This window comes from Leptosomus discolor, chromosome 4, assembly GCF_034619465.1.
Source record: "Leptosomus discolor isolate bLepDis1 chromosome 4, bLepDis1.hap2, whole genome shotgun sequence".
Lineage (NCBI taxonomy): Eukaryota > Metazoa > Chordata > Aves > Leptosomiformes > Leptosomidae > Leptosomus > Leptosomus discolor.
Genome location: NC_141394.1, coordinates 44,126,363 through 44,198,451, shown reverse-complemented (window position 1 = coordinate 44,198,451; position 72,089 = coordinate 44,126,363). Strand labels below are relative to the sequence as shown.

Here is a 72,089-nt window from a genome sequence, read left to right as displayed (position 1 = left end):
AAAGTTGTCCAGGGAAAGCTGATTTCCTTCCTTGGCAAATACAGAAACTTCACACACAAAAGAGCATTAGCAAAAGGCTGGCTACAATGGAAGAATACCTCAGCAAGATTTCCAGTTTGTTGCTTGGAAAAATTGGGGGTTTGCATTTGCTCGTAATTATTTCTGTAATTTGAAAACACAAGACAATATACCCAGTTGCTGTCTTCTCGTTAATAGGGAGGGGTGTCTGCTTATATTAATAGTTGTGTGGCTCCCTAGTCCTTACTGCAGGCACCCTGGAGCCTAAAATACTCATTGCAGTTCCTGTTCTAAATAGCACTGCTAAAAATGGCAAAATTTCCATGTCTTTGGAAAAAGCATGCATCAGTCTAACTTTAAAATTCCTTTTGTTTTTCTTTTTGCCAAAATTGTCTTCATAGCACTGGCAATCTGAGAGTGCAAAACCACTTGCCTCATCTTGAGAAAAGTATTTGGCGGATTGATACTGCCCTTCCTATAAGCGACTACAGAGCCTTCAGAAATGAGAGAACAAAGTTTAACCAGGTATATGTTAGACATGAAGCTATAGGGTGAGGACACCTTCCTTGTTCTACACACTAGAAACCTTTTTATGGCACCTAGCACCAATATAGCACCTAGACCTTTTCATGAATCCTACTTATTTGAATTTCACTTGTAGAAATGTGCAAGTGTTTTGATCCTGTATTTATTTTTAAAATCTGGCTGCAGATTTTTATAAAGTTTGGCCTGATTTTTTAAATTCACTCAGATCTACTAGACCCCTGGCCAAAAAAAAACCCGTGTGCAACTCCATTCAAGAGATCTGGATTCATTTCTTAGCTCAGCTACAGTCTTTCTTTTGTGATCTCTGGCGTGCCTTATTTCCACGCTTATAAAAGAAGCATCGTAATGCTTCCTTTCATATCCCTTTTTTCTCTCTTAGCTATTCAGATGGCAAACCCTTTGGGTCAAACATCATCTTTTACTGTATATTTGTGTATGGCCCTGATCTTAATTTGGGCCTTCTGGGAGGTTAAAATAAACAAATAATGCACCTAGCAACAGTGACAGAGAAAAAGCAGAATGCGAGATTACATTGGCACAGTTTCTCTGCTGAGCAACCTGCCCAAGGATGGACTCACCAGACAGGAAGTTAAATACCAGTGTTTGAGTTTAAGCAAAGGCTCCATAAGAATTTTCACATGTTGGCCAAGTATCAGTCGCACTGACTGAATGGTGGGCTATGTGAATGTTAAATGGCAATGAAATAGTTCCCTTCCCATCAAAAACATTTGGTCGTGTGGTGGGAATGAAATAGCATGGAGGAGACCAGTCTTTCAGTCACGAGTTAGGCATGGCTTGCAAAACATTTTGGTAGGCTTGTGAGACAGAGACTATGTTTGTAGTATGACAGTGAAGGTCTGCAGATGATCTGGAAATTAGTATTGACTTAGATCAGCTCTGCACTTACTCTGTATGTCACATGCTCTAGATCTGTGGGAGATGCAGCATGGATAGTCAACTGTGTGTGGAAAAAGTCATTGACCATAACAATGGTAAATTTTAGAACCAACACAGTCACAGGTTAGTCAAAGTTTGAAGTGCCCAACTATACCATACATGAGATAGCAGCGGACATCATGACAGAGTGATTATCCTCTTAGAAGATGAGAGAATGGCACCAGCAAATACCAGAAAAAATGATTTTAATGTTGATTAATATAATATATGAAATGTAGTTTCATTATATCTTCCTTCCAGTTTCTCTTTGAAGATAATTTGCAGTTCTAAGCAATATTAAGTTCTAAGCAAAAACAGGTTTAAATGATAGAGGGAAATAAAAGGTAAATAAAAGGTAAAAGTATCTTTTCAAATAGGCTTTGAAGCAGTGAAGAGCAAGGACTACTGATGGAATACAGGATTATGATTTACATGTAGCAAAAGCTAAAAAAGACCATCCATCCCTGCCCATGTTGTGGGCAGATTTTTCTTAGCAATAGATTGGAATACGGAAAAAATAAGATAAGAAACTGAAATGAGAGTAGCAGTCGCAGAAAAGCATCTGATGGGGTTGATGTATTTTAAAAAAAAAACCCAGATTTTATTGCAGTTGCTGTAATGTGCTGTATTGAAAATAGCCCATCTATCTAATGCTGTAATGAATGTGCAACAAAGGACGGTTTATGCCAGTATTTATATAACATATTCTCACTGTGTTCTTTCCTAACTGTTACTCTACAACCATGGAAAACACTCATAATCTTAGTAAAATATTAATAAATGCATTCAGATCTTTAATGCTAAACTTAGATTTGGTATTCTGTCTTTCAGCAAAGTAGCTGCACTACTTAGGAATGCAACCCTGTTGTCAGTTTAATATATTATGGGCAGTGTGGGATTTAGATGCCTGTTGTAAACAGAGTTGAAAACCCAGAGCAAAGGTTTACAACAGGAATATTCTGCAGAGATACTTGTGAAACTGTGAGAACTTCATTTCTCCATTGTCACGGGATACTTGTAAAGTTAGCACTTTTGTCTCCTTGGAAAGTTAGTGCTTTTGTCTCGTTGGAACTTGCCAGATATAAATATTTAAAACAAAGTTTTGAATATTCAACATTGTCTAAACCATAAGCAGAAATGTCAAAGTTTTCTGACCCCACATAAAGGAAGACTATACACAGTGCAGCAAACTTTCTTTCTTCCCTGTTGGTTTTTTTCACCTGCTGAATGTGCACACTCCGCAAGATTCATAGTGCTTCTGGATGCTCCAGAATACCAAAAGGCTTAAAAAAGTATTGTCTTCATCTTGGCAGGAACTTCTTCATGAAAGAGAAACTACCTTTCTTTATCCTTAAAGTTAGGTCTCTCGTTATATTCTCTAGGAACTCGTTCTCTCGTTCCCTCCCTCTGCCCCAACAATACACATGGTCTCTCAGCCTTTTCATCGTGGAATTTCATATATTTCTAGAAAAAGTGAGAACTTCCTACATAGCATCCTCTTTCTGTGCACATACACAAACACAGAAGTGGAACGTAGTATTTATTATGGGATTTCTTTTATCAAGAACCCAGTTAACAATAAATTTAACTTTTCAGTCAGAGAAACATTTCTTTTCAGGATGATATTCAAATGACATCCGAAACCTATTTGAGGTCCATATCAGTAGATATGGACTTGCTTGGGCCAGAATTTGATTTGGGTTCATTTTTAGGTTTTTCTCCCACAGTTCACTGTCCAGTCTCTCTGCCCTTTCACTGCTGACTGTTTTCTGTGCTGGCTTGGACCTACTATTCACAGCACCAGTATGCAACGTAGGGAGTTGGAGACATCCAATTATCTGGCCTCATTTTTGAAATGAACATGGTTTCTTAATACAATGAAATAAAGTGGTATTTGGTGGTGGATGTCCATTTAACAGATTTAGAAAACAGCACATATAGAGTGGTTGTTAACTTTTTGGTGGGAGATAGTACTTGAAGGGCGTTTGGTGTGGGACAGCTCCTACACTAAAAGTGAATGTTATAATATCTGGGTAGTTCATCTCTCATTGCACAAGCTGATGTGTTGAGACAAAGATGTTTATCAATTACATTTGATAGTTTTGGTTCTCAACGAATTAAATCTGGGATGACCGCATTACCTCAGTAAAGGCAATGCAGCCAACACCCTCTACAGGCATTGCCTGCCTCTTCAGGGTTCAGATATCAACCTTCAGGGTTGACTGGCACTCAGCGTCCCTTGGTCAGCTGTCATTTCCACATGCCTATCTGACTTCTCTTTAGCTTCTCTTTAGCTGACGCTCTCATTTGGAGCCCCAGCCTCTAAAGCAAGACTCTCAAGCTGTGTTCTGTGCTCATTTTGCCTGAGGTCTGAAACCCAAAGACTCCCAGCGCTGAAGCATAAATTGCCACACCCTGAGGTAAGGACTGAGTGCCGTCGCAGTTCCTTACCATCTGATGGCACAGTGAGAGGAAGGTCTGGCTTGCAGTGAATTGGTGATTGCTGACACCAGCGGGCTGTTGTGCTGCCTCACTGGAATGTAGGTCAGGGCCTTCAAGGAAGCCAGGTAAGTAGTGCTTCCATCCTGGGATCTCAGATGCACGTGCAGCACCAACTGGTATTTCAGAAGGCCTGAAGGAGAGAGAAAAGTGGTTCCTTATAGACATACTATAAAAGAGGAGTGAGATATCTTTAAAAAGTAAAATGTAAAACTATGAAGTCTTAAATCAGTAACAATGTGTATCTGGCCTTTAACTTACAAATCAGTGCTGTTTAAAACAAAATACTAGAAAATAACCTATGAAATGTGCAAGTCTAGCAAGTTTTTACTTCTTTATTAACACAGGGTAACCTCACTAAACACTGCAGCGAAAAAAGGTATGTCACTCCCTGCCTCCCATTAGATGCTAGTGAGGCAAACCACTGAAACTGGAAATTGGATCTTGGCAGCCGAATCAGGACGATAAACACGTATGCTTACTTAATCATGTAACAGAGTAATATATAACCAGCAAAGTTGGTTGAAACATAAGCTGTAACTACCACCAAAAGAATTCCCCTAAAATCTAAAATATTACTGAAAAGATCTCCTTGAAATTATCATTTCAACATTTTCTATGGGCTATACTGACAGATTACAGAAAAATTCTTTGCATAAGTACCCACCGTACTTCAGTAGATTTGTCGTAGAGAAAAAGCAATGTATCAGTGAGAGAACTGTCTGTGCCTTTGCAAATTGTTTGGTTCTATTGCCCACATTTTCCTTCTTTCTTAGGGATTTTTAAAGTGTCATGTCCTTCTGTAGGCCTCCTCTACTTCTTTGTCCTTGCTCCTTTATTCTGTTTATATCTCCCTGCTCTCCTTTTTATCTCTCACATAAGAAAGAGCAGCAGATATTGAAAAGTAATGCTACAATAAATGAGAAAAACTATGCTGTCTGAGAAATGGAGCAAAGCTTTGATTTTCAGACTTTGGTAAGACTACTGTGATGTTAACATCATTGCAGTCAACGCAGTTCTACAAGTTGTGAGATGAAGAACTGTGGACGGTTCTAGGTACTCTGCCTAGAGTAACTCCAGGACGATTACCCTGTGGTTCATACAATGCACAAAGTTCAGGCTCTGTATCACAGAAGCATATTAGTTTGGATGACAAACATATTTTTTTGGTAAGAGTTTTTCATATGATTCTAGTCTTTTGGAAAATCCAAGTCCTCTGGTGATATCATCTCCCTTGTTTTATGGAAAAAGTATCTGCATTTTGCCATGAAAGACCTGAGGACCTTGCCAAAAAAGTCACAAAAGTTTGTGGGAAATATAGCAGGAGAATCCTTATGGTTAAAATACATTTAATTTAGCTCCATATTTTAACCCTGAATTTGTACCTCGAATTAGAGATTGGTACATCCAGTCAGAGATTCTGCACTGTATTCTTTGTTAAACCTTTCTTGGATTTCCATTCTTCCAAATCTCTTAATCTGTTTGATCTCTGTTAATCTGAAATGCCTGCCATAGAAATCAGTGAATTTCAATGGAATTTACAAGCATTTTGAGCCAAGCACATGTTTCTGTGCCAGTCTGTGCCTAGCACTCTGGCACTAAAATATCCAGAGCTGAAGAAGACACTGGAGATTCAAAAAAGATGTATGACGTTGTTTCTATTTTTGTGGGATTTAATATTCAACTTTGATATTGTTAGAAGAAGCTGCAATTCAACAGCTAATGCACTTGAATTAGTATAATGCATGGTTTGAAACATGCTAAATCTTTCTAAATGCATCTGTTATGACTGGGAGAGCAGCACTGAACGAGTCTTCTACTATTTGATAACATTTCTATAAGGATATAGCTATAAGGATAGATCTTTTCTCTGGTTTTTAGCACGGAAAGTTTGGAAAATTAGCATATATGTCATGTATTTTCCTTTGCATCATGATCAATGCCTCAATGATCCTCTGGTTTTCACTGAAAATATTATTAAAACAAGAATCTACATTTTAATAATTACTTGAGAAATTTCTTTGTAAAGGATCTCACATTTCTAGATCTGTATAACCTACATTTCTGCTATAGTCTGTCCCACACATTCCTTTTGTTTTTAAATAGATGTGTCAAAGCTTGATAACCCATAAATTTTTTCAGCTAATTTTTTTCTGCAGGGCCACATTTTCACCTCAGTCTTTACATCAAACCGCCACCAAGGCCAAGGGGAAGTTCCACATATAGAATATGTGGTGAACATGGCAGTTATCCCTGAGTTAGTTTTGCATGCCTTCTCCCTGCTGCTGTCATTTGCGTGTGCTGACTTTTCCTGTGGAAATGTAATCTGAGAAACACCGTGCAATTTCATTTCTTTCACATGCTTAAAAGAAAAGTAGAATAAATGGAATGGAAGGATTTGAAAGATCAGTAGCTGTGATAACTCCAGCGATTGCACTGGAGACAATAAAAAGATTGAACATTCTGCAGGAAGCTGAAGTCTACTTCTTGATTTATTTAAATTTTAGTTTTCTTACAGAGGTGGTATACACTAACAGCAGGCTAGTGTTAGTCATTAAGTGCATATTTATTGTGATTAATTAACAACATTAATTTCTCTTAGTACCATGTGCAAGCTCAGTGTCTCACAAATCATGTTATCTTTACTTTGCTTCATCATTTTAGTGAAAGAGGCCTGTGTTTTTAAAAACAATAAAAATTCACATATTTACCATATTTACCTAGCTTTCTCTGCTTTAAATGAACATCTCTGTACTTTCCAGAAGAGTATTAGAAAGCAGCTAAGTGATATACTCAGCAGGGAAATTGGTATTGTAATGTATGCCTAGAGCATTCGGTCTCACAAGATATGCTGATAGCCTTTGGAACTGTGGTTTTCAAAGTAAGATCCACTCCTTTTGCGTACTCAATTTTTTTTTTTTAAATAGCAGATTTTGAAAGGGATGGGCTGTGAATAACTATAGCTGCCCATGAATTGTGTGAAAAATGACAGGCCTATCAGCAAAATAAAAAATGAAGGTACTAATTTACAGTGCACATGGCCAAATCAGCAGTTTCAATTATTTTAAACATATTTTGTAGCAGAAGCTGTTTGTAAGCATTTAATCAAAAAGGAAGGTGCCTGCTGGTCCTGCCCTGCAGATACCATGGAAGAGAACAACAGGGAAAGTAGCCGATTTCTTCTCCAGAGCTGCTTTCTTTGCCATGGGCTCTAGGTAAAGCAGTAGCTGCATGACGGCTGTGAAAATAGCTCTTCACCCATCTATTCTGGTTGAATACACCTCTTCAGTCAATATATTTTTTTCCCTATCAGAAAAATTACAAAGACATGACCTCACTGCTGCAGGATAAACCATTTTCACTAATTAGAAGTTCCTGTTACTAGCTTCCTGTGCATAGTTTTTAACTGTTCCAGAATCTCAGATGACCTCAGTTCTGTGTTTATCTTCACATCTGCAGACCTACCTGCAAAAACACAAAATGAAAAAAGCCGAGGCCATATTTCGCTTCAAAAATTAGAAAACATGCAAATCGGTATTTCTGTGATAACAGTCAAGGTTTAATCATATTCCTGCTATAGCCAGAATCCTGCTATTGACTTCAATGGGACTTGGCATGAGTGCTTAACTGTGAATAAATATGAAAGGTAGTTGTCAGTAATTTTCAGTGGGAAAATGATTTTGCAGACATTTTAAACAGAAGTGGCAGGTGGCAAATATTCAGTCAGAAAACTCTGCAATTGAAATCTACTAATGAAATACTTTGCTTTCTACAGACCTAGTTTTCAAACAGGTCTGTAAGATCTATAGAGTTCAGGGAAACTTTAGTACTTTTATTTATAAAACTGGGTGTTCATTATAATTTAAAGCTGTGAACACAAAGGGAATATTTAACCATATGCGCTGTCATAAGACATTACAATCAATGTTTTATATTGCTCCTCAATGCTCCAGTATCTTTGGGAAAACAATAACAGTAATGGTATTTATGCAAACCTCTGTGTCAGTTGCATAAACAGTTACCCATGTTCAACTTCAATTAGATGAATACATGCATGTACAGGTCTCAGCAAGATAAGCATCTTTGAAGAAGTAGGAGAATTATTTTATCATCTCTGAGGATGCTTCATAGTTAATCGAAACCATGGTTCTCAAATGAGAAGTTACTTCATACATAAGAAATTTGGAATTTTTAAACAGTTTATTGTTTCATTTTTTTATAGAAGATGCAGCAGTCTGGGCTAAATCATGAATACTAGCTAAAGATTTCATCGAAAAATAGTATAAGATAAAAACTTACTAGATTTCACTCTTATTACAGAATAACTACAATTATTTTTTACTTTCTTTGCGCCTAGAAAATTTTTTGATCTATGAACTAAATAAAAATCAGATTCTGCAGACATTTCAATTTGGAAGTCCAGTTAAATGAGTAAAGTTAAATGCATTGGTAAGTTTGAGAGATTCAGCTGTAAGTATGTGTTTGGAAAGAACCAGTAATCACAACAATCGACAACTTCATATTCTAGAACCACGGCCCTCCTCCTTTTGTGGATTCTAGTTTACACTCCATTGGTTATGGGCAAGACTTCAGTCTTTACATTTAACTCCTGCTAACTATCATGAACACTGCATGTCCTCAGGACAAGTTTTAATTCTTGAAAAGAAAGAGTTCTGAAGTCAAAAATTTATTTCTTAGCTTTCCTCTTATGATTTTCATGAAAGTATTGTACTCTCATGGACTGCAAATGCAGATTAAATGCTATATTTAAAATATATTCCTTTAAAGTGTAAGAATAGTTTCCAGACACTTTGGATTGGTTTTGGTTTTGCATGTCCTTACTGCAGCACCTCCTATGTTTCAATTGCTTCCTCACCTGGGTACCCAGATCACTCGAGGTATCATCTGTTATGTCAGTTCAATATCAGGATTTCTCAGAAAGAAAAAAATAAATTTAAATAATCATAGAATCATAGAATCATTTTGGTTGGAAAAGGCCTTTAAGATCATCAAGTCCAACCATTATCCTAACACTGCCAAGCCCACCACTAAACCACGTCCCTGAGCACCACATCTATACTGTGGTGTGGTTACATACAGAAGGTTGTTTCTGGTGTTCTTGAGGTACCTCTATCTCTGCCTCGGGAAAAATGCCCATGAGCGTTCAACCTCCAGAGCTCCCACAGTGTGAGGAGGCTGCAATTTCAGGGGTATTATCTCCATCACAAGTTGCTTAGCTGGTGGTACAAGCTGTGCTTTGGACCAGGGGCGAGGGTGCGAGGCTGTGCCCCAACCAAGGGCTGCTCTTCCAGCCAGAGCGTGTGAGGGGAAGGCAGGGAATCGGGAGCTGTGAGGCTGCCTGCTGGGCTTGCTATGGAGTGTTGTCACAGATAGGCTTTGACTCACAGGAAGAGAATATTTTTCCCACGCTATCTTCTCAGCATGCCTCCCTGTTATTTGGTCCTAGCATAGGAAAAATATTTACCCTATGAAAGTACATGTGATACTTCAAATGACAAATATATACTTTATAAGCAAGATTTGGGAATCAGTGCTTCCTTTAGCTATATGCCAAAACATGGGTGCAGTAATTAGGGTTCCCCCTGTGCCTTTAATTGAAACCAGAGATGCAGCTGCAATGTAACTTTCACGCCTGGAGTCTGGGCTTCTCCCAGGGCTGTATTTGGATACAGGGATTTGCTTCAGGCCATTAGAGGGAAATGAGTCAGTCACAAAATCAGTATCAGAAATTCAGTGATACTTTAAAACTAGGGGTTTTCCCTGTCTTTAAGAACACTGGTTTCTATATCAAGGTATAGAGCTTGGTGTTATTACACAAATGCTAACATTTTAAAGCAGAAATGTCTGTCTTATGATGACCTTGAAATGGGACATTTTAGCAGTTTTGAAGTTTGCTTATGTGTTCCATGAAACTTATTTTCTGCTGATTACAATAGGAGCAAGATGGAAAAGGAGGTAACTTATTGTCTTCTCAGAAAACAAAGGTAATTATTGTCTTCATCTCTTAGCTTGGTAGCTGCCTAATGTTGCAGCAACAAAGACCACAATCCATTTGACCTGGAGCACAGAGGAAACACTTGATTGTATTTCTGTTTGATAAAACACTTCATAAACAAAAAAGGGAGAAAGGTGAGGAAATTCCACATTATGTGGGGAGAAAGTCTTTCTTGTAAGCAAGGTCTAGATTTTTAGCTTGCCCTAAGCAGTAATATGTGACAGTCACTGAGATGAGTGATAGAACAGTGAATTTGGACTTAGTAAAATGGTTGGACTGTTAAAATAATAATTGATTGCTATGACTTGTATTATTTTATCATAGCCACTTTATTACCTTGTACTTTGCTTGGTAATCACTGCAATTCCACTAGATAGTTCAGTAAGTGCTGTGGTGTGCTGTGGTATTTCTTTACTATCAAAAGTATGCTGTGACTTACAGAAAAGTTTTGAGTACACTTCTCTTACAAATAGCCCCAAGCAGAGCTACGTCTGGCAGTAAGGACACTGGAACTGGGCTTGCACAGCACACAATGGCAATTAGTGCTTTGGAGAAAAAAGTGGTAATGCTACTCTAAAGGGCTTTGGAGTACAGATAGATCAGAACTAGGGATGACTTATCAGAAAGAAGGGTGGAAGTTTAAGGGGATAAGCAGAAAAGTTAATGCCTGACAAAGCATATTCCTTTTGAGAGCTGAAGTGGAATTTGGGATTGCTGAATCTAGTAGTTTCTTGGGTACCAGTAAATTAATGTGAAGTCCACTGTCCAATATCACATCTCATCCTGATCTGCAGAAAGGATAAGAACCTTTTCATCAGTTATTGCTTTGCTCAAGTAGCAAAAATGTGTGCCATGAAAGAGCCTAGCTAGCATCTTGCTGGAAGAAAAGGTACTACTTTGTAGTGTAAGTAAATCCCGTATGTGCACCAGGGTGGTAGTGATTTAGGATTGATTAGTCACCTATATTTGGGATTTCCTAGAGCTCAACTCCTTGACTTTGCAATTTTCTTTTTATAGAGTTATGTTCTTTATGCAGTTGGGTCTGATTAATATTTTAATTATGTTTGTGTGGCTGCTGCAGATTTATAAATCCTATCCCTACTGTGCACTTTACCTCATATGCAAGTTACACTCTATACAGTTTTTAAATTATTCTTGTGTAATGACACGGTTATCCCCAGGTAAGTCAGCAAATGTGTTTACCGTGTTAATGACAGGACCAAATTACTGGAAAGGGGTAAATGAGGCATCCTCAAATTTCAGTTGATGAGTTTGTCTCTGACCGGGGAGATGTCCTCTACCTAAGTCAACAATTGGCAGTTTTCTATTAGGTATGACTCCCTACCACTTAGAAATTTGCGAACAGATTTGCCGGTCTCCTCCAGTTGCTTACATCTTGTGCTCTCCAAAGCAGCAATACCCAAACAAATTAATGCTTTGAAGGTGTGTACGCTCTGAACATGTTTAAATTAACAATGAAGCAGCCAAAGAAAGCTTACTTATTTGTACGGATTTAATAAGACTAACAAATACTTTGACTTCTTAAAATATTAGCTTCTATACTGATGCAGACTTGAACAATTTTCTCTGACTATTTTAGAAGTCACCTTAAAATCCTTGGAAATAGACGAATCGCCAGGGTTTTGATTCTGTCGCTACACACAGCACTTGAAGTAGAAAAAATAAAGTGCGGATATTGCACTTCAGATTAATAAGACAAAATGATAGGATTTAGTTATTTTTCCAGTGTTTGTCTCCGAACAGACACAACAGCTGAGTCCACAATGAGCTGCTGCTGATAGGGTGATGGATATGAGCCTGTCTTGCTAGAAGGCCATTGTGTTTTGCCTGCATGTAAAAGTAACAGTTCCTGCCTTGCTCTGTGCAGAGGCCTACTGACTGGCAAGGGGCAAAAGGCAGTGATTTCTGAACCCCACCGAGACTAGAGCTGAGTGGAAATTGTAAGCCTCCTTCTTACATAAAGGCAAGACAGAAGTTAGCAGCTGGTTGTGTTGAGGCAATGGCTCCCAGACCACACTGAGCTCCTGCAAGTGCTGCAGCTGCTGTTGTGCTGGAGAAAGTTAGATCCAGTCAGTGGTATCTTCTGACTGCTGCAAAACAAACTACTTTTTTTTTTTTCCTAATTATTGCTTAATATGCATCAGTTCACCTGACAAAGTTATGTGTATGACTAAAAATAAAGAAGTGACATCATAGCATAATATCATATTATGGCGTACTCTGAGCAAAGGACTCTCCTTGTAATTAAAAAAAAAGTATTTAATGTTGCTTCTATTTTTTGTGCCATGTCCATAAGCTAAGATTATAAAACACCTTTAGCTACTGTTAACAAGTGGTATTGCTTAATTCTTATAAATGGCTGTGTAAATATTAGGGGGTTTTACTGTATGATTGATTCATTGCACTGTATTTCATGGCACTGTCAAGGAAATGTTTTAGCAGAGGAAAATGTTCAGAAGCAACTAGTACAAATAAGCATACAGGAACGCATTTTGGCTGTAAGACAAGTACAGATGTAAATACACAATGAAATGTTTGCACAAAGCATTTTGAGCACTGTTAAGTTATTCTGCTGCTATGACTATAATATGTAAAGTCATCTTCATTTTTCTGAGTGGCACAGTGCCATGTTGCATTCAGACAGACACTGAATAAATTGGTTGCTTGTGGTTTGATCTCACAGCAGATTATTTCATTTTAATTTTCAGTTTGCTTCCCAAGGTAAATATGACATCAATTAATGTGGCAGAGATGGAGAATTCACAGTACTGCTGCTCCTCTGGGATGAGCTCTTTCAAAGCATTTGAAGAGGAATTAAAACCAGAAACTTTTCCCATGTTTCCTCATGTTTCTTATTTTTTTGTCATGGTCAGAAAAGGTCTTTAAATATTGTGAACAACAGGAGGGCTGGTGTTCCTCATTCCTGAAACACATCTGCAATTGTTTGACTTAACCTGTGATGCCTTTTTAAGGTGCATTATACTGCTGAAATTCCTTCTGTAAACTCTAAAATGGTGATTCATTACCTTTCTCCTATCAGACCTTTAAAACTGCTGTCTAATTACCATTTGAGTGAGACAGGTTTTCCTATAACACAATAGACTTTTTTTCTTAATTTTAGTGCAAGATGCACTTAGGATACCAGATGCAAACTTGATGTTTTAATAAAGGAAGACCTAGTGCATGCATGGTTTTTTTCAGTATTCGAATCCTCTGTAGTGTCATGGAATTAGGTTTTCCAGTTTGTTTCTTTAAAGATGTGATCTGGAGGGGTCTTGACATTGCAGAGGTCAGGAAGAGTCTTGAATTGGTCACTGCTTGAAAATTGTTATGCCTATTAAGTTGATAACTGGTTTTGAACTGGGATATATGTTATCAAAGGACCATCCCATTTGTTTCTGGGAAAACAAGAACTTCAGTATACTTAGAAAATAGTTCTGCAGAAAGCTTTCTTTAGGAACTGTGTCATCATTATTTGGAATTTAAAGATCTGTACGTTAATGATACTGGTTTTGTACAACAGTATTATTACTAGAAACGTCATGGATCTCCATTTTCTTGCAAATCAATGATGATTTTGTTGTAAACAGTAATTGGAAAGAGCCCAAGGTCATGTTCAGAGCAAGGGCACAGGTTATAGTCCTCACTAGGGCAGGAAGAGGCTTCTGGGTGTCCTGCAGCACAAAGGATGTCAGGCTGCATCACAAAAAGAATCTGCAGACACAGTAGCTGCATGTCCAGCAGCTTTGTCAACTCAGGGACCTTCACATCAGTGCCCATTTTGCTCCTGGATGAGTCCTAGCCCGTGGCTATCTTCTGGGACCTCTCCTTCCCACTTGGCAGCTTCTGGAGACTTCAGGTTTTTCAGGTGTAAAATAATGGCATCACTTCCTTCACAGAGCTGATTTGGCCTGCCTGGATATTTTTCCTACCACGTCAAATGTAATTTAATTAAAATACAATATGCTAGCATGGAAGTGAACCCCAAATAATTCCAGATTATTGTCTTCTAGAAACAGAGAAATAGTTTCACCAGCAGGGGAAAAAAAATAATCAAAACTATTGGTAATTGCTGAAAGTCATTCACTTCCTTTGTTTTTAGTTTAGTGCAAATGTGGTAAATATTTGTTGGTATCTAATTTAACCACTAATCCAGTCTTACATTCTTTAAAGAGAGAAACTATTTTTTTTTAATAGCAGCACATATAAATGCAATGTTTCATTCAGTGGGAGATGTTTTAAATGTTTTATTATAGATTTTTTCACAAAAATAAATTTCAGAAATTTTTTCCTTCCAAAATGCTGGTATACTGGATTTAAAAAGTTTTAGTAGTGTTATTTTGAAAATTCAAGTATTATCTTGAAATTTAAGGCCCAAATTCAGCAAAGCACATGAGTATCTGTGTAAGATCTATGAAAGCCATATTTTTTTTTATTCTTTGGCAATAGTGCACGTATATATTTATGTTACTATTTTTCTTAACAGTTTATTTCAATACACAGATCAGTGTAACGACAGAAAAGATGGTTCTTCTTTTCTAGTAAAGTAATACAAGGTTATATAATGGCTCTTGAATAAAAATACTTTTACATATATATAGCAATGCTTATGTTGTATAGAAAAGTGTTGTGTGGTTCTTGCTTGAAATTTTTCACTGCCTCATTTGCTACCCAACAGTCTTCAGCAATAAAAAATAAAGCATTACCAATGTCCATGCAGTAGAAACAAATGAGTTTCTATGTAAAAACTGAAATCAGAAATATAGAATGTTATGTAAACATTCTTCAGCCTCTTGTTCTTAACATTGTGTTTATTGATTCTTAAAATAATACTTTAATAACTTTGATAGATGTCCCCTAGAAGCTGGCCTGACACCATCAGTATTGCAGCATACTTTAAAAGGGCTTTTTCTGCCAAATGTTTTTTTTCAGCAGCAGGTCCAGCCAAAGTAGCTTCTGCCTGTTTCGCCTCTTATCCATGGTACTTGTGCTGGGTCTGCAGCACTCCTCTGCTGTGCCATCATTCCAGCTGTTTTGAAAGAAGCAGCCGATAACCTGTATCAGGCAATTAGTTATTTTTAACCCTGGTACAGTTGCTGTGTGACCCTAAAAGCCCTTTGGGTGTCTCAGAGGCAGAAATAAGCAGTGTGGTGCACAGGCTGATTAAAGCCATAGTGCCTTTGAAAGAAATAGTTATTGTACTGTATCTCCAGAGAGACAGATGTAATACTTCAGCTGCTTCCAGAGTCACCAAAAGCTCTCAAAGATTACCTTGTTAGCGTATTATATGAGGCTGAGAGGATCTGATTCAATGAGATACAGTCAATAGAAAACTTAAGGAAAGAGCCTTTTTCAGATTAAGTTTTACTGAAATAAATGTCACAGAGGACAACTATTAAAATGAAAAGTTCAGCCCTTTTTTTTAATGTGTTGTTTGAAAGATATCACCTTCAAATCATACAAATCCCTTGGTGTTTCCAAGCAACTACATCAGTTATGTGGTCAAATTCCCATGGTATTAGTTATCACTAGTCAGTGGCTTTTACACAAGGTGCTAACCTTTGGTCTTGGATGGTTTGCTGTTCCAGAAGTGCAAGTACTAACTTCAGTCATACATCCCTCTATTACAAAAAGGATATCTTGGGCATCAAGTAAATTGAGATTTAAGTAACCATAACAAATTGGTTTCATTGTTCCATATCAGGTAGTTTTTAATAGCTGCTTATGAAGAATAAAAAAGGTTTTCTCATTGGAATTCTGGTCTCTACTCTTTCAGAGTGAGCAAAGATATATCAGATAAAACAGCTCCTCTGCCTTAATCACTAGAGCCCCAGTTCAGCCAAGAACTTAACCATGCACACAACTTTAATTACCTGAAGCACTGAAGTCAGTAGGGATTACATGCTTAAAGTGGCACATGAGCTTAGGTGCTTTCCTGAGCAAGGTCCTAGAAAAGCCATTATTTTAATGCACATATGATAAAACTGGCATATCACAGGAATTTGAAAGAGAAAATAAATGGTTTTCAATGTTTTTCTTTCTTTTTGTTTTGTAGGGGCACACATTTGTTCCTGTGCTGATTTATGGCTACCAATAATCTTCCACAGTAGTTGCCTTATCTACTATTCTGGCATCTTCTGCTCTTGTTAGTAAACAGAAGAGAATTCTTAAACACAAAGCCAAGTACTCTTAATCTCAAGAGAGAGACTTCGTACAGTATGTTCTGTACAAAACTGAAAGATTTGAAGATCACAGGCGAATGTCCTTTCTCCTTACTGACTCAAAGTCACATTACTGAGGAACATGACAAGGACTGCACAGAAAACAGCTCTAGAGCAGCTTTGCCCATCTGCAAAGAAGTCCATGAAAAAGATGCTCAAGGAAACCTCCCACAAAGGAAAACGAGCAGAAGTAGAGTGTACCTGCACACATTAACTGAAAGCATCTGCAAACTAATCTTTCCTGAGGTAAATAGATACTGCATGATAATAATACTTTAATAGCATTTAATTATAAATACAAAAAAAGCATTTTATGGCCAGCCTTCAAATGTAAGGCTTTAGCAAGTTGTTTTGACTTCAGAGTTTGTGTTCCTATGTAGTTCTGCACAGTTTAAATCCTCATTTTGTCTTCTTCCATTCCTTCTGGATACAGTTTTGCCACAATAAGTTTTGTACATACCATCCCTTCCACTGTATTTCCCCTATATTTTTGCTGTGTATTTGCAACTTTCACTGATCATTTTGGAACAGGAACAGGCTGCCCAGAGAAGCTGTGGCTGCCCCCTCCCTGGCAGTGTTCAAGGCCAGGTTGGATGGGGCTTTGAGCAACCTGGTCTAGTGGAAGGTGTCCCTGCCCACGACAAGGGGGTTGGAACTAGATGGTCTTTAAGGTCCCTTCCAACCCAAACCATTCTGTGATTTTAATTGTTCCTTTTAAATACATGTATTTCTATAGCAGTTTTTTAACATGGAGATACAATTAGAGAAACTCTACCTTGTTACCTAATGATGTAAATTATGTGGTCACCTCATCAGTTCACCCAGCTGAATCCATACTGCTAAGTACATTAGTCATTTACACAAAAAAAATTAAAATAGCTGTTTCCATCTGCTGTGATGCTAACCTCCTGCCATACTATTTTTAAAAGCATTACTGTTTGTGTTTACCACAAAAGTATTCTCTTTCTGCTCAACTCAACTGAAAACAGGTACAGTGCATGCACAGTGATTTGCTTGAGTGGAGATGAATCCCATGGTTTATCTCTGTAAAAAGAACATGAAAAATACAGCTCCATAACATTCAGCACTTGGGCTTGCCTCAAATTCTGTGGAAAGTGTGAAGGAACTTACTGGTATATATTGGGACTGCAAATGGCAAATGGCCAACTCTGTATACTCAATTAATGACAATTCTATTACTCAGGCATTCAGTGTAGCTTACTAAAAGTGCTGGAGTTTTGTTAAATCTGTTTGCAGATCTGTTTTCACAACTATTCATCTATTACTCTTTCGCTAAAACTCTACATAATCAATTTTTGATAGACCCCTTTTTACCTCTGCTCATTTACACAGCAGAAATTAATCTCTTTAACCTGATCTTTAAATGTATAAAAGAAAGGACTTTTAACTCAAGAATGAACTGGCAAAGCACCCTTTCTATGGTGTTGTGATTGCTGTATACAGTTGTTAGTGGGATTTTTAATGAAATGGTATTTTTTTCTTTAGTGAGTGGTAGCAATTATGAAGCTGTCTATTATATTATCATAATAGGCTACTTCATCAGCTGGGACAAAAGCTTGGTAAAGTCAAGAATATTATGACCATGTACCCCAGGAGCTACTGAAGTTCAACGTTATTGTCACTGCTGGTTACAGTTATTCAAGTCATATTCATTGGAAATTTGTCCAAGTATAGTAACCTGTTCTCCTGATGAGCTGGGGTCAAGACCCAAGCATCTTCCCAATCCCAGTTCTCCATAGAAGGGTTTTGCTTGTTTAAAATCGTATTTTTCATTGCTTCGATACTTTATAGTGCCTCACTTAACCATCAGCAATTAATATCATCTTCTTTCCAATTGGAAACTCCAAAACAGGGAGCCGCATCCTGACCCCGATTGATTCATGAACTCCTTATGAAAATAGTGAGTTGTGTATGGAGATCCAGGACATAGTGCATCCAGAATAACTATTGATTAAATTTGAGATAGAATGTAACACATGTGATTGTTTTATTCACTTGTTTGCGTGGTTGCAGAAATATAGAAACATCGTTTGGAGGTAAGTAAGTAATGCATTGGGTGGTGTACCACTTGCTATACCAGTTTATACACAAATGTAATTTACGTTGTGTTCATACACGTGGTGGAACAGTTGTTCAATTTAGATTTTTGCTTGGAAAAAGTCCAGAATATATTGCTTTTCTTTCACGTGATATTTTTTTTATGGCATATTCCTGTGTGCAAAATTTCCTTACAAAAGGTAAAAGATGCAGTAGAAAATGGTAGTTTCTTCAGGGAATGAGAACCAAAGAGAAGCCAGACCACAGCAAGCCTCACAGCCAAATTCTATCGTGGCAGTACAGTACTATTCTATGACCCTATCTTTATGGGGAGTTTGGGTTTCAAGTGACCAAAGACTACATACACAAGACAGCTTTACTGGCCCCCAACAATATGAAATATGTATGTTTGGAAAGTGTTGTATCTGTTCCAATTAGGAGCTACAGAAGGGATATGGAACTATGGGATCGAGGTAAATTAAGGTAAATCTTCATGATGCTCTAAAGGGTCTTTTACTACGGAATCCTTTTACAAAGGTTATCTAGAGTGACTAGGTTTTCATCTGGAGGATATTTGGGTTTGCAGCATATGGAGCCAAAGTTATTCTTATTTCTACAAATATAAAATAAATCATTCTAATGTCATCTGGAAATGCTGCAGTCTTGAAAACGGAAAAGGAGGTAATCTGAAGCACAGAATGCTATGTTGATCTCTTAGAGCTGCATTTGAAACTCTGTTACCTTTTGCAATTTCAATTTTGACACTTCTGAAAATTGCCCTGAAAAAAAATTTAACTCTTAATATTCCAAGAAAATTTACTAGGTAGAAGAGCCACTTTTTACTGTTTTGCTCTGGGCATAATGCAGAATATAACTGGCTTTTTCTGTTAGGAGAATCTATTAAACTCAAAAGATTTCTTTCTACATTTTGCATCAATGTTAGGGTGGGTTTTTTTGGGTGGGGATGTGTAATAATAGAAAGTTGGGTTAGTTATGCTTATTTCTTAGCAGCACTGTCTTTATTGCCATCTGACAACTTGCACATTACTGTATTTAAAATGCATAACTACTGGCACAGATGAGCTAAGAGGCTTAATTATGGTGGTACTGGAGCTGAAGACATCAACATAAACTAAACCTCAAACACAGAAATGACATGCTGTTTCTAACAACTGTACCATCTTGAAAAATATGTTAGTCCCAAGGATAGCTAAGTATTTCTTCTCTGTATAAAAATGTTATACTGGTGTTTAAATTTCTAGCAATGACATTTTAATCAACAGACTTTTTTTTTCTTCCCCAGTTTGAAAGGCTAAATCTTGCACTTCAGAGAACGCTTGCAAAACACAGAATAAAAGAAACCAGGTGTGTATGTGTAATGGGTTTGCAACTAAATTCACTGCAAAAATGTTCTGGAGACAGTTCATAAGGACTGGGGTGGTGACAGGGAATCAGGACTTCTGGAATCTGTTTTCAATTATCTTATCAAATTGGTGTGTAACATTTCATGTAATGTAAGTTAATAATTATTTACTTATTAAAAAAATATTCACAAATATTTAAATCACTCACAAAGTTGACATAATGGGCAAAAATAGCCATATGTGCAGGGAAACAGGCAAGGACTTTGTTTAAAATGAGCGAATGTTTTGGAGGAACTCAGAGACTACTCAGGCATAGATGGAAATGTAGATATGGTTGTATATGGATCTAGCCCACTGTTGCCAGGATCCCAGGAAAAGATTTTTTAAATGCAAACTATTAGTATTATACAAAAATATTTGGCTTCTGATACAGTGAACACACGCTACAGATATTGACATACATGTTTTCGCTGGGCTCACTTGTCTTGCGGTTTCTGTTTCTGAGGAACTCAGCTTGATTTTCAGCACTCCTTAGTACTAATCCAATATTAATCATTTGAGCCTTATAGGGAGTGAGAATTTCTTAGCATCTCATTATACGCTGAGGATTCAATTTCTTGAATGCATCTGAAAAAATAAGCCCCTCATTTAAATCTCCTTTCAAAAGTGAAGAAACATAATGAAGTTGGAAACTACACTGTTGCTCGCCATCATAAGGATAAATAATTGCAATGTATCTTTTAAATTATACTTGATGTTTTCAAAGCACTTTACATGCATTGACTGAATCAAAGACAGCTGGTCAGATGTGCACTGCAATTGCTGACTGGCTTATTGATATGAGTATTTTCCCTGTCTTTAATTACATGTTGCTCCCTGGAGTCTAAGTTTGAATCAAAAAATTATTACGCTATTCTGAATGATGTAATAATGCAAATGTAAAACAGATCTAAATGTCTGTATTGCTTTTACATATAAAAATAACTAAGATATTTCAAATGAAGAAACTCAGAAAGCATGTATCAAAAGTTTGTTGCTTACATGGAAGTTAATGTAAGCTACATGTCCTTCTCCTAATTTTGGTCTGACATTCAGGTTGACGTTTATTGACCTTAGAGAACTCAGAGAGCTGCAGTTTTGTGTCACAGAATCTGGATTACTACCAATGAACAAGTAATTTTGAGGTTCATAGTTGTCACTGGTATTTCCTCTCAAAACAGAAATACCTTCTCACCTCTTTTGAATTTAATGCAATATAATTCAAATAAATGTTTGAATACAAATTCCAATTATATTATACAGAACACTATGAAATACAGTTATGGCTTCAAGCAAAGAGCCCAAACCAAACAAAAAACCAGGTCTGTTGCAACCTAAGAGTTTTTAATCAATGACGGTCTAGAGCATTTGGTCTCAATCCATAATCTGAGCTTAGACCACTAAAACTTTAATTTATCACAAATGCACATGATAATCTAAGCTCCTATCAAGACCCCATTTTGAATTAATGAAAAACTGCCTGTTTGATCAGCAAAACTTGGTCTGTGCACATTAAAGAGAGGGTAAGGTAACTTCTGTTACTTACTATTTTTACCATGTTTATCTTGATTTTTCAGGCTTTTTATTTATATTTTTTATGATCTTTACAGAAAAACTGGGGATAGAGAAGATTTTGAAAAAATAATCAGTCATCATGCTAATGCAGCAGGTAATGTACGCGGTTTAATAACAGATATATATATAAAAATAAATAGATTATATATATGTTTTATATATAAAATAATATATGTGTATATAAATGAGTCTTTTTACTAAGAAATAATTTCCTCTATGTAAGGGCTGCAGTAATGCTGACAACACAGAGGCTAAACTGTGATCTCTGCAACAACAGGTCAGAGTGTCAAAATTTGAGCGAAAGAGACAAGTTTCTTCAAGTCTGAGCTGTCATAAAATCATCCACCCCTAAGATCCGACATCTAGAGGGAGTTGTAACATACATTCAGTAATAAGTTACAGTTTTATACTCATGCAAAACTGTTTGATCCTTTTCATCTTCTGAAGGACTGTAGTCTGTTGGAAGAGAACTGCTGTAATTTGCAATATGGAACTCTCTGGCTACATCTGTAATAGTAAATGAACATTTCCAGGAACTGAAACATGGTCTTCTGTATGTTTAAACTGTTAAGCTGGTCCTGGCACACAGTTGGCCTGTGACAAATAGCACTTTTCCAAATGATTCCCAGTAACAGCTAGGGAGTTGGAACATTCCCAGCAGTCAGTCTGCAAGCAGCTATCCTGTGAAAACAAATGTACTAGCAAAGATGTGAGCTGTTCTGTGCCAATAGGCCTCAGTGCCCCGCGATATTCCTAGGGTCATTTAATTTATTGGATCAGGCATAGTACTTATATCTGCATGTGTGCACAGGTCCTATTTTATTCTTACTTTGTATTCTTATTTTAAGTTTTTAAATTATTATTTTATTTCTTTATATCAGCGTAAGGGAATTGGGTTAAATCCTGTGCCAAAATGTGCATTCAGTCTGTCTACATCTCTACAAAGAACCCTGAGTCTTGTATCTTTCCAAACTACAACCTGTTGTCTCCCTGTTTTCCAGGCACCAGGAGAATGTCTTTGGTTACAGCAGGACTCCTAAATGAGAGAGTCCTTAGGTCTCAGTACTGGCTCAAAGAAGGATATTTCCAAGTCAATTTGGTCTAGCATGAAAAAAATGTGGAAGTTAGCCTGAGATTCAGTGTGATGAGTGCAGTTCTGACTGAAATGTGGTTCCATGCAGGTATTCCCGTGGAATCTCTACAGGAATCTCTTGGTGAAGAGCTATTCAAAATATGCTATGAAGAGGATGAACACATATTAGGGGTTATTGGAGGAACGCTTAAGGACTTCTTGAACAGTTTCACTACTCTGCTGAAGCAGAGTGGCCACAGCCAAGAAGCAGGAAAAAAGGACAGACTTGAAGATGCCTCCATCTTATGCCTGGAGAAAGATCAGGACTTCTTAAATGTGTATTATTTCTTTCCTAAGAAAATTACGAGTCTTATTCTATCTGGTATTATTAAAGCAGCAGCTCATATTTTGTATGAAACTGAGGTGGAAGTGATGCTCATGCCTCCTTGTTTCCATAATGACTGCACTGAGTTTGCTAATCAGCCTTACTTGCTGTACTCTATACAAGTCAAAAGTACAAAACCTTCCTTATCTCCATGTAAACCACAGTCTTCACTTGTGATTCCTGCCTCTGTGTTCTGTAAGACTTTCCCATTTCATTTTATGTTTGACAAGGATATGTCAGTTCTTCAAATTGGAAATGGGATAAGAAGACTTTTGACCAGGAGAGAATTTCAAGCTAAACCCAATTTTGAAGAGTACTTTGAAATTCTTACCCCCAAAGTAAGCTGCACTTTTAGTGGAATAATGACAATGCTAAATATGCAGTTTACTGTGCGAGTCAGACGATGGGATAATACTGATATGAAATCATCCATGGTAAGAGACTTTTTATAACTGTTACTCCTTTGAGGAATTTCTTCAGATTGAGTTAAAAAAGCTACAAAACATGGTGCACTTTGCATTGTCTACCTTTCGACATCTAATACAACTGAATAATAATGATTTATTGAGGGCAGTCTAGTGTAATTAAGATTTCTGAAGCCAATATTCAGGCAAAACTCTGCTTTAGGACTTTTACAGAAATCTGACTGTAAACTTGATTTTATTAAAAAAAAAAAGTTGAAATATTGAGATAAACTCAGCAAATTGAGATAAAACTAATGACACGTCATGCTGCTGACAATAAGGGCATCTCCAACATAAAGACAGTGGCAGGGAAAGCTTTACCAAAGTGCCCCTCAATCATCTGGAAACAACAGCTCTAGTATTTGGGGAAGGAAATAGACATTTCCTCATTCAGCCTTTGTTATCTTTGATATTCTGATGCTTTCATCAGATGCAATAGCCAAAGTTCTCACTTTGTTTCAGCTGATGGGATTACATACTATTTTTGCTGAAGCTGGGTCTGTGGCAAATGACCTGGGACAGTAAAAAGCATTGAGTATTCCATGACTGCTTTTATTCATTGCTGGCCTCAGCTGAATTCCAACTTATATACACCTGAGGCAATCCAGGATGTATTACCAGTTCAGACTCAACACTCTCAAGAGCTTAAATGAAGAACTGTAATAGAGGTTTCACCCAGTTATTAATGAAGTGGGAAAAAATGTAGCACTGATTAGCTACTTCATCTCAGATCCATTTCTGCACTAGGCATCAGTTTAATGATTACAAGGAGCAGTAGACTCTGCTTTGCTTTTGCGTGTACTTATATATGCAAATGTCTATTAGCAAGTAACAGATTTTCGTCAAAAAATGGTTTTCAAAGCAATGTTAAGCGGAGCTCTGCAGCCACCTTGCACATTACACAACTGAATACAGAAGGGACATAAAAACACTTCACACAAAATATTTTGCTTTTTTTAGATCATTAAAATGGGATATTTCCACCATTTAGGCCTTTAATTTTAAATTGCAGTGAGTACTGAACATCCTGTGATAAAATTGAAGATTTTCTCACTTTGTCTTACAAAGACAGTGGTGCATGCACTAAACACTAGCATTATTAGCAGAACTTCATAGGGCGCTCTAGTCAATAACATTTTATCAATAGATCAACATGCATATAATTCTCCTTTTTGTTTTTCTTTTCTTCCTAAGCAAAAACTGATACTGATACTCAAACATAATAAGGTGTTCGTCCTTAAGTTGTGGTCTAACTTTCGTACCAGAAGGCTCAAGCAAAGTAATCATATTTGATGGATCTATGATTTAGCACCCAATGTTTTCTCTTAAGCAACTAAATGAAAATTCAGTTGCTTAAGAGATGAATGGAATGTATTAAACGAAAAGTAAGGACTATGGACCAGTCTGATTTTCCTGCAATCCAGCAAAATGTATTTCCTGTAAAACTTCCTGCTTCTAAACCATTGCCATGCATGTTTTGCATGAATTGTTGTTTCTTTAACTGTTTCAGGTAATGGATCTTAAAGGCCAAATGATCTATATTTTTGAATCCAGTGCCATCCTGTTCTTGGGATCTCCTTGTGTGGATAGACTAGAAGATTTTACAGGACGTGGATTGTACCTCTCAGATATTCCCATTCACAATGCATTAAGAGATGTTGTTCTGATAGGAGAGCAGGCCAGAGCTCAGGATGGACTGAAGAAGAGGTTAGGAAAGCTAAAAGCGACCCTTGAGCAGGCCCACCAAGCACTTGAAGAAGAAAAGAAGAAGACCGTAGATCTTCTGTTTTCAATTTTTCCTGGAGAGGTTGCTCAGCAGCTGTGGCAGGGACAAGTTGTGCAAGCCAAGAAATTTAATAATGTCACAATGCTTTTCTCTGACATTGTTGGATTCACTGCCATCTGTTCCCAATGCTCACCTATGCAGGTCATCACCATGCTTAATGAGCTTTATACTCGCTTTGATTACCAATGTGGAGAGCTAGATGTCTACAAGGTACAAAATTTATTGCATTTCTGTGGGGTTCTTGGACAGGAAAGGAAATGAAGTCTCAGTGGGACAGAGGATAACAGAAGTCCAAAAATTACTTTGCCCTAAACCTTCATTCTAGGAAAGACATATTAAGATAAATCACAAATTAGCCATTCATGCAGCCAAGAGAGAAACCCATCAAAATTTAAGAGTTAATTTTAAAAATTAATTTCAATGACAGTGCCGTGAATCTGGAGTCTGTAGGTGTTTAATGTAGCTATGGGTGCCTGACAGCAGATGAGCATGGAAAAGTATTTTAGCATCATGCCCAGCAATAAATACAAGTTGTGCAATTTTTCCTTTTGAATGATTTGCAGGATTTGCTCAGGGCTTATATAACTTTAGCAGGACAAATAAGACTCAGTCAATATGTAGGTACAATTCTTATTGAAGCCACAGGCTATTCTTTTATATGTCAAACAGTCTAACAGTAAGGAACAAATATGCCTGTTTTAGGTTGAGACTATTGGAGATGCCTACTGTGTCGCTGGAGGTTTACACAAAGAAAGTGAAACACATGCTGTTCAAATTGCATTGATGGCCCTGAAGATGATGGAGCTGTCAGATGAGGTGGTGTCTCCCCATGGAGAGCCTATCAAGGTCATATATTTTATTGTACTTTATATGGTTATAATGGGCATTTTTGTTTGTTTAGTTGCTCTTGGGTTTTTGTCTCAAGGAAATTTCACATCATTGCATTAACTCAGACAAGTTGGGGAATCAAGTGTGTATGGGTGGAGAAAATGATCTTTTTAGTTCTATGAATGGGAGTTTTGTGGAGAGGTAAAGATGAAACAGAGATCTGAAAATCAACCCAAAAGACTTAAATGGAGTGAAATCAGTAAGTGCACACTGACATGCTGCAGTTTTTGTCTCAGTAGCAATAAATTTGTAGGTGGCATGGAACATTCTGTTGCTCTTGTCTAATGAGGAAATTAGACCCAGTGAGAACATGCAAGTCTTTTGGGGTAACAGATATAAATATGAATCATCAAAGACATGTTCTGATTTCAGCAGTCCACACATCCTTAAAGGATTCTGTTGCTGTTCTTGTTTTACAGTCAGATAGTGAACCACTACCATAAGACAATGGCGTTAACACTGTCAAAGCAACTGTTAAGATTCAGTGGTAGTTGTATTTACAGCTTCCTTTCAATGAGGACTTATACATGTACTGGACTTTTCATGTAGGTTTACCTCTCATTGAGAAAAAAAGAGAAAGGCCTGTGTGCATGACAAATGATGTGGACCTTCTAAGTTCAAATGTCCTATTATTTTTAATACAGGCATCTCAGTTCATTATGTCTTTCATTTGCTCATTTTTATCCTTTATCTGTTCATTTGTTCCTTTAGAAAACCCCAGGCTTCTTTGATTTTGGATTAAGGAATATTTGTATTCCAAGACAAAGAAAATGTTTATTAAGAGGATTACATGCTCCACATTTATCAGAGAGAACACCAGTATTATATTATAAATAAATGTTGTTCTTTCTGTATTTCACAATATCAAATTAAGTTGCACTTAAAAAATCTGGAAACATCTTGACAATATTATAACATGTTTATAATTCCCATGCAAAAGCTACCTCTATAATTCTGAATAAGGAATGATAACACATTTTTAAAAGTAATTCTATAATAGGGAGAAAAAAATTGTGTAAGTACCTACTAGAAGCTTCTTAGAAGAAAACTGAATCTATTTTTAATGAAAGCATGAGTCTATTTTAATTAAATGCTTCATGAAAGCATTGGCTGTTTTGCAAAGCAACCAATATGTCACACAGTCTACTGTCAATTGACATATCAATTGTCAAAGAAAAAGGCATGACTGCAAACTGCTTACTTTAAATCAGGCTTGTATATCGATGTACGTGTTTCAGCTATCTTTGCTGCATGGGTGGATTTTGCTTTTGTTGCAGGCTTTTCTGCTTTTCCAGTCAAAATTAGAAAGCGTGACTTCTTCATAATGAGATTATATTCTCTTGATACGTAAAGAGTAGCATGCATAGTAGATGCGTGAGCCTCTCGACATAATGTCATTATTGTGTGTTTCTTCATAACAGCATAGAGTGCTGTTATGAAGAAAACATGTCTACATATGTATAATGCACATAAGAAAAAGAACACATCTCCAAAAAAAAAAGAACACGGAAAGCAGCATCAGCTAAGCAAAGCTCAAAAACCTGAGTATGAGTTACAAGGAAGAGGTATCAAAATGTTTCAACTGCTGTATAATTTGATTAATTATCAAAATTCTGTGCTCTGGGATTGGGATTTACTCTTGTCAATAGAGTTCAGTTGGAACTACAGCATATATATACGTCTTTGCTGTTCCCTAAGACTTGTCTTCTGACCTTAACAGCAAAGCAAGTACTATTCATTAACTGTCACCAGTCTAAGAACGTTGTGTTCTGTAGTTCCTCCCAGGAAATTATCCAAGTGTCATAGTTATTCCTGCTGATGTTTCTTGATCAATTTATTGCCACAGAGACCAGCGGTATCACAGTCATATCAGGTGAAGGTTTACTTACTATAAATGCAAAGCACAGTAAACTTCAGCTAGTTTCCTCTCCACAAGCAGTGATGACCAGAACACAGACATTTTAAGGCAACTGTAATAACTCAGTTTATATTAGTAGCTCATTATTTCTTTTTCTTGAATAGAAATTTATAAAACTGACCTTAACCATTTTAATTTACCTAATAGTGCTGTTTTCTGTCTTTTATTTAAAGATGCGTATTGGCCTTCATTCTGGATCTGTCTTTGCTGGAGTTGTTGGGGTTAAAATGCCTCGTTATTGCCTTTTTGGAAATAATGTAACCCTTGCCAATAAGTTTGAATCTTGCAGTATACCTAGAAAAATAAATGTCAGCCCAACAACATACAGGTACAGTGCTTCATATCTGTAAAATGTCCATCTGAAGTAGGTACTGTAATTGTTCATTATCTTCCTGTTCTTTTTTTTATTTCCTTCTGAATTACTGCTGTTTATTTTCCTTTTTCTCTTTTTTCCTGACTGCTCATGAGTGCACTGTGGTTCTTTTTAGTCAGAACGCAACCAGCAGCAGCAAGAAAAAGGGTGAAATGGAACAGCTGATACTTATTTTTCAGAAGTTACATTTAAAATAAATGGACACTCTGGGCCAATTTTGCTTCTTACCCCGCACCTGTACACCTCTTGCCTTTTTTTTTTTTTTTTTTTCCCTTGTCTCATATAGTTGGCTCCTCTTTGAGCTATGTGGCTTTCAGTGCGAAGTGGATGCCAAACTGGCTGCAAGTGCCCTTGAAAATAACCTCATTGAAGAATTGTTAAATTATCACCTTACACATGTTCATTCTCTTTTGGCTAGGGAAGATGAATGAATCATAGAAGGGTTTGGGCTGGAAGGGACCTCAAAGATCATCTGGTTCCAACCCCCCTGCCATGGCAGGGACATCTCCCACTAGACCAGGTTGCTCAAGGCTCCATCCAGCCTGGCCTTGAACACTGCCAGGAATGGAGCATCCACAGCTTCCTTAGGCAACCTGTTCCCGTGTCTCACTACCCTCAGGGTGAAGAACTTCCAGTGTTTACTTTATACAGATCTCGATCCCAACTCAGTTTAAACCTTTTCATGTGGAACTTAGGCTGTACTATTTATCCACTCAGATCGGACATTTTTAGTTACGTGTGGTACCATGTGATTATGCAGACAGCTAGCAGGCTCTCCCATGGGAAATCTTTCCTTTGTCCTCAGAACCTAATGCTCTCTTTGTATCATCTGTTTAATTGTCCTTAAAAATCACCTTGCAACAAGTTCATGGCCAAGTAATAGTGTCTTACAGGTGCCAGGCAAAATAATGGGAAACTGCTTTGAATTTGATGGTAACAACAATCTACATCTGAACTACAAGTCCGGGTCTGAATTTTATGCCACTGAGCTGATACAGACTATTGTTTCTTCCAGAGTGGCTGAAAGTTTTATAAGAATGAACTGTAGGGAGTGAATCTACTAGTAGAAAGTGATATGGCTAACTGGATAAATTAATCAGAAATATGGATATAAATTATTTATTCCTTTTAAGGAAGCTCTGCTACCCTCACTGTAGCCTGGACAGTCAGTTGCTCCTACTCAGCTTGTACCCACTGCCATGTATCTGATAATGCCTTGTGGCAAGGTTCTGTGTCCAATGTCAGACAGAGAAACTGGCACAGGATCCTGACATCCCCTGCAGCATGTGCTATGTGACTTATAGGGTGCCAAGCTTTAGATGATCTCGTAGAGATGATGTACATAAAAGTACCACAGGTATTAGGGCACAGAGGAGGTAACCTTTTCGATCATGCACTCTAAATAAATATAGAGATAGCATTAGCATTGCCACTGCTTATGTATGTCAGCAGAACAGTGCTGGCCAACAGTGTTTGTTTTTTTTCCAAAATCATTTTGAATGATACTGACTACAGCCTTTTCTTAAAACCATTAGATACTTCATCCACACAAGATTTGCCTATGACTTGTGGCATAAGCAAGTTTCTGCATGGCTGTGTATTGATCTCAAGAGAATATTTGAAAAAAAAATAATTCTTTAAGTGCCTAGAAAATAGGCAATTTGGTTAAAGGGTAAACTATTGTTACTGTTGTTCCGGTATGTTTATTTCTTTTCCCTGAGTGAATGTTGTGTTAACCTCCTTTTTGTGTAGCGTTTTTTCTTTTTGATTTGTAAACCAATTCTAAACACATATTGATATCATTATGGCACCTTGCACAACTCCTGTATATTGCAAGAAATGTTTGGAAGCTTAGATGCCAGTCATCAGTATTTATCCCTACAGATTAGCAATCTGTGTTTCAGATGTAGAAGACCACAGGGTTTAGTGGATGCATGTGTGAAAAAGCAAAATATTTAGAATTGCTAAGAGGATCTGAATAGTTTAGTTAATAAGCTTTTCAGTGTTTCATTAATTGAAACACTAATTATGGTGCCAGTTTCATGTGAAAATCTGAGCTAGCTTTCATTTAAATAATTTTTGAAAATACTCACAACAAACATAGCACCTACATGCAAAAAACATTGACAAGACAAAAAAAAGATGCAATACTCCTGTTTGCACTGGTGCACAAGTTAATAGGGTATCAAGGTCACCAAATAAACAGTATTTTAAGAATTTTTTTCAGTAAATAACATATAAATATTAAATTAAATTCTGTCCTGCCACATTCTGCCCTGTCATATATGAAGAATTATTGACTGTCTGCACTTGTAATAACAATTACTGACTGATTAATTTTTAATCAAGATGATTCATTTTTGTTCTAGGTTATTAAAGGAATATCCAGGTTTTGTGTTCACACCTCGCTCAAGAGAAGAGCTTCCACCAAATTTTCCCAGTGATATCCCTGGAATTTGCTATTTTCTGGATGCTTATATTCAAGGAACAAACTCACAGACTTGGGTTCAAAAGAGAGATTTGGGAGATGGCAATGCCAATTTTTTGGGTGAGGAAACAGGAATAGACTAAATTGCACATTCACAAATGTACAGAATAAATTTATAAATATTTTGGGGGTTTTGTATAAATTGAAAATTTTAAAAAATGTATGAAACATGAAAGCACTTTAGATTGTTAACACCTGAAAGCCAGTATTAAAATTTCAGGAAGTATGTCACTGACTACTTTTTATTTTTCCTTTGCGTAAGGAACATAGTCACTAAAATAATGTTGCAGCTTCACTGTTGGAAATGCTACTATGAACTACATTTCCCCTGTGGTAATTTGTAAGTGCTACGTAACAACTCATTTCTCTCTGTGCTGAGAATTCTAGATGTATTGTATATGCAGTGTGTCAGGAAATGTAATGTGCAAGTAATGCAGCCATATGCAGTGTTGTGAGCTGGTGCTTATCAATGACTATTAAAATATATTTTCTTAGTGATTCCGTAAGAAAATATCCATTAAATATTGTCATTGCTATCACATACTCCTTCCAGTGCATCATTTGGGCCCAATCCTAGGGGTTGCTGACCATCTTCTAACACTGACTGGAGTCAATGTGTTGAGGGTGCTCAGCATCTTCTGGATCAGGCTGCTAATTGTAGCTAATACACATACACATAGCAGAGTTTGCTGCTTACTGTTTCATGAACTTTATTTGTGTAAAAAATGAGTATAGATTAAAACACTGTATAATCACATACTGAAGTCTCTGTAATCATCAAACGATATTTTAGTTCTTGGGGTTTTTAAAATACTTTACAAAAAATAATAATATCCACTTGCTATTATGTATTAAAGCAATAAATGTTTTCTTTTTGTTGTCATTTAAATTTGAAATGTTTTAAAAGAAGTGTAATAAAACATCCTTTGGAGTGGTTGCTTAGAAAGGAAATTCCAGTCAGACTGTATAAAATGGAACAGAAGCACACCAGTTTAAAGCTATGATCCTTATTCAAGGACAGCAATGTGGGTGTGGCATGTTACTGAAATGCCTATGGTATACTTGCTTTACAGTTGCCAGGGGACTACAGGTGAACAGAACTGCTTTAAAACGTATAAACATATATACAAAATATTAATATTGCTACAATACAAGCTTTTCTGTTGTGGATGGTGGAACATGAGTGGAGAACTTTCAAGGGCCTGCCTATAAAACTGGCAGAATAGAGTTAGCTGTGAGTCCTATGTTTAGGATTCTGCCTCTCTAACTAGCGGATCCATCTGCACAGAAATTTCTCTGTGCCGCACAGTTGGATCCAAACTGCAGGCTGGAGAACTGCACTGCTTACACACATACAAATATTTCCAGTAGTATTATTAGTTATTATTCTAACCTCTTAAACACATGGGGTTTGGCATATCAAGCCATGAAAGTCTTTCTTCAAGCTACTTGCCCCTGAGTCAGATTTTGCTCTCTGAATATTTGCAGGGAGCAATGACATTAGACTAAGGTGCCATTCTCTTCATTTTCTGAACTTGACTGGTTCATTCTGAAGCTCAATATACTGTTTTATCCTACTATTTCACAGGCACTCATACAGAACATGTATTGTCAGAGCCTTGAGTAAAATCTTTGTAAGGGACTAGCACTAAGGACATTTGAAAAGCATACTTTAATTCAGATTTCCTGTAAGCAGCGTTTGAACAAAAGTTGAAACATTGAACCCTGCTATTGCTTGAGTTCTCCTATATGCATCCAAGCTGCTTAGAAATAATACTGTGACACAGAAATGAAACTTGAGAGTCTCTCTATATATTATATATGTACACATCTTTCTCTTGCACACACCATATATATATATATATATACATGCACTATATGAGCATACGTATTTGTAACATTTTTAACAGCAGTGTTTCAAGGAAACAAGAGCTTTGCAAGTCTCGGCAACTGATCTTTGCAATATTATTTTGGTCGGAAATTTCTGTTCTATTGCCATATATACCCAGAGGCTAGTAGCAGTCCCGTGTGGGTGTTCCTGGATTTAAAAATGTGGGAGTATTTGACTACTGACTCTTCAGTAGGCTCATGATACTAAGACAGTAATGACTGAAGTCAGTAGGAATCTATCCATCCCTGTCATCTGTTGAATGTTAAAAAACAAATAAGCTTTTAAATAAAAAGGATTTCTTTCTCCATACCTACTGAATGGGAGGGACTGTTAGGAGTGAATTTCTTTTTATCCTTAGGAAAGAACTATTGCTGGGCTGGATGATGGCCATTCTCAAAGCCAGAATTCAGATGGATCTGTCATTCAGTAGGATGCTCATCATGGCAGTTCCTGACACCTTCTTAAGTATATCTCCATAAAATTAAACATGCCCCAGGCCACAGTTCTTATTACAGATCAAATTCATTACTTTTTATAACTCTATTTTTAATATACCCTAGGCTACATTACCAGCTAGGATAGAACTGCTGTAGATTCCTCTTTATTTCAGTAACTTTTTTTCTGAAAAGTTCAAAACATTCCCATGTCTACTTCAGCTTTAGTTCAGAGGAGAATCCTGATAAGGCACTTAAGTGTACACATAGAGCAATACGTTTGAATCTTGGTGAAGTAAATAGGATTTAGGTACGTATTTGAGACAATGATTCAAGAAAGTGCTTTAAAATGTACTTGCGTTCAGACCGTTCTGCAAAAACACCCTACAAGTCTATGTTTAGCTTTAAGCATAACTTAAGAATTCAGGTTGCGCTGAAGCTGTTCCCTTGTTTAAGTTTTTTGCTGAATTAATATGTATTTAATAAGGGACAATTGTTTTTAACTAAGCTTTTAACTTACTTCTTAAACAGTCTTCGCTGTTTACCTAATCTTTTCGTGTAAATTAAAGCAAATGGGAAAAAAAGGAATCAGAAAGCCAATAAGCAAATTGTTGAGATAAAAAAAAAGGAAGGCAATTGAACTGATACAATACTGGGAGATTTTGCAAGGAAATAAAACAGTTTTTAAGCTGAAGTCTTGTATAGCCTTATGTTGTATGATATTGTGAAAGTCTTCGGAGACTCTGCGATGCTATTTATATAAATATACAAATACCTTAGTATTATGTCCAGAAACCATTTGGTTATTATGTGAACTTTTATTTTATTAATTCACGAAGTTTCTGTGGAGCTGATTCCTGTTCACATTTACACTATGTGATGGAAGGTACCTTTTAATCACACTGCAATTTCTTTGCCAAGGAGGTGTAAATGGCCGTTGAAATAAATAAAAAGTGAGTCCTTTGAATCTTAACAGTGACATAACTAAAGTAAAAGAGATAGCAAAAAGAATTCAGCTAATTGTGTTTCATTCCAGCAAGACCTGATAAGATTTCAGGGAGATGCTGGAAAAAAAAAATCTCATTGCTGGTGCCAGAGGAAGTGCAATTAGCATGGAGCTGCTGTTTTCTTTCTCTCTGAACTACTGTGCAAAAACAAAGCAAACGAACTCACAGAAACTGACAAAACAGTGAAGTGCAGAGATAACCCAGCCCCAGGGCAGATCTACTTTGTTCTGTGAAATCTTACAAAGGAAGAATTCGGACCTCCCCCAGCCCCAGTTTATTTCTCCCATCATTTTCTTTTGCATTCTCTGCAGAAACAGCTGCAACAGATAGTACAGGAGGCAAAATCAGTATTTCCAGCTGAAAGCCATCAGAATTCTCTTGGATCTTGGCAGGGGACCCTTTTTCAAATCCCACCCATCCTATAACCTAGCAGGCCACTCTAGCTGCTACCGTTCTTTATGCCTGCTCATTGTTCTGCAAAAGCAGTGGAAGGGAAGTTTTTGTTTCCTGCAATAGCAATGGTTTTTGTGGCTATTTGCCACATGGTGTACAAGGACTGTGTTGCTTTCAAAGCTCTGCTCCGGTTTATCAGAAGTCAGCTTGGCAGGACCCAAATTTAACTTTGAGGCTGTTTCTGAAAGGAAAGCGAGGAGTTTCTCTTCTACCTCTAAAATCTGCAAGATGTGTAACACAATAGACTTTAGAGACCTCTAAAATCATCTCTGATGGTATGGCTGCTCACAGCTGCATAGGAAGGAAATAATCAGGGGTTTTTTGTTTGTTTGTTTGGGTTTTTTTTTAATTTCCCAATTCCATTTGCATGAGTTCACTGGCAGTCCTTTTCTGGAAAGAGTAAAACTCACTGTCTTATGTTACTCAGCATTGCTCTGATACTGAAGCACAAGTAAAAGATGGAAGATAATCAATGGTTCTGGAACCTTGGCTATATCCAGATGCAATAGTTTAAAGGTCTGTACTCTCCTGAGCACAAACAGTAGGATCTGAATGTTAAATATGCAGTTAGGCTGGAACATGAGCTGGAGAGCCAGTCAAAGAAATAAATAAAACTGTGAAAGAATCTAAAACAAAGTAAACAACCTTTTAAAGTTGTGTGTCTCTTCTGCTTCAGCAGATTTTTGATGCTGACAGTAAAGTCAGTGTTTCCTAATATAAATGGAAATGAGCACGTTGCTTTGTAACTCCGTTATCTGGCCTCCTTTGAAGGTCTGTGCTGAAATTGTTTCCCATGTTCTGAGCAGTGCAAAGTTACAAATTCTTGTGCCACTACACCAATAAATGACATGTTTATATGAGTATCCTGCACACACGGCGTGTAATGGGAAACAACCTAGAGGAATACATGCAGTAACATCCCAAGGATGTGAAAAGGGGCAGATTAAGTCACTTCCACTCTTGTGATTTTTTCAGCCCAAGCAAAACTGCCAAAGAAATATCAAGGACAGTAACTCTCCTTGGAGCTTCGGACTACAAGCCTCTGAAAATCAACAGGAGTCTTTCCACTGATTGCAGAAGGTGTTAGGGAAGATTTGGACATATGACCAGCTTGCTCCGCATTGCTAAGATTACATTCCTCTTACAGGAGGATGCAGCAGAGCCCACAGGGTTTCTCAAATCTGCACAGGTTATTGCATTGCAGAACAGCACTGACATATGAGGGCTGTTTCAGTCATAGCTCGTCAATACCAGTATTGGAAAATGAATGTAATAGTGTAGTGAAATAGTGTACCGTGGTACAGTAGAAATAATGAGTCTTTCTGAAGTGATCAGAAGCGTATTTCTGCACCTGAGAAGTATTATTATGACAATCCCAAATGTCAAGTCTCAGACCATTGTGATTTGAAACAGATAACTAGAAAATACCCATAATTCAGTTTGATGTCATTAAAGTAACTCCAGTAAGTGAAATCCAGCAATACCATATAAGGCAGCATTTTTATTCAGGATTGCAGTAATAATACAAACTGTAAGAGCAAAGTCCAAAGTAAAAAATGCAACTTATTAAAATACTTCCTTTGTTTTATAGTGCTTGTGTATTATCACAAAACATACTGAACTGAATGTAGATGTTCTTGGCCAGCTAGTGGTTTTCCCAAAGTTATTGTCTCAGCAACTGCCCTTTCATACAGCATAAAAGGATCCTATGCTACTTTTTGCTTTCATGGATCTCGACAAGAATTTCCAGATGAAGTTATCATCTCAAATCAGGAAAAAACCATGTATACCACCACTTAAAAAGTACAGCAGTTGTTTTTTTCCTGTAATCACTGAACACAACTCTTGGCTTTCAAATGGCCAGCACAGGAAACTCCTCCTGAAAAACCTGTTCAGGGGGGCACAAAGTGGAGAAGCTGCCTTGTAGGATTTCAGAAAACACTTTCTAAAAGACTCCTTTCACACAGCATTCCATCCCATGCAGGTCCCAGCTGTGGCTAGTGCCACAACTACCCTCCCACTCCTGAGTACCCTACCTGAGCAGCAAGTCATGAGCTGTAGCTAGTGCATTAGAGTCCCCAAATGGGAATGAGATCCTGTGCTATAGTGAATGAGCTGCAGGCTTTGTGGAAGTGCATCAGATACAATCCAAATGGTTCCATGATGTGCATAATGCATGTGACCTAACAGTCCTGACAGTGATAGGGTTTGGCCTTGAAAACACAGCCCAGTGTTAACAGTTTAATCTGACATGTACTTTATCTTGTGGAGTTAGAGCCTTTCCTTCAGCTAAAACCAAATCTTGCCTAAGACCTACCAGACAGTCTTGATTAAGCAGGCATCTGGAATGGACACTGGTCCCTCTCAGCAAATCACTTCATTGAATTCTTTAATGCAACATCTCCCAAAGTTTTAAAAGAGGTTCCCTGTTCTAGAAAACTAAATTAATCATTTTCTGCTTTAACTCTGCCCATGCTGTTTTCAGTTCACATTTTACAAATCTCACCTCAGATGCTAGAACTTCCACTTGTACTACAATGGCTTAATCACAAGAACAGCTTGTAAATACAACCTACCAAGCCTGAACCAAATCAGAAGAAAGGCAATTTCACAATTGTCTAAAGCAATTTTGACCTTTGCAGATATCAGCACTTCTGAAAAAGTATCACCGAGGTACAAAAAATCGCCAGGATAATCTACTTTCCAAGCACTATATAAAAAAAAGAATTTTATGTAATCTCTCTGTTAACATTTTATGAGCATGAGGGTTTACCCCATTTTCAGACTAGGCAAGCAGATTCCCTTGAATCTTATGAAGAATGGGGATGTTATAAGCACTGATTCTTAATACAGTCTTCTTGTTTCCTGTCTGGGATTTGCCGTTCAGGGTTTCCCTGACGTGTTGTATCCTCATTTTATAGGTGTGTAAAGAGGAAGACTACACAACACCAGAGGGCAAAACTCCCAGGTGTTATCTTAGATCTCTCGGTAGGTAGATTTACTGCCACCAGTAGGCACACAAAGATTACAAAGGGCATGTAACTATGACAATTTTTGTTGTAGGGTATGTTTTTCTATTTTCCCAAAACTTCCTTTCTACCAAATAGGAAAAGTAGATGGTGACCTGATGTACTCAAATCCTAGTTAATTGGTGACAAGCTGACCCCTCCTCAGCTGTAGGGAAACACAGCCTTTTGTCTGATTACAACAGCATGATTTATTAAATCATCTCTGTTGCTAATTTCCTGGAGATTGAAGAGAGTCTTAGAGATTTGCATCTCCTCAGTTTTTGTTTGATTTTCTATATAAATACTTTTGAACAGTAGTTTGGTTATTTTTTCTAAAATTTTTCTTTCCTCCCTTCAAAATTAGCATATTATTTGTATGGTTTTAACTGGTTATATTGAAACTTTTGTTCTTGGTCATCCTTTAAAAAAATCTAGAATTGCTTTTCCTAGTAGATTTGGAATGTGTTCAACTAAGTAGAATTGATTATTATGCCTATGTAATGTAAAAGTAGGGTTTCCCTCTACTGTTCTTGGAATGCCTACTGAGCTAATGTTTGTCAAATTTCTAATGGCTACCCACCCGTAATTTGTTTCCTCACTCACTAGCAATTTTAACAGATCGTAACACGGATTCAAAAGTTCACCAAGCCATAGATGAGATTTCAAAAGACTTGAAAGGCTGTCATTTGTTAACTTACCTACATGGAAGTTTCAACATACATACTCCATCTTTGTTTGGGTTTTTTTGTTGTTTTTTTTTTTTTTTTAATTTTTTCACGCAGTATGTGAGTAGCTCAAATTTTAAACTTACCTTGCATTATCTTACTACGGACTGAACTTTTGCAGTTTTACTTACATTTAAAATCCATCTGGATCGATTAGCAACCATGGCTCTACCGACTTCACATAGCAAGGTCTCTGCCCAAGAGCTACTACAGTAGTAGCCCATGAAGTATTCATCCTATCATCCTCCTAGATAATCTCATTATCTCTTGAATATATTTTAATTCTTTTTAAGCAAGTAAAAAAAAATCAGTAGTCTCCTTAGGCTTTTTATTTCATAGACTGAGGCCAGGTCTTTAGGTGGCACAAAGGGCTTTAAAGTAAGTGGTTTTTCAAGTGCTGCACTTTTTTGTTCTGTGTATATGATAACATATGATGACAGTGTGTCATTTCTGAACTGTCCTTGGCATGTTGCTAGCAACCATCTGCTAAAAACCCTCCTGTTGTAATGGCCATACCGTACTTTGAGAACCCTTTTAAGAATCGACATGCAGCAGGTTGTTTGTACAATGCAGTGTTTATTCACGCTGGCTACTAACGAGGACCCAACAACACAAAAACCCCCATCACCTAAAGCGCTCGTTATTAGGCTTTTAACTTCACTAGTCTTTGAAAAATGAATGCATGGAAACAGAAATGTCTGTGGCCATTTTGCCCCTCAGAGTCTTCACTTTTTTAGGGGGCAAAGCTGTATAGGAAAAGCGGTGGTTGCATTGGGATATGAAACAACTGAGGAAGCATTTCTGTTCCTGCGAAGGCAATCACTGGCACCAGGGCACACACTGCCCTACCCGTACCTGCCTAACCACGAGGCACCTGCCAGGCACTTCGATTAATCTTCTGACTAAGTGTCACACAATTCCCAGCGACTCCAGCTGGAGAAAAGCATTTGGAAAAACCTTTTTGATCCCTAGGAAACTGTAAGACAGAGTTTCGAAGTGTTCCCCGCTGCGGCGATCATTGGGGCAAATAAACCCCAGAGGGATGTACGCGTTTCCTAGGCCCGGCCCTCCTTCCCTCTCCCCCACACGCCGCCCTGGGCCGACAGCAAACACGGCTGTCGGGCCGACAGCAAACACGGCTGTCCCGCCGACCGCCGCCGCCTCAGCACCTGAGGAGGCGCAGGGCGAGCCGCGGACCTGGCAGGGCGCGGGGGGAACCCAGCCCGCGCCCACCAGCTCCCCGCTGGACGAATGCAGCGCCGCTGCGGGCCGCTCTGCGGGCAAAGGTTCGCTCCGGGGCGGCGGTCCGCTCCGGGAGGGGGTGGGCCACAGCCCTCGCTCCCGCTGCTCCCGCTTCCACACGCCCAGCCCCCGCCGCGCCGCTGTAACCCCTGGCCACCCGCAGTCCCGCCTCCGCCTCTGATTGGCGGACAGCACGGTGGCCGCGCCCGCCATTGGATACTAGAGCAGCGGCTGCTCTCTCCATTGGTTGTCAGCAGATGCCACTCGGGGCGGTGGTGGCCGGGGGAGGTGGTGAGGCGATTGGGACCGATCTTCTGCTCCGCGGTGACGGCGGTGGTGGTGGCGGCGGCGGCATCATGGTGAGCTCCGCCGGGCCACCTTCCCTGCCCGGGAGACTGGGGCTGACGGAGGACGTCTGGTCTGGTCCGATCGGGTCTAGCCGGGTCCGCGCCCGGGTCCATGGTGGGAGGGAAGAGGCTGAATCTGTTTGGGCAGAGGGAACCGTGAGGGGAGCCGGGCCCCAGCCCTTTGTTTTGGGGGGGAGATGGGGAGGGTGTTTCGGAGAGGTTGCTTCCCGCCGGAGTGACCGGCACCGGGGTGGGAGGGGTGGGGTGGGATGCTGCGGGGCGGTGGACTGGCCTGCCCCGCCCGGTGCCTGACCGTGCCGCCGCCTCGCCCTGCCCCGCAGTACGGCTTCGTCAATCACGCCCTGGAGCTGCTCGTCATCCGCAACTACGGCCCCGCCGTCTGGGAGGACATCAAGTAAGTGTGTGCGTGTGCGTGCGTGTCCCTCCGCCCCGTCGCAGGGGCGGGCTGGGCTGGGGCCGCCCGCCTGCGGGGGTACTGGGCAGGGCGGCCGTGGCCCGGCGGCGCCCGGTTTCCCGCCCCGCGCGACTCTCTGGCTCCGGCAGGTCAGTATCAGCCGCTGTTGGTGGCTCTCAGCCCTGACAAGACCAGCACGGTGCTTGCCGCGTTCCTTTAGTCCCGCTCGGGGCCTTTCTTAACGCTGCAAAGGCCCGCCTCGTTCCATCCTTGCTGGTCTCCAGGAGCCGCAGTGGAGATGGCATTGGTCCCTGCAGTTCCCTCGGTTAGACGAAGTCTGTGGCAGCAATAATGTGCAGGCAAAACGTCCCAGAACCACGGAAGCCCTTCCTTGAATCAGACCACCAGATGAACCATGCGACAGTGTCATCGCTTTGCATTCCTGAAGGAATTGAAATAGAGTTTTTAGCTGGTAAAACTAGTGTGAGATTTTGGTAATGTGCTCAGCTTGAAATTTAAAAAAGTCACTGCTATAGAGAAATACATATGATTTTCACATTCTTCTCATGAACCTGATTTCTTGTGCTCAACTTTTGCTTGTCTGGCAAGTGTAGCATTTTTCTGAGATAACTGGCTTCATTTTGAACTTTTGATGAATTGCGAGATTGCACAGAGTTTGAAAAGGGTAGTGCAAACAAAATTCTATTTAATGTAAATATGGTAGTACTGGTACATGAGCAAAACTACAAGAAATATTTTTAAAAAGACATAAGTGCTTACAGAGTTGTAAGCTTACTTGGTAAAGCTTCAAGTAACTATGTAGTTAGAAGAAAGGGTCTAATATGATCTCTTGATATTGTATGTTTTAAGGGAGAAGTAGACTATCCAACTTGGAGAAAATGGTCTTCTTTCTTTCAACTGGACAGGCTCTTCTATACTCTCCCCATATATTTTAGGCCAATTTTGATATGTCAATGTAGCTGTCTTGCCATTGTCAATACAATTTTTAGAGTTAAAGAACTGCTCTTGACTGTGATATTTTTGTGACCATGACACTCGTTTTCATTAATCCATTCATTAAGAATGTGGTAATCTTACACAGTACCATGAAGTCAGAGAACCATAGAAGTGTTGGTTGGAAGGCACCTCTGTAGGCCATCTAGTCCAGTCTCTGTTCGAACCAGGACTGTTACCAGCACTAGATCAGGGCTCAGCTAGTAGCTTTTGTCTAGCTGAGTCTTTAAAATCACCAAGGATGGAGAATCCACAATTCTGGTTCAGTGTTCCAGTGGTCCCTGACAGTCTGTAAATTACTCTTTGCAAATGCAGTTCTTTTTGCACATGCCAAATGGATTGTGTAGGCGAGTCTTCGGTGAATGCCACACAGTTTTGTGCTGTAAGTTATGTGAGCTATATAAGTTTTTCTTGTGTACCTTCTCTAAACACACAGGTCTATTTTGAATTCTTATGGTTTGATACTAGTTTTATATGACACGTGTAAGTTAAGAGACTTGATTAAAGAAATAGTGATATGTACATCATTTGCCATGGAAATGATAATAAAATATATATAAACTATTATAAAAAATATTCACTCTTTCCTGGAATGCCATGCCTTACCAAGATGCTTTTGAGTATTACAGTCTGCTTTCAGCCAGATTACCCACTGAACAGAATTTGTACTTAAGATTAATCCATCTGAGAAGACAAAAAGTTTCATCTTCTAGTACAAGATGATGTGGCAGACTGTCAGACCCGGTCATAATTCCTGATGCATCCTACCTCTTAAGATTTTACACACACTAATAGAATACTGAAGATAAATATAGCCTATGAGGATTGTTACTCATTTAAAGTTCTGGAGAAATTTAATAGAAAGATATGAGATATTTTGCTAAGGTCAGCTGTGAAAATTCAGGAAGCTGCTACATCCTGTTTCTGTTTTTCATTCGAGAAACACTTCTGTCCTGTAGCAGCCCAACAGCTAGTCTCTGCTATTAACTCAGAAAGAAGGTGACTTTCTGGAAGGAATCTCTACTGCAACACCACCCAAACACAAGAATGGAACATGATCTGCAAGAAAGAGGCAACGTATATGCAACAGCTGCCATAGATCCTTATGCTAAAGGTGTTTGCAACAGGGCATTTATTCAGCAGGATTTATCTTTAAAAGTAGTATATCCCAGAGTTTAGAAACCAGCAAACAGACCCCTGTATATCTCAGTGGAACAGGTTGTAGTGGTGCTGGTTTAGGGAATGGTACAGGGTCAAACAATAGCTGCTAAATGCTTGCTGGTTTAGGTACTTTAAGTTCCTGTGGTGCACTTATAGAGATGTGGAAGAGGTTAGGTGTTTTACCTTAAATGGACCAAATACAGACTTTTTGCAAAGGCTTTGTTAGAACCGTTAATCTTTTAGGAAACAATAGGAAGATATAGACCGGTGTTGTGGCATGCTGGGTTGAATCAGTTGAATCACTGATGACTGAATTGGAGGAGTAATCTGGAAAAGATACATACTAGTTCTGGTCACAAGTGGTGTTCCCCAGGGCTTAGTATTGGCACCGATCTTGTTTAACATCTTTATCAGTGATCTGGATGAGGGGATTGAGTGCTCCCTCAGTAAGTTTGCAGATGACACCAAGTTGGGCAGGAGCGTTGACCTGCTCGAGGGCAGGAAGACTCTGCAGAGGGATCTGGCCAGGCTGGATTGATGGGCCAAGGTCAATTGCATGAGGTTCCACAAGGCCAAGTGCTGGGTCCTGCGCTTGGGTCACAAGAACCCCCAGCAGCGGTACAGGCTTGGGGATGAGTGGCTGGAAAGCTGCCCGGCGGAAAAGGACCTGGGGGTGCTGGTCGACGGCCAGCTGAACATGAGTCAGCAGTGTGCCCAGGTGGCCAAGAAGGCCAACAGCATCCTGGCCTGTATCAGAAATAGCGTGGCCAGCAGGAGTAGGGAGGTGATCATTCCCCTGTACTCGGCACTGGTGAGGCCGCCCCTCGAATGCTGTGTGCAGTTTTGGGCCGCTCACTACAAGAAAGACATTGAGGTTGTGGACCGTGTCCAGAGCAGGGCAACGAATCTGGTGATGGGTCTGGAGAACAGGTGTTATGAGGAGCAGCTGGGGGAACTGGAGTTGTTTAGTCTGGAGAAGAGGAGGCTGAGGGGAGACTTTATTGCTCTCTACAACTGCCTGAAAGAAGGTTGTAGAGAGGTGGGTATCGGTCTCTTCTCCCAAGTAACATGTGATAGGACAAGAGGAAGTGGCCTCAAGTTGCGCCAGGGGAGGTTTAGATTGGACATTAGGAAAAATTTCTTCCCTGAGAGGGTTGTCAAGCACTAGAAAAGGCTGCCCAGGGAAGTGGGGCAGTCACTGTCTCTGGAGGTATTTAAAAGATGTGTAGATGTGGTGCTGAGGGACATGATTTAGTGGTGGACTTGGCAGTATTGTAATGATTGGACTTGATGATCTTAAAGGTCTTTTCCTATCTAAAAAATTCTATGATTCTATGATTTTGTTTTTAAATGTCCCAGCGTGGAATTCCTGGGAAAGTTATGACTCCATGTTCTTTCATCCACTTCTAAAACAGAGCATAACTAAACAATGGACTTCTTTTTTACACATCAGGCAGCCTTTACAATGAGGCACTAAGCTCACGGAAAAATTACAGTATATACTCTGAAATTTTACTGAATATCAATTTTGTTGGCTCAATGGAAATATGGCTTGATTTTACTAAAGAACTAGAATTAAAATACTTAAAACCCAAAACAACTCAAAGCCACCTATTTCTGAACCAACATAGTTGTTCCCAAATACTTTGAATTCAAATTAAGATGAAGAAAGTTGGCATATGAGTGATGAAAGTTATCTTGATTTATGGAGCCCTTATTCGTTTTCTCAACTGCAAAATCTTAAAAATTTGTTTCTCCTTAGTTTTTCTAAGGCTGCCACTCATAGAATTGAGAATTTGGGCTTGTGGACAGGGTTTTTTTTTTTTTGTGAAGCCCTAGAAGCATTAGAGGAATTTAGTGAAGCTAGTTGAGACAGGGGTCATGAGGGCCACTTGGGAGAGTCCTGCGGTTGCTGAATGCTGCAGTGGCAGATTTTTCATAGTGAAAATTAAGATGATTCAGCATAATAATTTAGTTTGCTTACTGGTGGTTGTAAGCTGCATATACACTTGTCGTTGTAGTTCACTTGTTCAGTCCTTGGAAGGGGAGACTTAGGACCTGGAATACATGGAGACGTGCTCTTTTGATCAGCACTCCACTAGCTTTGCAAAGAGTTGTTTGTAAATAAACTTATTTAGAGCTGTCCACCACATTTTTGCTGAGAAGGTACATTTGATTTGTCCCTTCCCTTAAGAGAAAGCTTCTCTCAAATCCCTTATTTTGTCATAGTTACATCCAGAGGACTATTTCAGATTGTGTGGCTACAATTGCAATGGCTTGAAAAGATGGTTGTCCAGATTCCTTTGGCATTAGATATCTTCAGTTCCTCTGCAGCCAACATGAATGCTAGCTAACATAAACTAAAAATTGTCAGGCCTGACTGTTCTCACATACATGCAGTTGTGTGCTCATGTCTGATCCAGGCCAAACTTGTGCTGCTGGGTGATATGGTAGTGTGTGAACGTGATAATAAGTAGTGTACGTGGAATTACTGTCTCTATGTACCTGTCCAAAACAAAATAGAGAGATTACCCACATTAAAAAATAAAAGAAAAATCCAAGGCTTACAAAGTTCTGTCTTCTGTGATATGTTTTTGTGGTGGACATATTTAAACATGTGTGTGGTTACGTATTTTTAAAAGGGGCTTCTATCATGACAGAATCTAAGCTTTTCTGCAACAGGTGTCACATCAGGCTGAGCTGAACAGCCAATATATGTGAAATTCTGAGCACTCTAGTCAGCAGCTCTAAGGGTTTAATTGTGTAACAAGCATTAGCAGGGATGTCTTCTTGAAACAGCTCCAGGACAATATGCTAGAGCAATGCTGTCAGCAGGGAATATGTATATAGTCATTTATCCTGTGTTTCCCAACAGTATCCCTCTGTGTTTGATTAAATGAATACAGGGTTTTCCCACGGGCTCCTAAATCTGAATTTAGGCCAGGTTAGATGCTCAAACTGTGACACTTTCAAGTATATTGCCAAGAATAGGAATGAGAACTCAAGTATCTTGTTAAGAAATGCGTTAAAATGCTTCATCACAATACTGTAGAATAAATTAGTATTTTTCCCACAGAGGTACATGAAAGATCTGGTTTTGGGAAATGAAATGGCACAACCAGTCAACTGTAGTCCTCATCTTTCTTCTGTTTCTATGGTAGAAGTCCCCACAAAATCGTGTGTGTAGTCTGATGAGAATGGAAAAACTAGAACAGAAGTGGAAGATTCTGTGTTTGCAAGAAGTAGCTACCTAGAGGTCAAACCACTTTTTAATTGATTCTAGAAAATAATATCTGTATTGAAGCTTGCACAGTAGCAAAATAGGCATCTTGTGCCCCAAGAGCCATGTATTCCTTGCTGGCTGTACCTCAGCGGGGGATGCAGAAAGCAAGTAATAGAGTTATTTTTGTGGTGCTCAATGCTTAATGTAGAATTAAGGCATCATCCTTTCTTTGCCCTTTTTTGTCCTCCTTTTGTGGGTTAGGCTGGCATGTGCTGTCTACGCATGCTCTTAAATGCCAAGACTCCAGGTCCAGGGAGCCTGCTGAGTCGCGCAAACTTTACATGGACCCAATGGTCTGGGAGTGCACACAAAGGAAGAGCACTATGAGGAGGGAGATTTTTGTTGTTCTCCCCCAGACTTCACACATTATCAGCTACCAAGGCTCCAGGCTAGTTGACTTTTCAGAATTTGTTTTCTGTAACTGCTTGATACAGTTAAAACAGTAAAACACAGGGTTGAGAAATTATTCTGGTACAATGTAAGTGGAAAGCTTCTCTCCTCAGTGTCAAATTGGGTTCAGCTGAAGTGGTAGAAAACTGTACGATTTGGGGGAGTGAAATAAACTGCAGGGCTATTATTTGCCTTTAGAAAACTAAACAGCCACAGAAACTTCTGCATCGTATCAATAAAGGTAAACCTAGGTCAGACTTTAGTTATTCGGTGTGGCTTTTGCAGTAAAATCTAGGTGATTTAGGAATACGTGTTTATTGGGTAAGTTTTCAAAGGCATTCCTAGCAGTTAGGTAGGTCAGTGTTGTTGCAGGTTGGCTAGTTAAGTCAGGAGAGGTAGATGCTTTTATTCATTTAAGCATTTAAAAATGCCCTCTACTGACTTTCACTAGAATTTAAATACTTAGGAACTCATTGACAGGATATGATACTCTGATTAATTTTATTTGCAGTTATATTCCAAAATAGTAAACAATATAAAATCAAATAATATAATAGAAAAACTACTCAACTCTGCATTTAAGAGTATATGTTAAAGGTTTTTTACAGGGGAAAGAATTGGGATCTTTTTTAAACTCATATTTTTTCTTGGGAATTTCTCACATAGCAAAACCTGCCCATTTTTATGCTTCTTAAACAAAGCAAATAATAAAAAACCTTTTGTAGCTGCAGAATAAAGGCAATAGCTTCACTTACTATGTCCATGTACTGAATTCAGAATGTCATCTTGTCAAAGATGTTTTTTTCTGCTTACTGATATGGCAAAACACAGTTTACATTTGTTGACAAATCCTGTAAAAATCAAGGTTTTGGCCTATTACTGTTGCTAAGCTCAATGTTTAAATGCAATAATAATTCATAGTGTAGTATAATTTGCCTTTTCAGAAACCTAGAAAAATAGGCACAAAAGCTACAGTGAGAGACTATTGTTACAAGTTGCAACAGTAAGCTCTTAAGAGGTGTTGGAATTCAGATACCTTGTAGGTCTGATGCTGGTGGCATGTGAAGTCCATGAAAGCTGTGTTTTGAGCATAAAAAGTGCAGAGTATCTTGAAAAAACAGGTCCACCTGTCTGAAACTGGGCACCCAAAATTAATAAAACCTTTTTGATCCGTGGTAGTCTTGCCCATTTAAAATGGAAATGGTTTAATTGGCCTCATGAGCTTGTTGGAGAGCTAATTAATGCTTGTGTGTGCAAATAGTCTAGGGATCAATTCCACAGGAAGGCTTGTTAGAAAAGAGTAATTCTGTCTTCAGAGATGGATTTGAAAACTACGCTGTAAATCAAGCCTGAGGTTGTATGTCAATGAATGGGATAAAATAAAATATGGAATAGTTGTGCATTAAATGAGTAGGATCTAGCCTCAGTACTGGAAGAACCAGTAGCCTGGAGGAAGAGGATCAGGTTCTGTGGGCTCATGAGTGTGACTGCACTAATGTTGCTTTGAGTGGTACCTGAGTCCATCTTTCCTGCTTTCACAAAACAGCAAAACAAACCTCATCAAATGCTTATGGCTCTTTATGAGACACTCATTTTATTTCTCCATAGTCATTCTGGAAAATATCATGTTTTCTAAGTTTTCAGCTGACTAGTTTCTATATATAGGGCAACCTTTAAAAAGCCTGTGAACCAGTACCATAGTCTATACCGATCTGTCAACAATGTTAACAGCATCGCTTCTTCTAGGAGAGAAGATGGATAATCATCAGCTTACAATGTGAAGTTTTTTGAGAAACTGTATTTGTGTACGTAGATACATGTGCATATAAATATTTATGCGTAAGTATGTGTGTGCACATATTATGGCTACATAACCACAGTGTGCCCTGGGCAATAAAAATGAAAACTAAACAGGAGATAAGAATCAAAGATCTGTACAAAATGTGAGGCGTGGCATTTCAGTTAGTTATTATGTGTAGTTGAAGCAAGTGAAAAGGCTTCCAGTTATTTGTGGTATTTCTCAACGAGGGCTGATTTGCAAGAGAACCTTGGTGCCAAACTCCTTTTAAATGTCTAAGTGTAGGTTTGGCTGTGCCTAGGACTTCAATTTTTTTTGATCTTATTGATGCCTTTGGGATTTCTCCCATCAAATCGCTGGCTTTCCTATTCCTTTCTTATGTACTTCTCTTCCTAGGAACTGTAGAAAAATCCAGGTGGCTCGCAAGTGGGTTATAGATTTTACCACATAGACACATATAGCTGTATATTGTGGTGGTGGTAATCAGGACCATGTGAATAATTTCTCCTGCTCTGTTGAACTGCTGTGAGCTTGCTCGATATTTCCCTTTCCCTGTATTTATTATAAAGAAATCTTGCTTTACAGTTTACCTAAAATTACCAATTCTTTCATGCTCAAAAATGTTGCAGGCGTACTATGTTAATTATCTTAATTGTCTTTTCATTGTGAACACTGATGAAAAAATAGACTATCCACTAGAGTTTCGGATTGGATGTCCATACTTATAACTTGAGTACTACATGACCCGAAATAATTAATTGCAGTGGTCTGTGAACAATCATGGAAATTGATTTTCCTCTGCCTCCTTAGCAGGATGTGGGTTTATCCAGTGCTGAAGATGGAGTGTTCTGTTCAATCAATCTCATAATTTTGAAAAAAATACAGATTATTTATAAATAGATGTCAGAAAGAAACTTTGGAAAGCCACTAATGTTGAAAGGACAATAGATTAATTTTTTTAAGCCATACACCTCTTATGATTGAGTGTTTATCCAGAAAGTGGCATTAAGTAGGAACGCTTATTGTTGTTTATGTTTCTAAGTCCATATTTCATACTATTCCAAAGTTCTAAGCAGTGTTTTTAAAGTTTTCTTAAAACTGATGCTGGACAGATGATTCTTCATGGGTCTGGAGGTTAATATTCACAAGATTTGTGGGGTCAGGACAGGACACTTTCTGCTTCTTCAGTTCCTCACAGTGGAAGGACCTTCTTGGAGGTCAGGAGTTTAAACTGTGTGGGTGCCAAATTCTTTAATTCGTCTGGAAAAGACTTGACTAAAAGGAAATAGCAGCATGTTGTGAAACATGGTGTGAGTGTTCTTGTGGTATCTCTCAGGTACTATGCAGTTTTCCCAGGACTGGGAAGTGCTTTTAGATGTGCCAGGATACCAGGTATTGTATCACTCACTCTTATAAATGAAATGCTTAAAAGAGTATTTTGTAAATGCCATTCCTTTTAGTCCACTCATGTAAAAGGAAGTAAAATAATATTAGCTTATATTTTTAATATTATTTTTAATATTTGGAGTAGTAGCAAAGAACTTGTACATTTGCTAACTGTATCTCCTAGGATTATCTTGTTTTGAAAACCTACATTAAACACTCTCATATCCAGCCTATAAAACTGGGAAATAGCTCAGAACTCTGAAGTCTATAAATACACCTATTTACTTTACCCAGAACGTAATTTTCCTGGACAGATTCCCATTTTTATTTAATCTTGTAACTTAATATAATTTGTGTTTTTCCCAGCTGGGTGTTTTAAAATATCTCTGGACCGTCCACAACATGTACAAGTCTGTTTTCTTTTTTTTGCCTTTTGGGAGGAGTGAGAAGAGTGGTTCAGTGTTTTTAATAATTTTTAGCAAATCATCTTTGTGAAATACATGAAAAAAAGATGTGAAGCATTTTGAAAACACAAACCATCTGTGAAGTAATACAATGAGCAGTGAGTTTGCCATTTTAATGTAAAAGAAATGCAAATACAATGATTCTGGTTTCACTGATACCATCTTTAGTTCTGACATATGTAATTCTGTTTAATAACATTACTCTTGGAATGGAATTAAACTTGACGTGCTCCTATCAGTGAGATCAGAGCCATGCTGGGTTTCTAAGTGCACTAGTGTTATTTTGTCATTAAGATTGTTTTGACTGGTCTCTTCAGTTTAATGAGGACTTTTTCCATCCTTGGTACACCAAGAATAGTTAAGCACAATGGTGGCAGAAGTCCCAACAGAAACAATACCTATCATGGAAGAAGTCCTAGAGGTGGTCTTGGAACTGGCTGTTGTTGTGGTGTATTCAAGGTGACACACCCAGGGCATGCACTTCAGACTGGAGTTTTGATAGGAAGAGATCCAGTTGTGCTTTTGAGACACCAGATGATCTGTTAAAGTGACACCAGCAGCTTTTAAATAATAATGTTGTTGTATCACAGAGAAGCCTGTGCATCTTCAGGATGCAAAGTAGTTGTTCCATGCAGTCTTGTACCATCTTTTTTTCATGTTTGTATGCATTACTTATTTTTCAATATTTGCTGCATGCAAAGTTCTGCAATGGGAAGGGTTCTTTTTCTCTAAGTTTTTTTTTTTTTTTTTTAATTCCAGCTTTATGACTAAGAGACAGGATAGCGAGTGCTACTTCACAGGAATAAAAAGTTCTGACAGCAGCAACCTTCTTCTTGATTATGATTTATTCAAATTCACAATAAATGCTACATTCTGACTGCAAAACTACATTAAAATCCTCTTTGTGCAGAATGGGCCATAAGATGGGGCATCTTGTCCAACTGTGTTGTCCATAAAATCTCTAAAGATGTAAAAGAAATCCTTACTACATCAAAATAGAGAAAATATTTCCTCCATGTGAAATCAAAATGTGAAAATCAATCTGTGGTTTAAAATCTGCAGTGCAAGATCTGTTCTGATTTTAAGAATGGTTTTTGTCGGAATGTTTGTCTGCACTTTACTTCATCCATGTACATGAATTATTAACATTACCTTTGAACATTAGTAGTGTGTTTTCAAATACTAATCTAGTTTCACAATGGGAAAGATTTTCAAAGGGCTCATTGTACACATGTAGTATCACCTGTAACGATATTCTGTGCTGCTAGACCAACAGCAGTTTGGGGGCTGTTGGCATGGCTGATGGATGAAAATCTGCTTTAAGACTTGATACTTTGTTGATCTACTCAATAGGAATTTTTGCATTGATTTCAAGGTCAAACCTGTACGTGAAAAATGGCCTCTATATAACTGTTATTTTCCATGGTGCAATGGTTAACGTTCTTTTTTCTGAAGTAAACTTCCTCACTTTAACCTGGATAATATAAACATTCTGGAGGAAAACAAAAGCATTTTAGAAAAGTCTGGGCTGGAATCTTTGTTTCCCACCATTTGAACAGCTCTGTGTAATCATTCAAAATTAGAGTAAATAAAAAGGGCTGCCAGGACAGGCATAACATAGGATGTAAGTTTTGAACCATGAAATAATTACATCCCATGTGCTGACAACAGGAGTCATTTTGGGCAGGAGCATTACAATTATGGATTTTTTTCAAGTTTTGAATGTAAACTTACTGGGGAGTAAAGTACACCTTTCTTTTGTCTTAGAAATGTAAATGAGACATTAATTGTAAATTCTATTCTATTTGATTTAGAAGTTATTTTGAAAGAAAGGCCATAAGTTTGCTACTGTAGTGCTGGTACTTCACTAAAGAATTAACCAGGGCTTGGTAATTTGCCGCAGTTTGTTGCTTTTGGCTCATTTCCAGTCAAGCCCTTAGGAAAGCCACCAACATGTTATTGCTGTTAATGCCTGTGTGATCAAACGCCGTGGTCTGCAGAAAACATTAGAGCTATGCTAATTTACTCCCATAATTTTATTTGTTCAAAAGCTGGGAATAAAGATTGCAGCAAAACATTTCAAGGGAAATGCCACAGTTTTTCATAAAGCTATGGATTATGAGATCTTCTATGAAATATGGTCAGTCAAATGTAGATTATTTGCATTGAAGGATGCCACGTTATATTGCAGTTCTAATCCCAGCTCATGAACCGTCTGTCAGCCAGGAGAGGGAAGCTGTTCAGATGAGAAAAGTTGCAGCCTTCCTGTCTTTTCATGTTCATATACTCAGGTTTGTAGCCATACCTTGTTCTGCACAGGCAGGTTTGTTTTCACATGTGGTACTTGTAGATTGTGGAGTTAAAAACAGCTATGTCACACTGGAGGAATTACTGTTGATGGACAGCTAACCACAGTGGCTCCGCAGAGCTGACAAAGCGGCCTCACTTTTAGTATTAATTATAACAGTTTTCACAACACAGTCATATCTTTCTTCATACCACCCTTGTTGTAGAACCAGTTCCTTAGTGTAAATGCAGGCAGCTTTGATAGATTAGGTAGGGGCCAGGTAATTAGGTGAGAAAACTTCAGCCAGGAGAAAACAATTTAGGGGTTGCCCATTCACCTGAATGAACATTTCAACGACTCGGTCCTGTTTTCTAGACTGCTGGTGATCACATCATGGTCAGCCTCTCTGGTGCTGTGATGCTGTGCTCTCTGACGCAAGTTTATTAGAGGACCTGCAATTTTGTAGACTTGCTGGAGGACGAGTGCCCCTGTAAAAATAGGAGTGTTTTCACATTGCATTGGCCATTTTGGGTAAGCTTACAGCAGCATTTCCCCATCACATGTAGTCTTAAGGATAATCAAATATTTCAGAGAGAAAGACTCAGAAGTTCTCACTGCTGTCAGATTACCAAGGGAGGCAGAAAGACTGCAGAAGCTGCAGACCCAGCTCACTGGAGGCAGGGGAGAGGCTTCCGCTGACTTCACTGAACCTCCTGCCCTGTCCTCAGCCACTCTGGCTACATGTTGTTCTGTACACACAGCAACTTCTGGCACCAGGTGATGAAGCAGACAGGGAAATCTATCCAGTAGAAAAACAACCCAGAAAAACAAATACCTAACTGAATTATATTTCAGCTCAGCATCTAGCTAAACGATTGGGATGTACCAGCACAGCGGGGCTTAGAGGTATGGAGAAGGAATTGTCCTGGAAAGGAAGAAAAAAATTCTGGAATTTAATAATTTTCAAGCACAGGCTTTAAAAAGGCAGTTTATCTTTTGATACAGGTTTACATCAGACATTGTCGTGGGATTTGCCATATTTGTAGGACAAGCAAAGACATTTTGCCTGCATGGTTTTGAGTGAGGAGTGTAATCCCCTGGAGGAGTAAATATTAAATTTGACAAATTTTCTAGAAGAAAAATTCCCAAAATGAGATTAGCTTTTGTTGGATTACATCTTTTTTTTACTATATCTTTGTCTTTTAAAAATAAAAATAAATGAAAGGCAGGGCCATTTTGTTTTGGAGTATTAGCCTGCAGTGCAAGTACTGGGTCCTTTTCCTGTACGGCTGGAACGCCCAGCAAGACTACTAATATTGAAGGAGAGTGAAGCCTTAGCGCAGTGAGTTTCACCCCAGAAAATTATATCCAAGGAATGCATATGCAGTTGCTAATCAAACTATTTTTTATTTAACTGTATTAATAAAGTTATTTAATGGGAAATACATCATTAAGGCTACAGAGAAGATGGCTGCTGAGTGATCCAAAGGATCTAGAGAAAACCAGAGAAAAACAAAATAGCTAAACTAGGTGGAATAGGCATTGAAATTACCAGTGGTGATTTTAAAAAGTGTGGTGTCTCAGAGAAACTGCAGTCATTGAAGAAAAACTTTGACAAAATAAGCAAAAGATAAATAAAATAAGAAAAAAGGAAGCATGGCTTGGCGCAGAGAAGGAAACAGGAAAAGTTCCAGTCAATGTAATTGGAAAGAAATGTGGGAAGTTTTGAAAGAGATAACAGCATCATCAAACTGGGTCAATTTGTAATAGAGAAAATTCTCACACACAAAAACTGTGTCTACTGGATTGTACAAGTATGCAGTATTTTTGGGGATGTTCATTGCTTTTCCAGATGTGTGTGTAAGCCTTTGTGGTTTGGCTGAGATCAGAGAGACTAAAAGAAAGCACAGTGTATATCAGAGATGTGGGAAAGTTTGTTCGCCCTTTGCAAACTTCCCTCCAAACTGTATCTGACTTCAAGTTACATATCATGTTATGAGAGTCAAAGAATCAAGGTGGTTTTCTTTTCTCATGTAAGTTTCAGTTCAGTTCTTACGAAATGTAAACACTACTTTCTTGTCCCTGACTGACCTCATATGCTTCAGGACAATGTTTCCCACTAGTAACTTCAGCTCTCCTCCTACTTAGGAGAAGAAGGCATATGTGTCATAGGACCTGTTTTGAGGAATCAATGAGACTTGATGTCCTGCAGGCTGATCTGAGGTTTTCAGAGAATGTCGGGAGAAGAGGACCAGAAGTACTGTTTTGGAGTATGAAAATAAACACCCTCATTAAGTTTAGTAATGTTTTTCATGCCATTGAATAGAGAATTATGTTCCTTTTATGTAGAATTATATAGGATGTTTAGTCTCACCTCCCCTGTAGCCTTGTCATACTACATCAGGAAAATTGCTTAGCTTGGTTTTAGCTCATGATGCCCATTCATAGAGCGAGTATAAGAATGTATATTTCAAGTAGCAGTTACAAGAGTTCATTAATTAATTAAAAAAGTGGATATATTTTTGAAATATTAAACCCAATGTAGTATAATTTTTGGACAGCAGTAAGAATGTGGTGAGCAAGATTAAAGGAGAATGAAGAGGAAAAAGAAAACAATGGGTTCCAGATTTGCATTGATAACTGGACATATTTTCAAAGACTGATGATTATTAATTGGAAGGTTAAATGACAAGTAATTTCATTTAGGTCCATAGAATACTACCATATGAGATTGGAATCAGGCCTTATCAGCAGTACCATTTGCCATTTAGCAGTTTTAAGATGAACAACAGTACTTAATTCTCAGACATCTCTCTCCCCTTTGAGTAACAGAAAACGCTTCTGTTTGTATAGCTGGATAATTCTACTACAACTGTGAATGCTTGAATTGTTGTGCAGGCATTATTATTTTGTATTATATAATTTTTAAAATAAATTATGCCTGCTATGGAAAATTAGGATCTTAAGTTTCAGCCAAAGACTTTTGTTTTGATTGATGGTTGATCATGTTGTGATAATGGAGACAAATATTTTGATGTAAAAGGGGATGTAGGATTTTACATAGTAGATTTAGAATCTACTTTTTGTTTGGAACTTCTCTGATGAACATTAGAAATTTTAAGCAGTTAGAAATATTGGCTCTTAACTGTATGTTTATCTCAAGGAGCATTTCTGTCCTACTCTAGTAAAAGCCCTTCATGACCATGGTATTAGTAAATAATTTTTTACTTATGGTTCTCTTTCATTAGTATGTTAGAAAATAATTATTCCAGTCCTGAGTTGGTGCATGTCTTGATTTGAGTGACATGTGCTTAGTTTTTTATAGAAAACTACCTCATCGTCTGCCTTTTTAATATTTTTTCTAATTCTAAGGCTTTTTCTGAAGAACAATTACCTGTACTAATTTTTTTTTGGTGTGACATAGAAGTGTGATTCAGTCATTCTCTTCTAAGCTTTCCTACCTCTTTGCCTTTCTATGTCTTTCTGAAGTGTTCTGCAGCATAGAGCTGCGTTTAGATAAAAGGGCACCTTTTCTTTTTAATGAAGTAGGTGTGACCCTCCACCTGCAGATACTATCGATGCCATAATCATATTAGTTTTGCTGAGCCAAAATACATTCCAAGTGCATAAATTAGAGCACAAGTACCTACAAATGTCTCCCCTTTTGTCACTATTTCTGCAAAGCACACTGTCTCTATAGAGAGTCATTGTAGGTGACTCAGAAGACCGCAGAAGAAGGTGAAGAGCTATTATAGAAAATAACTGAGGAAGCAGGCTATGCTCCTTTGCCAGATGAGGGCTTCAAGAAACAGAGTATGGCTTTGTCAGAGGCCACAGCGTGCCCCCTGCACATCGCCCTCTCTCTGCTGAAGGAGCATGTGCCAGGGGATGAGGAGCAAATACAGAATATGACTTGCACTTGACAACAAGGCAGAGTCGCGGCCACGTGCATTGGCATGCTCTGTATGTGGCAGGACCAGTCACATGGGGTAGCTGGCCCTTCAGGGTCCTGGGGTCTGCCTGCCCATGAAGGTGCTCCTTGTCCTTCTCCCGAGAGCTGGGGCTCAGCCACCACTGCAGCACCAGTGGCCTGGCTCATGTGTTAAGCACATGGGGAAAAACAAGGCACTTGCGGGCCCTCCCTAGTAACAGCTGTGTCAAATGCCAGGCTTGGGAGGCACAGCGGTTCATTGCCTAGGCATATCAACTTCTTGTCCTCAGCAGAAAAAATAGCCTACGGAGTTGTGCTGTCTTTTGGACAAGCTGCTGACTCAGTGTTCAAGCTGAGGAGAATAATAAATGACCCCGAAAAACAAAGGAGTTGTTTTGTTTTGGTTTTTTTGCTTAGCAGCAGTAGTAAGTGTGCACATGACGTGCACGAGTCTTGTCTTAAACCTGAGGTTGAGAATTTTTCCTTTAGTGAAGAAATGGCTATTTTTATTGTGCTTTAGCTGAGTGGTGACACTTTACTCATGAAGAACTGATGTGCAATGCGAGAACAAGTCTTTTCAAAATCCTAGCATTTTGGGTTTGTGGTTTTTTTTCTGTCTACTGGGCATGTGTAGAATTCTGAGAAAATGGTATTTTTTTTAGGTACCTACATCTGGATTTTAAATTCCTCTTTGAACATATGTGGAAGTGGTTGTTGAAACAAGCCATGCCTTTTGTAAATAAAGTATAATCAAAATTCGAAGGAATGAAAACTCTTGCTTAAAAAGAGCCCATATTGGTCTCGATTATTGGATATTCCCCTATTTTAAAATGCAATTTCTGTCTTTATTAGTTCAGCAACTTCTTTGTGAGGCTCTGTTCTGAAAAATTGTGTTTGTTTTCTTACAGCTAATTATTATTTTCAGAATACATGTGGTCTGAAATTTTGTATTGCACCTTAATGTCTCTGAGATACGGAACAGATTTATTTCTAATTTTCTATTTTAAATAACTTCTTAAATGTAGAATCTGCAAACTTATTTTATTTAAAAGACAAGTACCAAACAATATATAATTGTTTATCAATATATTGCTTCTCCTTCAACCAGAAAGAGTTTATTCTAGTTTCTTTTTAGGAAGGAGGCACAGCTGGATGAAGAAGGACAGTTTCTCGTCAGAATAATTTACGATGATTCCAAAACCTATGATCTGGTTGCAGCTGCAAGCAAGGTCCTTAGTAAGTAATATGAGTATCTTCTTTGCCCATTCATCACAAAAAAGGTAAACCCCCTCCCCAAAATCCGTGTAGCAGAGAGAAACAGCATTTAGCACAGAGGAAGTGAAAACAGGATATTCATCAAAGGGAGACTTTTTGAAAAATCTCAGAAGAAAGGTTTTTATTTCTTTTATTTATTTATTATATTTTTATACTTTTTATTCCTTGAAGTGATTTTTATTACTTTTAAAGTATTCCAAGTCATAGGTACACCTTAAACTGGGGTAGCGTACCTCATCCACAGACCACGGTCAGCGTTACAAGCAATCACGGTGTAACAATATATCGCTGTAACTACCTTGCCAATACACCCAGGTTTCAACTGCCGCTGCAAGAGCAGCCTGTCAATGAATCCTGGATCTCTCTGCTGAACAAGCATGCTGAGTTACAGAAACGTTTGTGGCATGGGCACATCTCATTTCATATCTGCCATTGATTTGGGTTGCATTCATTTTCAATTATTGCAGCTGTGGTCTGGAGTTCAAAAGGCAGCATTATGCACATCAGCATTATTTAATCTGCAGACCCAAGTGTGGTATGAATTTGCTCTGAATCAGTAATTATCCAGGAACCCACAAGACTATGATGACTGTACTAATGCTGAATTGGAGCAGCTGATGCGGTTTCATGCTACTGTAAACCAGAAGTAATTCCCTGAGGCGAGCACTACTAACAACTGAGTTCTTTTATTTTCAAGTAGTGATTTCTTATCTGTATCAAAGTCTAAAATGCTATACATGCATGAAATGGACAATGTGGCAAAGCCATAATGGTAATTGGTAAGTCCTAATGAAATTTCTGTATTGAATACTCATTATTTGCCATGTGGGCCCTGAGTCTTGTTTTTCTCAAACTCATGACCCATTGGATCTGGGCAGAGTTTAGGTAATGTCTTACTTATTTATGAATACAAGACTGAAGTAGTGAGCGAAGTGTGTGAAATGCAGTGTTTGAACTGAATCATATTTTCCTGTTTTAACTAGATCTAAATGCCGGGGAAATTCTCCAAATGTTTGGGAAGATGTTTTTTGTGTTTTGTCAAGAATCTGGTTATGATACAATTCTTCGTGTCTTGGGCTCGAATGTCAGAGAGTTTTTGCAGGTAAGAATTTGGTGCCAAATTATGTCAGATATCAGACAGAAGTATCATCTAGTCAACAGATTAGATTGAGATTTGGAGATACAGGTTGTACTGTATTAACTGCCAGTTATTTGTGGAGAGGTGTCTGAAAACTTTCTTCCTTGGTATTTGTATTCTGTAGAGCTTTCCACTGCTCAGCAGTTTTGGCATTGGTCTCTTTCCCTCTCAATTAATATATTATTCAGTTACCTGACAGAGTAATAATTTTCCCATAGCATCTTTGACTGTTCAGTTTCATTAAAAAGGAGTGAGAAGGCAGGTAAGATGGGGTTGCAGAGGCATTCATAAATCTGAAATTTCATTTGAAATTCCAAATAAAAGTTTTGAACAGAAGTTTTCATATGTGACAAAAGTACGGAGTATGAGACATGAAAAACCCCTCCAGTTCAAATAGTCTGTGTGTTCAGTAAAAAGTTTTACCTTGTTTATACTAACAGAAAAATGTGGTCTTCAGATTTGTAGGGTATTTCTTCTCCTAAGTTCTCTTTGACTAATTGTAGATACTGGTTATTTCTATTTGTACATTATGTACAGAGCTAGGGCTCATACACGGCATATCTGTGCGACAGTATGCTTCGTCCATGAACTGAAGGTGGGATAGAGCAATAGCGTCAATTTTTGTGCTTTCCTAACTGCAGAACAGCACAGTACTGTACTGTAAAACAAAACAAAATGAAAATGATTTTTCAATAGCATGGAAAAAATGTAGTGACTCATCTAAAGAGTGATTTCTAAAATCTAAAAATGTAGAAGAAATGGGCTTCCCTTTTTTCGTCAGCTGAAAATTGTTCACTTCAAAAAACACTTTGGGTTTAAGATTTGTGATAGATATTACTCTTGGAGAGAACAGTGTCCTGTAATGAGTTTAAAAGCACTGAACTGATTAAGATTTCATGGGAGATTGCCCAAAAGCTGAGTGTCAAATCTCTATTGATTTTTACTGGAAATTTAGCAGCCTCCTGTCATCCGTTGCCTTAAAATCTCTCCAGCAATAATAAGTGAAAAGAGCAGAGTGCATAGTTTGTTGGATTGCTAGAATATTTACTTCTGTGTAAATTTTTCTCTCTACCTGCCTTAAAACCTGGGTTATTCCAGAGCATCCTAGATGTAGTCAACAAAGACTCCTTGTACAAATCCCATGAACTGTAATTGCTGGACAGATAGACAGGGTATGTGTATGCTCCAACATGTGCATACCATATGTGATCTGTATGCTGTTGTCTGTCTATGGGATGTGACATCCTTTATATTTCATAGCTTCATTCACAGGCTGCCCTCAAAGCAAGCCTTCAGATAAACATAGTTTTTAAAGATAACTCATGTAATGAAGTTGCAGTTAGGGCTGAGCAAGAATAGGGGACGAGGAAGAAAAAGGTGTAGCTGGCCCGTTGCTTCATCATTTTGGGTACAGATGGATGGGCCTATTCCTTTCCCTCATGTCCTTTTCCATTTAGTATACTTCTCTTTCCATTCCTTACCATGTATGATGATAAAAAGACTGGACACATTTGTAGTGTGCGCACCAAGCATCTATAAAAGCGTGAACAGCTTACATTTATTCTTCTGATGACAGTATTTTAAGCTGCTTTGTTTGAATTTCAGTGTTAACAGATGACATTGGCTATTATATACTTCTGTAAATTTTAACAGGACTAATGTAGTAGTATCTGTGCCAGAAGTGTACTTTTTAGCTTTTTATTATGATGGAAAATCAACGTTACCTGTGATTTATTATTTTTGCGGCTTCCAGCAGCCAGATTAGGTCAGGAAACTAATTTATATACGTATTACAAAAATAGATGCAGACTAGGTTTAATGTGCTGAACTTTTGTCACACTCCTACAATACATAAAAGAATTCCAAAACATGCTTCTTGAAGTCTGTACTGAGTCCAGAATATATGAAATAATTGAGGGCTACAGCTTTTTAAAGCACGTGAAAATCAATCGTGTATTTATGTTCTATTTCCCGTGACATCTTGGAGAAAATTTAGATATTCATAGATGTAATGCAGGTACTTCAAGCTTCATGAAAGAGGAAAAAGATAGTTTAACCCAATCTCATATTTATACTATCTGTGAAAAACATAGGTCTGGAAAAATTGCAAATCATATTGAATGACACTGTGCCAAAGAGAAGCAGAGTGAAAAGAGGTACCTCCTAAGAAACCCACAGTGTGCATTTATGTTATGTTCAGTAGCTTTCTACTGAATGAAAATCAAACACTGGAGTAGTGCTTAGCTCTCTCATTTAGGGAGTCATTTACATGTGTATTTAGTTGTTCATAATTACAGTGCAATAAATTTCAGGGGACTAATTCCTCGTCTATAAAAGTTTCCAGATGCTCTATGCCACACAAGAGCTGAACAGCGTATCTTTGTATTTCAGGTGCCAGTCACAACTCTCTTGCTTGTAGACGGGCCAGGATCTGCCTGGTTTAGTATCACTGCTTGTTCTTGCTTGGAGATCTCTTTGTGTTTTACCATGGAACTGATCACTGCTGTCCAAAGCTCTAGAATTAGTGTCTCTGGTCCCAGCACAAGCTCTAGCATACACCTGAGCAGTCTAGGAGCGAACAGTTCAGGGAGAGAGCTTAACCTGTTATTATCTGTACCTGGCTGCACCTCTGGCCCACAGCAGGTGAACAAACCAGAAAAAAATACACATTTGTTCTTCCAGAAGCTGCAATATCAATTTAGAGTGGATCAAATACAACAGAAAATCGGAGTGGGAGTAACAATGACAATGTCTAAATGACAGGGTCTGGGAGTGATTTCACCTCCTTGGTCTGGAAGATCTCCACTGCTTCTTGATTATGTATTGTAGCAAGGTTCTGAATACAGTAAGCTCTTTGTTCACCCCATAATCAGTATGCATAAGAAGGAAAGGCACAATGGGGACTGGAAAGCAGCTGCAATACATCCTGGGCAAGTCCCCCGGTCTGGATGATTCGGGAGTAAAAACTGAAGGGCATATCACGTGCACTCATCTGTGACAGTGCTTGGACAAAGTCACTAATGGGGTAGTAGGGTGGCAAAGTGGTCTTGTAGAATGGAGCTACTGCCATTTGTTAGCAACACTTGTGTTGGACTTGAACGTTAATAATTACAAAAATTCTGTCCTTGACATTGACATTGACCATTTCCCATAACAGACTCCTTTTGAAATTCTTCAGGTGCTGATGACTGTGTAACTGGAAGATTATCTTCTTTTCCCATGTATCATCTCCTTAAGAGTTTTTTTTCCAAAATGTCAATATATCCCAGCTGTTTTCTCAGGCATGTATAATGAAAGAGCAGTTCTGCATCTGATTGAGGAGGTCATGGGGCACTCCCTCAGAGCCAGTCAGCTCTCCTGCTCTTTTCTCATCCACACTCTTTCAAAGCCATCTCTTCTAATTTCATTGTCTTGAACCCTGCAGAGATCTTACAGAAGTTGCCTTCAAGCATTATAATTTTTGCTCTTGAATGCCCACTAACAGCTGGAATGAATTGACTCCCAGATTGTTGCCTCTTCAAGTTTTAATTTGGAGGTGTTGTTATAGCAACAAAAACATGAATTTGAAACACACTGAAAAATTGAAGAAGGAAGTTCCAGGCTGAGTGCATCCTACGGAATTCATTTCTAAGAGTCTCATTTCCTCTGGAGACCTCCCAGGAGAAGAGGCAGCTGTTCGAGCACTTCACAGCTCACATGAAATCAAGTTCAGTGTGCTTCCACAAATTTGATGATCGACAGATGCTCGTGAAGAGTGGAGAATGGCCCAGACAGCACACTGAAAATATTTTCACCTCACTTCTTGTGCTGGCAGAAAACAATATGGAAAGCCTGGTGCTAGCAGTTACCGGGTGTGTATGTGTGAGAACAATGTTTAAAATACACAGTAATGATCTGGACTTAACATATAAAGGAGTTTGAATTTTACGCATAGGTAAATAATTATGTGGGTTGCAGCACCATCCAGCAAGGTTGCTCTAGGTTTCTCTTTCTGTGTTAAATACACAGTAAATAGTAATCTGGATCTTTGATGATTGCTTCATAATCAAAGTCGGAGCTAGTGTTGTGTTCTAAGTGTGATTTTGATCTCATTGTTTTCTTTAATGTCCTATCAATTTATCATTTAGCGTTCCTCTCCAGATAGCAGTCTGTCTGGTCAAAATTTAAAGTTAAATACATAAGATGTCCAGGATATCAACTGGAAAAATAGAAGACCTCTTCCCTTTCTTGAATAACTTGTTCTGAAATATTATTACAGCAGCTGTGATATGTTCTATGTATTCTGTGGATTTTTCCAATTATTCTCAAAGAAAGTATGTATTTGGTGTTGATCTTGTAATCATTTAAATCTTTGCTTCAAAATCTGAGCCTTTGTCAGGCCCTGTAAACTTGAGTTGACTGTTGTAATGTCAGAACTAGCCTGTTTCATTGAGAAAAAGGAGAAAGCTTCATGTTTATTCAGACACACTTATTTGTATCTGACACCTAAATTTACATCTGAAGAGGAGACTATAGAGACTAGAATTTGGAAGGGATGAAAATGGATGAGGTACAGGATTGGGAAACGCACACAAGGTCTTTAATCATTGGAGTGTTTCAAAATACAGCATGGTTAAGCATAAGTTCTTACTATCTGGAGTAATCTTAAATAGTGCTAATTTTGATGCCATTGGTTGTCCAAAAGTTGCCACAGGAGATGGAAAGAACATCACAAGCTACCTGAAAAGCCTGCTATGATGACAGTTCTACAAATAATAAGGCAAATGCACAGGAAGCCTGAGCAGTAGGAGAAAGGAGATGTTCAGATTAGACAGAGTATGTACTTTCTTCAGAAGGAATAAGTGAATGCCCTATAATCATGTTTTTAATGTCTTCTTCCAGAACCTGGATGCTTTGCATGACCACCTTGCTACTATTTACCCAGGTATGCGAGCCCCTTCCTTTAGATGCACAGATGCTGAGAAGGGGAAGGGGCTCATTCTGCATTACTATTCGGAAAGAGAAGGTCTCCAGGATATTGTCATTGGAATCATCAAAACAGTAGCTCAGCAGATCCACGGTACAGAAATAGATATGAAGGTAATGTCTGACGCAATGTACACATTGGAAGTTTATGTCATTAGGACAAATCCAAGAAAATCAAAAGTGAAGTGATGGCAAACAATCATTTTCATTGTTGCTGTCCTCAGTGAAGCAGTGGCATCAGTACTGAGTCAGGAAAAGCCATCATCATTTGTGTTGCTTTAAGGACAGGTCAGCTATGTGCTGGGAAGGCCAGCACTAATCTGCAAACAGACCTGATCAGGAACAGTTCAGAACGTATCCACTTATTCAAAGAAGCAGTTGCCATGTACAGAAATTAGGTACTGGCTTATTTGGGGTACTTTTTTCCACTGTATTTTATATTTGGCATATATTTCTTACTGTCTACTGTGTTCCGTGAGAACACAGACATTTTGTCTTTGTGTCCTAGATTCTGAATCTGTGTGCAAACTGTGAGGCTGATGTGCGTTGATGAGGCCTGGCTGGTCAGCAGAGTGTTCTCCTCCCAGCCTGCATGCCAGGTGCATCCCAGAACCAAGATGTGTTTGTGGGTTTTATACTACCACAATGTGGGAGTGTGGCTGGATATACACCTACAGTCCCAGAAGTAGAAAAATGTTCCTCAAGTCACAGAGTTTACATAACGTCATGTGTGCCAAATCACTTGTGAAATGGGAAGGAGGCTTCTGGTCTTGTCCATGCAGAGCAACAGGAAGATTTAATTGGTCAGGCCTTGCGTGTGTAATGGTGTAAACTCGGAGCTTGATCCAAGATACAGATATATCTGGGGAAAAACAGCAAATAAAAGCTTTTTGGTGTTAGAAATATTACAACTGTTATAAAATACTTTACATCAAATAGAAAAGAATCTAAGCAGGTACAGCAAGCATTTTTTTTTTTAACTATTCCCTAGTCATATTACATTTCTAGCACAGTTTCATTGTATACTTGCACAGAAAATCCATTCCAGTTTCATGAGTGTATCACAAAAACATGAACTTGCTCAGGTAAGAGATTTACAAGGAACCCAGTGACAAAGTTATTTGTACTGCTATATCGGAGTGTTTGTCTTTCAAGTTTCTTGTTACAAGCTAGCACAGGTTTATAGTGAGTGTCTAGTTCTGTATAGTGATGGTGATGTACTTGATGTCCTTGTTTATATTCCTCATTGTAGAAATCCATAGTTCCAAGTTTTACAGCAGGTGCTAGTAATCAGATACGGAAGTATGCAACGGAATCAAAACAATCCTCTTCTTAGGTCCCTGTTTATTCAACGTGTTGAGACGGACAAGGAGGACAATGGTGGAAAGTTGGCTGCAAGAGTGCTGAAGCTGTTGCTTGACAAGCATTTCTTTTGGTACCACAGGCCGCTTACGCAGTCCCCCTTCTCTTACTGCTCAAGCTTGTCCTACAACAGCTTCTTCAGCTGTGTCTCCCCAGCTGTTGTGAAGCTATAAAATAAACTAGATGAGGAAATGAACTGGGTTCGAAATAACAGGGTTTTTTTTCTGGGTTATTTTTACCCACATCCGTTCCTTTATGTGGTTTGGTGTTCTGTCTGTCAGAGAGAGTTCTGCCAGCATAGTTGAGCGGTCATGCAGACACAAAAGTGATCAGTGGGGCAGAGGAGAAATCTGGATTGTGCAAAGTAGCTACCAGAACAAACTTTTCACAAATTGTGTCCTCAGTCTGAATGTTACTCTGTTGTGAAGATTGTATTGGACAGTGCTGATATCCATCTAGGACTTCTCACAAATAATATGTGTTCCAGAGAGGTTTAAATATTGATTCTAAATTTACTTCTCATTTTCATTTGACTTTGTAAGGCTTTTCTGGAAATTTTATTGTTGTACTGTAATTAAATAGAAATGTAATAGTATTGGTCAACCTATTGTATGTGAGCACAAAGTTTAATTTAAATTCAGACTGTTCTTCCAGACGATCTAAGCCAAAAGCACATAGATGCCTAAAAATTAGTATTACCTCTAAACTGAGGAAAGTGTATACTGTATGTATTTTATTTTATCTCTTACCCTGTTTTTTCCCTTGTCTCTACTAGAAAGTCATGTGCCCTCAACCCTGAACTTTTTCTTGTCTCTACTGGTTAATAAAGCCTAGCTTTTGACACCTTCAATGACATTAAATAGTGCTTTACTCCACAGGTACTCACAAACTTCAGCGGTAGATAAACAGAGAATAATCAGCTACTTGTTTCTGTAAGGTGAGAGTGACAAAATTTGCGGCTTATCCACACAGACAATGAAAGTCTCCCTGTATTACTGCACAGGTCAACTATTAATCATTAATGGTACAGAGTGATGGTTTTAAAGCAGAGTAAGTCTGCCATTGTGGTACTTGGCTAGTTTTACACTGTTCAAACAAATTGGAGCAGGAGAAAAAAACTGACTGACTTCTTTCATCTCGGTCCCTTGCCTCATAATTTAGTAAATTAATGCTTTCGTGTTTCAGACTGGTAGTAATGCATTGTTTGAAAAAGCACAGCACGGAAAAACAATGGAGTTGCTTTTCATCCCCTCAGTTTTTGTGGACAAATCAATGCCTCTTCTGTGAAGATTTTGGTTTGGACTTAAGGTAGAATTTTGCTTAAGGAAGAATTTTTTTTGGAACTGCTAAGAGCCTCAGTGCCTAGCCCAAAGTGGCTGATGTTATTATGTTATTATATAATTATAGTTGCCTTCTGACTTGCAAGAACAGAGCTGAGATTCTAGAGTTGTCCTTACAAAGCTCTTTATCCAAAGCATTTGCATAACAATCCAACACAGGACTGGTTTAGTAAGCTCGTAGTTCTCTTTATATTAGTGTAAAGTTGATACATGCAATTTGATATTTAATACTTTATTGTCTGCTTTTCTTGTCCGGCTGTTTAGAACAAATGCTTACATAAAATGTTTGAGAGAATGCATGCCTCTAAGTCTGTATTTTCACAAAATGTTGCTTAGATTTCTCTTACATATTACCAGTTTCTGTGAAGGTGGTAGCAGATCTTAATCGTTTACAATGATACTGGTTTTATTTCATTAACCCATTTGTTTCATGGGTTTCACCCAATGGCAGAGATTGGAGGCAGGTTAGCAGTCAGTTGTTATATATTCTCTTTGAAACCAGGAGAGTGATTTTTCCCTTCAGTTTTTAACTGCAGTTATATGGTAATTGAGCTCTTTGATGTGTTGAACTGATGTCACTTTACCAGCTAAGACCACAGAGGGAGGAGAATTAGACTTGATTCCTGGCTTTGTTGCTTCTGTCACTGAAATTTCATTTGTCAAACATTTAACAGAGGCTTCTTCAACAATATTTAAATGGTATTGAAATTCTGTGGCTTGCAAACTTAGCTTCTAGAATGAAACAATAGATAAGTTCTATTTTAGTTAAGCTTGCTGCAGAATATCTAGGGCAGGTCTTTATGCCTGATAAGTATCTGGCCAGTTAGGTTGGATCTATAGGTACAAGGATGAAGGGACAGAATATAACATATTATGTTAATGGCCACAAGTGCTCATTTTAAATTTGCTAGCAAGGTGGATGAAATCATGAGATAGGAAGATTAGATAGTGCATAAATTATGTGAGCAGAAAAGACATTATGAAATTACATATCCAATAGGAAGTTATTTAAGGATGAATCAGTAGCTTTCTTAGCCTGCAGAGGGGTATGAGTGTAGCTTTGGTTAATAAGGTTCTGTGCATGGATGACCAGAATCAAATTCAGTAAACCTAGCCGTGTCCACAGCATATCAGGTTTACCAGGAGCGTCCAGCTGGCGCTGTGGCTCTTTTGCAGATCTGACACATTTCCCTGTGTTTGGCCTGTTGTTTGTTTGCTGCACTAATGTGATGCACTAGTACAGCAAGCATTTCTAGATGCCCTGGAGTCTGGTCAAAAATAGTGTTGCAAATGAGCTTGAAGATGCCTGGGAAATTTGCAGCTTTGCACTGTTGCTGACACAGTTCCAATCTATAAAGGTTAGGAAAATTGCACATCGTGTGTGATGACTGACTTCTTCACTGTGTAAGCTTGTAGGATCTGTGGAGTCATGTCTCAAACATAGCTAGACGACGTGAAGCATGTAGCAGTTCTATTTTTATAGAGAGTTTTTTTTAACCAACACTTGAGCTTTGTTTACTTGTGCATCATTCATTTCTAATGAATGGAAAAAAAATGGGAAGTTATGAAAAATCCGTTAAGTCCTGCATGATAGCAGGAAAAAACCTGTAAGTACACTGGTATGTAGTGACTCAGATGGGCATTAGCTGATAATGTTAATATCTCTGGAAGGTGTTGTGCTGTTAATATGAACATTTCCTTAAAAATTATTAGATCTTTAAAAATGAATTTTAGGACTTTAAAAATGAATTTTTCGTCAAAAGTGTGTGTTTTTTTCCAGTTATGGCAAGAGCAACTCTTAAAGAAGTGACATCCAAGACTGGAAATTATCTGGAAGCATAGATCAATTCTAGTGATAATTCTACACAATTTGAACAAAGATTACTGTGTATAATGTCAGATATCCCTGGACACAATAATAGTAATAATAAAACCTGTGGGAGTGTGTATGAGGGAAAGTAAGAACTAAGACTGTAACTGCATTCTGTCAATCTTCAATATGGCCACAGTCTCTCACAATTTCAGGATATGGTTTGAAAGAAGAGGAAGACATGGAGAACCTTTAAACCCCGAATTCAGAGGAAAACTAGGTCTCCATCACTATGTTACATTTTCCTAGACAAACCCTCATAACTTGTTTTCCTCAAATGACCACCACATATTCTTTCTGAGGTTTACCTCTTATTAACTCGTAATTTCCCGCTTCTCTTTGCCACACACTGCCGTATGGATTACCAGCACAGTTTCTTGAGGAAATTGCGTTTTGTTATCGTTAACATTTGAATTTGTTTATACATCCAGCGTTAGGTACCTACATTAGCCGGTAATTTAGTGGGCTGATCTTTCTCTAAGTTACTTATGTATACAATAGAAAGAGAAGACTCATGCAGAACATGGTATAGAGCACCTAAACCAGGCTCCTGTTCTGAACTGTTCTCCAGAAAAGGCTCTCTTTCCTTTAAATGAATAGTTGAAATGGAGATCAAGGAACACTTTTTAAATTAAGCATCATTTAGCAATAAAATGTTGTTTTGGTGGTTTACACTCCTCTGTTTGTATAGGAACAAATAAAGGAATCAGCACTCCCCAACCAAACAGTTAACATGGCTGACAAGTTGTGGAGGAAAAGTATTTCATAAACTAAACATCTTAGGGATCAAGTGCAGTGTTTGTGCATATCCATTCTGTTTTCATATTGTGACTGTAAATCTCTGTGGTTAGACTATGTGTAAAGGGCAGAGTCAGGGTGCATTAGATATTTTAAGAAGTCTTTTTTTTTCTTCAGTGGCTTTAGGATCAGAGTCTACATGAAAGTAGAATCGGGTGCAACATGTTCCAGAAAGTTGCCACTAAACAATACTGTGTAAATAGAATTGTTCTGTTCCAGTCATAAATCTAATTAGGCTTGAGAAGAGATGAATTTGGCCTCTCAAGGTAAATTATGTTATTCTGTTAGTTGTTAGCTTAATTATAGCGCAATACATGACTGCAAACAAAACAATCCCTATTAATTTCATATTTTTTACTAACTTTGAGTAAGATTACTGAAGTTTGAAATGCTATATTCAAGACACTTATTTGAGATTCAACTGATGTAGATGGCTCTGGTTTTGCTGTGATTTCATTTAATATGGAATGCAGCTTTGAGAAGATTGTCACTGCTTTTAGTTTTATCTGTTGGTCCTGATCTTGTAGTCATCCCTGCTTGAATGTGTAAGGACTGTATATTCAAACATCTGCTCCATCCACCTTTCTTCTGGCTGACTGACATGCCCATCCTCTGGTCAGTGCTGTTTGCTGTTCTGTTACAAACCATGCAAACAGCTTTCATCACAGTAAGGATTCAAGTTCTATGTAATTCAAGACTTGCCACATGTTCATTCAAGGGAAGGGGAGAGTCCTGTTTTCTGGCATGTACTGGTGAAAGCAAGCATAACCTGAGCCTTGACCCCCAGTTTCAGGGTGTGCATTTCACTCAGGCTTTATAAATTGTATTTGAGTGATGTTCAATATGTTGTTCATGCAAAGAGCAACTGTGGCTAAGTAAAGGCATAATTATTCACCTGGAATTATAAAGACTCTCTAAAATCAGAAATATTTATTAAATAAAATATTTTTCAAGATGCAAATATCAGTCTTGAATTCATCTTACTGCTCTAAATGTATTCTTGTCTTCATAGTAGCGTTCCAGTTGTTAATGAGTAGCAGTGTTTTCAGTTTTTCATTTTTTCCTTCATTTTTTAGGTTATTCAACAGAGAAATGAGGAATGTGACCACATTCAGTTTTTAATTGAAGAGAAAGAGTCTAAAGAGGAGGACTACTATGAAGACCTCGACAGATTTGAAGAGAATGGTACCCAAGAGTCTCGCATCAGTCCCTATACTTTCTGCAAGGCCTTTCCTTTCCACATAATATTTGACAGAGATCTGGTGGTCACACAGTGTGGCAATGCTATATACAGAGTCCTTCCGCAGGTTAGATGATTCTCATGCATGCATAATCATGGAGATTGCTAATGCTAGGTGTTTCACAGGTTTATTTTAAAGATGAATAAAATAGATTTAGGATTCTCTGTCTAAACAGCGCTCTGTAACCTAGTTTTTACTGCATTGTGGTCCTCTTGTTCGAAAAAGGACTGTGAAAATAGCCCTAGTGCTACAACAGCTCTGTTCCTTATGATCATGTCCATGTGCAGTAAGAGAATAAACTTTAGCAGAGAAAACCTGATCACCCCCACAGTTCAGGTGTTAGCTTGATACCCAATTCTTACTCGTAGCTCACTCCAAGATACATTTGCCTTGCAAGTGGCAGATAACTCTTTAAAGTAGATGTGAGACAGTCAGCGCAACATGGCCTGGGTTTCAGGAAATGGTCTTGCCCATACTGCAGCATAGTCTAGCAGCAGGTACATAGTCTATATATATTACTTGACAGCAGTGCCTTCAAATAATTAAGCTTACAGGTGCACAATAACTAAAGAGCAGAATAACAGAAGTTGTAGTGTACTTTCATGGCTTGTGCAGCAAAAGCGTCACTATTAACTAAGATGAGACAAAAGATGTTTGTGATATATATTCTGAACTGAATGCAGCTGCTGCAATTTCCTCTGGTTGTTTATGGTAAAAGAGTACTCAGAGGTCCATTTAATGTTATGTATTCTGTATATGAATAGGATACCTCAGTTCTTGCCTGAAAAAGCTGACAGTGTTTCTAAAAGTAAGCAACAGGTAAAAGCAGTAATAGGAGAGAAGCAAAAGGTAAGATGATGAAAACATCAAATGATCTTTACAATTTTGTAGGCTAATGTTGCACCTACCATGTTGTTTCTGAATCATTGACATACTTTTAAAATGCAGTTTTATGTTATTTGTTTTTTCCTGCAATTTGGTTTTGGTGATTTCTCTCTGAATTTTGGAGAAAGATTTGAAAGACGAGCTTTGTAAGTAACTCTGACAGATTTTTCCCAAGGGCATTCAGTGAACAGCTATAACTAACTATTCAGCCTACTGAGGATGGCTGTCAGAATCCTTAGTATCAGAGTTGATGCTTTAGAGAACATAGCCTATTGAGAAGGGAGTTTGAAGGAGGTCACATAGGAAGAAAATGCTGGAAGGTCTTTTTACTGTAGAGTGGGAACAGTTTGTCAGGTAATGCATGTGATAGTCAACACAATTTTACAAAGTCATCTTGCAGACTAGAATTGCACTTTGAAATCAATATAATTCTGATGTAAAATCCTTAATTTAAAAACCTTGTGTTTTAATGGAGAAATACGTAAAATATATATTCTCTTCCATTCAGTGTTGTCATCTAAGCAAATTAAATGTAATTACTCCGTATATATTTTTATTATAAAACATAACAGGTTTGTTTTTTTTTTTTCTTTTTTTTAAAATTCTAGCTGCAGCCAGGAAATTGCAGTCTGTTGTCAGTTTTCTCTTTGGTCCGGCCTCATATTGATATTAGTTTCCATGGGATCCTCTCGCATATCAATACAGTCTTTGTACTGAGGACCAAGGTAACTAGAGGATATTCACCTAGCTTTTCTTTAAGTACGCTTTGGAGAGATGAGAAGTGCTGAAAGCTCAGTAGTCTTCAGAGACAATTTCTTTGCACAATAGTATGCTTAGTCCCTTTTGAGTCTTGAGCCAAGAAAAGGTCACAGGTGTGAATTCATGTGTAGCTGTTAAGTATAATGCTTTATAGGAATGGTGAAGTACATATACTCCATGACTGGTGCTTTCTTTGCAAGGGGCCAACCCATTCTGTGGCATCGTACCAAAGTAAATGTGGAAAGGCAATTACATTTACTTTTGCTTCATAACAGTATGGGAGACAAATATGAAATGCGTTCTTGCTTGGGCCCATACGTCCATATGCAATTCTGTGTCCTTTACTTTAGAGAGGGTAGGAGAGGAGGCAGATGATAAGAATGAATGCAGCATGTGGAGTAGCACCTACTATGTCAAGGAGCCTGTTTATTTATAGAAAACTGTACCTGAGAGAAACCAAGATTTCTTCAAGATGCTCCCAGGCACAGATAGAACTTCATAGAATAGGCAATACTTTTTGTTAAACTATTGTTAAAAATGACACAGAAGAAAA

At 38.3% G+C, this 72,089-nt stretch overlaps 2 protein-coding genes across 3 annotated transcripts in view; both read left to right on the top strand.

Moving 5' to 3' along the window:
* Positions 1 to 16,254: 16,254 nt before the first annotated feature.
* GUCY1A1 (guanylate cyclase 1 soluble subunit alpha 1) lies at positions 16,255 to 30,750 on the top strand. Of its 2 annotated transcripts, none has more exons than XM_009953458.2 (8): positions 16,255 to 16,503; positions 19,619 to 19,680; positions 21,329 to 21,387; positions 22,475 to 23,184; positions 24,725 to 25,210; positions 25,703 to 25,846; positions 27,980 to 28,134; positions 30,549 to 30,750. In XM_009953458.2, exons 1-8 carry the CDS (start codon positions 16,255 to 16,257, stop codon positions 30,748 to 30,750), a joined length of 2,067 nt encoding a protein of 688 aa, XP_009951760.1. The 2 variants fall into 2 exon arrangements, with proteins under 2 accessions (XP_009951760.1, XP_086320243.1); XM_086464117.1 differs by having other exon boundaries at positions 21,329 to 21,392; positions 22,981 to 23,184.
* Positions 30,751 to 58,172: 27,422 nt separating this feature from the next.
* The window catches only part of GUCY1B1 (guanylate cyclase 1 soluble subunit beta 1), a 23,496-nt gene continuing 9,579 nt past the window's right edge, over positions 58,173 to 72,089 (top strand). Inside the window, exons 1-4 of the mRNA XM_009947201.2 lie at positions 58,173 to 58,280; positions 63,198 to 63,395; positions 69,728 to 69,958; positions 71,386 to 71,502. Of these exons, the coding sequence (XP_009945503.1) occupies positions 58,188 to 58,280; positions 63,198 to 63,395; positions 69,728 to 69,958; positions 71,386 to 71,502 (639 nt within the window). The 5' untranslated portion in view covers positions 58,173 to 58,187. The remainder of the gene's footprint in view (positions 58,281 to 63,197; positions 63,396 to 69,727; positions 69,959 to 71,385; positions 71,503 to 72,089) is intronic.

What these genes read in the sequence shown, in the direction of transcription:
- GUCY1A1 (XM_009953458.2), top strand. Translation starts at nt 16,255, where the DNA reads ATGTTCTGTACAAAACTGAAAGATTTGAAGATCACAGGCGAATGTCCT. An exon ending in CACAGAATAAAAGAAACCAG is followed by an intron (nt 19,681 to 21,328) that starts GTGTGTATGTGT and finishes TGATCTTTACAG; the next exon opens with AAAAACTGGGGATAGAGAAG. An exon ending in TCATCATGCTAATGCAGCAG is followed by an intron (nt 21,388 to 22,474) that starts GTAATGTACGCG and finishes GGTTCCATGCAG; the next exon opens with GTATTCCCGTGGAATCTCTA.